We start from the raw sequence: 72,089 nt of genomic DNA, 5'->3' as shown, positions 1-72,089 counted from the left end.
CATTTCAGCCACTGTTGCTTGTCAATTTGTGGCATATCATGCTGTGGGAAATGTTTGTGTTCTTGTGTCTGTTAGAGTCAACATTTTACAAAGAGTCTAATTACTCCCGTCTACATTCATTTCAAGTCTATTCAACATGCATGAACTAAATTTATACAGCTGAGGCCCAGGTGGGCTTTTTCTTTTTCTTTTTTTAATCAAATGCATAAAAACCTTGAGTGTGCACTGCATGCAATATTCTACATATGATATGTACAGTGCTGTGAAAAGGTCTTGAGCTTCTACTTGTTTCTTTGTTTGGAAAATATGTGCAGCAGTTTATTGAAGTGGAAATACAGCGTCTAAGGTGAAAACAGAGTTTGTACAATTCTAATGAGCTTGAAATCACTGTTTGGTGTGTAATTTGTATAAGTAGTCTTAGGAATAGTTCTCCAGGCCTCTTGAAGGACATCCAAAGCTGTTGTTTGGGTGTTGGGTAACTTTTTGTATTGTTCTCTGTCAAGATGATCCCACACTGCTTCAACAATGTTGAGCTCCGGGCTCTGAAGATGCCAATCCATGATTGATAGTTTTCTATTGTGTGTTTTTTCTGCATTGGCACCGTGTTTGGGATCATTGTCACACTCGTTATCATGCTGAAAAATGAAGCTGCTGCCAACCATACACTTTCCAGATGGTACTGCATGGTGGATCAAAATCAGATGGTGTAAGGTCTTTGCTGGATCTCTTTTTTTGTTTTTTTGTTTTCTTAAGGAGTTGATAGTGGACTTCCGGAGGTGCAGAGAAGTACACACCCCCATCACCATCAACGGCGCTGCTGTGGAGAGAGTGAGCAGCTTCCGGTTCCTTGGCGTACACCTGGCTGAGGATCTTACGTGGTCAGTACACACAAACAAAACAGTGAAGAAGACGCAGCAGCGCCTCTTCTTTCTCAGGAGACTGAAAAGATTCGGCATGAGCCCCCGCATCCTCAGGACCTTCTATCGCTGTGCCATTGAGAGCATCCTCACTGGATGCATCACCACCTGGTATGGCAACAGCACCGCCTACAACCGCAAAGCTCTCCAGCGAGTAGTGCGGTGCTCTGAACGGATAATTGGAGGTGAGCTTCCCTCCCTCCAAGACATCTACAGGAAGCGGTGCCTGAGGAAAGCGGGGAGGATCATCAAGGACTCCAGTCACCCCAGCCATAAACTGTTCAGACTGCTTCCATCAGGAAGGAGGTTCTGCAGCATCCGGTCCCGTACCAGCAGACTGAGAGACAGCTTTTTCCATCAGGCCATCAGACTGCTGAACACGTCATAGACACCTCAGCTTCACTACTGGAACTTTAACATTATGCACTCCACACTGTATATAAATGCCACTTGTTTTGCACATATTCAACTCTGTATATTTTATATATTTTATTATTATTATTATTATTATTATTATTTTATTTTATTTTTTTACTATTTAATTTGTAAAAATGTGTATACACACACACACACACACACACACACACACACACACACACACGTAGGAAAATATTTAGTATACACATCCAGAAATGCATACACTATTATATATTGTACATATATTTATTAGTTTCAGGTTGGCCATTCTTGTATTTTGCTCGTTTGTGTTGTTGTGTTTGCACATCTCTGTTGCTTGTGGGGCTCGCACACAAGAATTTCACTCGCATGTGCTGTGCCAGTGTGCCTGCACATGTGATGTGACAATAAAAAGTGATTTGATTTGATTTGATTTGATCAAATGCTGTCCATCTACTATAGATGCATCATCCATGTTTCCAGTTTCCTCAACATTTTTAAGGACATACTGCACATGTAACTAAAGAAATGGGGACAAAGTCTGTGTTTTTGTGACAGACTTCTAGTAATAATGTGCGACATGGTTCCTTATTAAGTTATCTCTTATGTGTGTTTATTAAGAGCCTTAACAAAAACACAAAAAACAAAAAGCATTCCTCTGAAAGAGGTCAGGTACAAGGACTGGGCTGAAAATGAGTGAAAAAGCAGCCAATGTCCAAAAATAGATTTGACAGACCCTCTGAAAGAATGGAAAACTATTGCTCAAGACCACTTTAAAAAAAGTCTGACTGCTTGGAAGTGAAATATAGAGAAATGACAGGCAGCAATTTTTTGGCATAACTGTTTGATACTTATTCTATTTACTCCTGAGTTGAAAGTCTTTTTATACATTTTGTACCACAGCATTTGATGTGAAGGGGAATAACATATTTAATAAAACATAATATAGGTTGCACACCAGTGAACCACAGTATGAACCCTTGTTGAAAAGTTGGCATGAAGTCAAAGTCAGATGACCTCTGTGCCTCCTGTTAAAAGCTGCAAGTTCTCTAACTTACCCCAAGGTACCGAGACCTCCAGAGCGAAACGAAAGACGTGCCTGGTGAGCTGCTTTAATTACTTCTCTACCTCCCTCGCTGCTAATACCTTTATTTTATTAGGTCTGATCTGATTCATATGCATAGTGCAGACATAATTTTGATTTGAAATTCTTTCTTATCTACAGTTGGTGGGACTACCACTGCATGACTGCATCCAAAATCAATTACCTTGCATGGTCTCCTAGCGAGCATTTGGCGAGGAACAGAGTGGCACAGTGTGCAGCCTCTATCACAAACTTCTAACCTTAAAGACAATGTTGTTTTCTTGCTTTGAAGGACATCTCTGATAATGGAATGATGTAGTGTTTTATGGATGAGGAGACTCTTTTATCAATTCAAACATCCCCTCATTTGAAAGCTGGTTAGAAGAACTGATTGTCATGTCATTCAGCTTGGAACAGAGACAACAGATGAATGCAAAATGTGACTTCTAAAGCCACAAGTTGCTATCCTTGCCTACTGACTCCACAAAAGAACTGCAGGGTGAAAAAAAGCAGTCTCTTTTCCACACACGCCAACGCCAGCCGCTGCCTGACAGGCTAGCAGAATCTCAAAATCATTTCTAAGTGCATGAGGGTAACACCTGTGTTAAACAAACATCCCCAAAGATGTTTGGCTATTCATTTGCAGCAACTTCTCGTTATGGATCCATTATGGAAAGCGCCCAATGCACCGGAGTGTAATGACACAGGCGATGCTTGCTGTAAAACAGTGGCATATGGCTAAACTACACAACATTAAACATTTTGGAGACTGTGCCTCCCTGGTGCCTAAATAGCACAGCGCTTTGGCAAATAAACCATTACGCAGTGTGAATGACTTATGGACTCACATGCCAAGCTGAGCTTCATTTTACTGAGACAAACAAAGCGACACATAAAATGAGAGCAATCTGCATTATAAACTCATGCAAATGTACACAAATGCCACATGTGAGTAAACCTAATATAAAAATATTTCGACAATATATAATTACAGCAAATGCACATGTTCAGATTTATAAACGTTGTATTTATGAATGCATGTGTGTGAATCATCCAAAATTCATTATTGCTTCGCTTTTGTTTTTAGAGAAATTCTTCAGAATAAAGCTCAGTTGTCTCCTTAAGACTCTTCCATATAGAAAGAGTTCCCCTTATTGCTTTGTAGCTTACAGTATATTGCTAATTTCCATTCTAGGCTTTGGTTGTCTAGGTAACCCCCTTGCAGTGTTGGTATAATATGTTCCGAAGTAACGTGTTACTCGTATAAACTCAGTAGTCGCATTACAATTACAATCATATCTTTACTTGCATTCTTCAGGATCTTCACTTATGCGCGACAGGTCGATCGAAAGTGGAAAACAACATCAAACACACTCTTTTCTTCCTGCACACTCGCGCTACAGCTAGCTGATTTTCCAGATTAATTAAAAAATGTTTCAAACTGTTAAATCGAAGTTGTACTGTCAGCCTCATCGGTTTTGTACCCGTGATGTATATTGAAATAATGTTGGAATGATGAATAAAAAATGAACTGAACTTCAATGGAATTTCAATTATGAAATTTCACTGAATCAGTGTTGAAGTCTGAAATGGATTTTTACTCACTTTTGCACCGTCAGCAAACATCGGAACCACGACCGATGATCAACAGCAGTTCAGTGGTTTTTCAACTTGAATTCAGCTGGCTCAGTGTCGAATTCTGACATTGACTCTTGATCATTTTGCACCTTCAGTGAGTATTTTATTTTTATTGCACTAAACGACATGAGCACAAATCCCTGCAGGACAGAAACTGCTGCATCATGCTGCTAACACGACATCTGCTCTTTGCGAGCATCTCCTCAGGTAGCATGCTAACACAAAGCTAGCAAAGAACCCTGAGTGACAAATGGTGGGTTTCAGTCTATTTTGCAAAGTAATGCAAAAGTAATGTAACGAGTAGTTTAACAAATTGCTTTCTCCAGCAAATAATTAAGTCATTTTCCAAATTACTTTAAGAAAAGTAACAAGCAATGTTATTTCCCATCCAATTATATGTCAGTTACCATTATCCTGCGCTTTCATTGGTTGTTCCTGAGATTCAAGAGTAAGCACCTGTGTGGTCTGCAGTTATTTGCCAATGTTTAGAAATGAATCATAAAATTATTTGACAATTTCAGAAGAATTCAACAATTCCATCTCTACTATTTTCTCCTCTTTGTACTCTGCTTTATCGAGCGGTAGGCAGAGCCCTCGTCCAAGCCCTGACTTGTCCCCCTGCAAACTCTTTCTTTCTTCCTCTTGGTCATTGCTCAAAACGCGTGAACACCTTTGAGCACTGCAAAATCGAAAGTTTTATACATTCAACCTCAGCATTTTCTTTACCATAACAGCCTAGGAAAACAACAATATAACCCCACCAGCATGCACTTGATGGAGCTATTTTACACTCTGATAATTTCTTTTTCAGTCCAGTGAGAACAAATTGCCTTTGGCTTCAGACTTCATTACAACCATTTAACAATGCAGCCCATGCCAGTGCACTCCGACTGCCACAGTCGGACAAAGAAAGGACTATATCATCTTCAAAAAACAAAGGAGCATCCCTGAGTCCTCATGGGTATTTACATGTCACAGTAGTGCTAACATAAAGTCTGATTGCTGCACCTAAAGCCTAAAATATGTCATTAGGCTTCTGAAGATACACATAAACATACAAGTGTGGCGACACAAAGACATGGAGACTGATGGTAATCATCAGCTTATATCACTACTGGCCCCACAGCCTGCATCTGCATCTACCTTTCTGTGCCTGGCATGTAAACCGCCTCAGTCATGCAGTTGTAGCCATTTCTGTGTGATTGATGTGAGTGCTTAGCTGGGCAACAGAGGTCACACTGCCTGGGAGATTGTTGTAGCCTTACCTGCTCCTCTTTATTTATTTATTTTAACTTCTCATTTCTGTTTCTTTCCCTCTCTCTCCCTTGCTCTCTCTCTCCCCACCTGGAGTGTCATGAACCCTCTCCACACTCCACCACCTAATTATATCCTGGACGTGTAAATGTATTCATATTCATGAAGGCACAGATGCTAAATTAACTGTGGCAGGGACACGTCGCACTGTGCCGACTGCACAATCTGCTTCCTCCACTTACAGAAAGGAGGGAGGGAGGAAAGGGGTGTTGTAGCTGGAGGAGAGAACACTGAGGAGGAGAAAGAGAGTTAAACAAAGAAGAGAAGAAAAGAAGAAGAAGCGTGATTAAAAAACCCCAAAAACATAGCAGGCAGCGAGGAGGGTATGGGGCTGTGGGTCCAGAGAATAATGGAGAAGTGAATAGAAGGAGAACAAAAAAGCCATAGTTGGCTTTAGCAGCATCAGAAGGTAGCAGCCATGGCTGTGGCTCAGCAAAGTCACTTATTAAACCTCAGCAGTCACCATCGCTGATCCTTTTGAATGCCCCCGCCAGGCCGCTGCCATCCTGGAGCGAGCACGCTCAGGTGGTCACATGGGCCTTGGTGGCGATAAGTGACAAATCAAAAAGCCAGAGTGCATAAAAACTTGGAGCTGGCGGCGGCAGAACGGTGCGTGGGGAACTCAGGGGCAGATGGAAAGAGGTGCAGCGGTGCGCAGCGAACAGATGGCCGCTCCAAACTTGATATATGAAATTAATAACGTTTCTCAAATAGAATTCAGAAACAGGAATACATTACCTGAATTTTAATAACTCTTTTCTTTTTTTTCTTTGTGAAGAGTGGGGGTAGAGAGACACATTTGCATGTCAATGAAATATGTGGTGGTAAACAAATAAGCAATGTGTCCAGTCCTGATGGCTGTTTTTCTTCTCCTCCTATGGAAAAGCGGGTAAATGGTGACACTGGTGTTGTTGACAAAAAATAGCCCAGCGGTCATATACATCTGTTATTATTCACAGAGCTCAAACCTAAATGTTACTTTATGCTGCTTTTGTGCTTAATCCCAGAATACTTAATAAAATAGATGCATATTGAAATGAACTCTTTTCTCCATTGCTTAAAAGGCTGAAAAATCACCTCTTAGCTAATGTTGACTTGCTAACTCTTCTAGTCAAAGTCTTTCATTCAATTCAGAAAACAAGTTTTTGTGAGAGGTTTTCGCTCCTTCGACAAAGGATGTTAGTAACTGTCTCTCCTATTTGCTCCTTCCAAAAACAGAGCCATGCATATTCAGAGACCTGCGGTATTATGCTATCCTGACACAGTGGTTGTTCAAGGGCAGAGTTTATTCAGTTACATGTAGTAGGTTTTTCTCTATGCTGAGCTCAGTAACACTGCGAAGAAAGAAATACTGCAGTGATATTAAATCATCCAGTAAAGTCACCTTAAAGCTAAATCAAGATTTTACTCTCACATTCAAAGCCCTCAATGATTTGGTACCCCCATATCTATCTTTCAGACCTCCTTCGTCCTAACATCCCTTCCCACGTTCCCTGCTCAGCTTCAGCTGCTCTCTCCTGACAGCCCCTCTCTTCACACGTAACACCGCGGAGGCCAGAGCCTCGTCTTTAGAACTTATTACCACTTCACCTTCATCAAATAGGCTCTTTGACACAAATCAAAACGCATTTGTTTCAACCAGCTAATATTCATGTTATTCCTGGGTTTTAAATCTCTTTTAATGTTGTTCCAAATTTTATGTTGCAACTTGGCCTTGAGTGCTTTGAAAGCCAACCAACAAATGAGAAAAATTACCCATCTGATTAAGACGAGTGAAAAAAGTTGTCCCCTCTTCTTTAATTTCCCTTTTCATTCAATGGGGATATGTCCTAACAGTATTTGTAGATGATATAAAAAATTGGTAATATGAATTATACAGTGGATTTTTTATTTTTAGGAAGTAGTGCATATTGTGCCGTGTACTGTACAGCAAATTTGTATCCCTTGGCAAATGTCCAAAGACTCCCAGGAAATTTAATCTCCCATTACTGAAATCCAACAAGTTAAAGGAACATTTAAAAAAAAAAAAAAAAGAACAATAATATTTCAATGCAATTTTTAGATAGTAAGATGAGGTGTTCTGTGCTATGATCTTGGGTTTTTCTGCGAATATGAAACTCCAGCCAGCTGTTTGTTACTGTAGCTTGTATCCACTCTCTATGTTTGTACAATGTACGATGAATAGATGAAGTAGGACACGTGCAATGGAGCAGGACTCTGAACTTTTGTGCTAGCAGAAGCAGCTGCTTTAACCATCTCACGTCTTCTTATTTCTAACTGTTAGAGTAACAACTGAGCCAGGAATCCACAACTCAGTAATGCCAGGGTAAGACTTGAGAGCTGTGCAAATCGCTAACGTTTCAGCTCGTTGAAAGCGGTCGGGCAGAGCAGTAAGAGCAAATAACTGGTGGCAAGCAAAGAAAAATTACTTTTTAAATGTTTGCTAGCAGACTTGTGTGTTTTCTCAGCCTCAAAATGAGGCTATGTGTCCAGGGAATTGTGGGACCCACATGCAGAATTTGTTGGCGACTGTATAGATTTAATAACATATTTATGACTAAACCAGCTCTCTTCCCCTCTCTGCTAAAAGAAAAAAAAAAGCAGGAAGCTGTGGCTCAAGGATAAAAAATGAACAGCATATGGTTGGAGCTGCATCAGTCTGCCTCATCTCCATCGTACCAGTGAGCTGCATTAATGAGTGAAGTTTTCTTTTTCTCCTCGCATGTGATGGCGGAGATGATTTAAACAAACACAAGACAAATGGTTCTGATAGCTGGACACATACGAGCTGATTTGTACGCACAGTTGTCACTTTACACGCTGCTACTCTCATTAAGTAGTTTCCCCACATTGCAAATTTCTGATACTTGTCTGCACCATTAATCAACACATTTTCACAAAGCATATCGGGATCCTTCAGTTTTCTTCCTTTTATAACAGGATTGTATTTTGGGGTGTCTTTTTGAGAGGAAGTCAACATCAGCGATGTTGACGCTAGAACTTTGACAAAGTGCTGAAACTGATGAATATGCAGCACAAAGCTGGTGACAGTGATACTGTACCCCTGCAATATGTAGTGGGAGTGGTAGCATGAGAAACTTGGAACTGGTTCAGGAACACAGTCTGTTCACCTTCACGGGCAGAATGACAGATGGCCCGGGTAGCTTTCTGCAGTAGAGCATAGCTGAGCAAAGCTACCACGTCATGAAGAAGAAGTTTACATGAGTGGGAGTTCTGACAAGCCCCGATCTACAGCAATCTGTGCTCGCACTGAAGTTTACACCTGTGCTCATATTCACAAGAAGCGATTCAGTGAAATCTCAATGAAACAGTTTGTTTTCCTTCCCGAAGCCAAGCTAACACAAAAAATCATTTACTGGGTGCAGCATCATTAACTGTGGTTATGGGGCAAGTCAGGAGCTTCAAGGTACATCTCAATCCATGGGGGTATGTGATTCCTCCAAAAACAGAAGGTAGAAGTTGGCGAGGAATTGTGCACATGGAGAGTGTTACTTACTGGTTATTGTGGTGGTCATACTGTGTCCCGTATGGCAGCGTATAAACGAACAGCATGCAAACACCTTCTGTCCAAACATCTGCGACAGGCACATTTTTAGGCTGCCTTCCAAAAACTAAAAAAAGACGGAGGCAAAAGAAGGAAAAAAAATCTCTGCTTGGCTGAACTCTCATTCTGCTGTCTTATTACTTTTTTTTGTATATTTTTTTTCCTTCTGTCATTTAATCTCTTCTGCTATTCCTGAAAGAGACATAATTCAGCTTTCTATTTAGTTATGATTTGCAGAAGGAACACCCATGTGGATAGGCTTGACTTTGCATCATGTCACTAGAAAAACAGAAAGACTTTGAAAAACAAGTTCAGAAACACAAAATCTCACTTCCTCCCTCGGTGAGTTTACCAGAAGAATGTGCCATCCCATAAAACTGCAATCACAAGTAAAACATGCACTCTGAAAGCCACCTTTAATTCTTTCGAATGTGACGGGCATTGGTCACACTCAATATAACCGTCAATTAATGTAGCTTCACTTCACAGCTGATTTATGCTACAAGCAATCAGTCTCTGTGATGAATCCTTGTGGGTCTCTGTAAGAACCTTTGCGTTGTGTTGTAGATGATTTGGTTTTAACTGTGGACTGCATTGTAGTATCCATGCACAGTCATGTCTCAACAACGATGAAGTAAACAAGTAAGACTAAAACTGAAAGTAAAAATGTGGAGCAAAATCCTGAACATCCACATATTAATAGACCAAGTATTATTTTGTTTTTAGTTTAGAGACCTAAGATTAGTAACACAGATATACAGATGCTGCATGCAGTGGTAAACACTTTGTATTTTCAGTGGTAGTAGGTATGTTATACTGTACCATTATGTTAATTTCCTCAGAAGTGATGTAGCTGGAGCGCTGTCTTTCAGTTTTGAGCATTTGCCATCAGTACTACGGGATCATAGGTGAAACACAGCTAAACAGTTAATATATCACATGGTTTGATGTCATCATATTGCCTAGCAAATAACCCATTTGGGGCATTTCTTCACAGTTTGAAGTCAATCTATCTATCTATCTATCTATCTATCTATCTATCTATCTATCTATCTATCTATCTATCTATCTATCTATCTATCTATCTATCTATCTATCTATCTATCTATCTATCTATCTATCTATCTATCTATCTATCTATCTATCTATCTATCATATTAATATTATCTGGGGTGTCATAACTTATGTTGCCTTACATAAACAATGGGGCGATCGTGGCTCAAGAGTTGGCAGTTCGTCTTGTAATTAGAAGGTTGCCGGTTCGAGCACTGGCTCCGACAGTCTCGGTCGTTGTGTCCTTGGGCAAGACACTTCACCCGTTGCCTACTGGTGGTGGTCAGAAGGCCCGGTGGCGCCAGTGTCCGGCAGCCTCGCCTCTGTCAGTGCGCCCCAGGGTGGCTGTGGCTACAATGTAGCTTACCATCACCAGTGTGTGAATGGATGGATGACTGAATGTAGTGTAAAGTACTTTGGGGTCCTTAGGGACTAAGTGAAGCAGTATACAAATACAGGCCATTTACCAATCAATCAATCTCTATCTATCTATAATATTAATATTATCTGGGGTGTCATAACTTATGTCGCCTTACATAAACAAGAAGGTGATTTCAAATTTCTGTTAAACCAATAAATTAGACATTAGGTAATATGTTTTTTCCCAGTGTTCATATTTCCTGTACATATATTCTGTGTTTTCCCTACTTACTGAACCTATCCTACAAAGATGTTTTTCGTCTACAAGTTACATGACTTGGCCATTGCTGTGTACACAAGTGCTTGGCACAGCCATACATAGCTGGGCAAGGAGGCGCCTGTTATAAAAATACACAAGTGGAACCTCGGCTGCAGAGACTCTGCTGCTCCTTCTCAAGGCATCACGTCATGCATTCCTTCTGTTTTCACTCATTTTCCAGCATTTTTTTTTTTTTTGCCGCCAATGCTTTGCCCCTTGAACATGACTTATAAAAGACATGTAGTGTCAGCCAATTATGTTGGACTTTGATGGTCATAAATCAAGGCTGACCAATAAAAACGAAGACAGCCAAGTATAATGTTCGTGTGTGACTCCAACTGGATTGTAAATGAAGCCAGATGGGCTGGGAGAGTGCCACTGAACAGTGCTGGATCCCATCACTAAATGGCTGTGTGTGTTTTCCCCTCGTGCACAAATTACAGCATCACCTCATTCAGCGGCATAAATCAAAGCCCAAGCTGTGATATGTGCAGGGCATCTCTCCATCTCATTACTAAAATAAATTCTCTGGCAGCCTTGGATGTGTGAGCCCTGTTTGAATCGTTGATATTACTACAATCTGTACTTTTGTAGCTGCCTTTATTTTGGAGCAATTTTAAGGCCATTCATGTGATTTCAAGCAAGCTGAGACATGCTTGGAGATGAAACAGACAGTGGGAGTGTTCCCTCATTGGAGACCTCTGGACACTTATTGAGGAGGACGGACATATTTGGATTGGGAAGAGAGGAGAGGACAGAAGAAGAAGATGGGAGAAAAGTCAGGTAGAGGGCAGACAAAGAGAGTGAAAGCGATATCCGGTTTCTAAAAAGCACAATAGGTGGATTTGAACACTGATGAGGAAAAGGACCGGGAGTGACAGATATGATTCAACAAAGTATGTGGGCAAAACGACATGCAGGTGGACAGTGATGGAGTTATCTGTATGCATTTTGAGACAGACTTTCTGAGCTCTATATTTTCTAGGTGCACAATGATGACCTTCATTCATCTGCTTTGATGTCCATCGGAGAGCGAAGAAACTCCTCTGAGGACCTGGACTTCTCATTCAGGGGTAAGATAGACTTTAATCCTTTTAACTAAGATTTATTTTTATGCAGATGTTTCTTCATCATTCAAAATCCAAAACAAAATCAAGAGCAAAACACTATATGTGTAATATTTTTTCTCTTCTATGTTGCAGTGTGAAGAGAATATGGCACAAATGATGGCTCTGTGTGGATTTGGGGTATACGAAAAAGTTTTACATGTGGCAGTCATGAATTCTCGAGGTCAGGGAGACTCGGCCAAGCTAGGCAAGATCCCACACTTAACAGGATTTGACTACTTCATCAGAAACATCACAAGGGTTGAAAGATGGTCCTCTCTGCAGAGAATGAGTCATGGGAGCGAGTGACTAGCCTGACCTGTTATGCTTTCTGCATTATCCTTTTCCAAGGGGAAACACTCTGAGACTGACACCTGATAAAAGGAAGTTTTCAGTTGATACTTTTGTCTGGCGTGTGAAATTGAAGGTCATTGATAGGTCTGTGAAAGATGTAGGAGTGGTGAGCTCCTGCAAGGTTGCTGACAACGTTGGTAAGCTGTCAGTCAGAGCCAGCAAAAACAGATCTATAGCCTAGCATTATGCAGTCAGTAGATGGTGAGCGAGTGGCGGTGCTGCCGCAGGCAACTTTCTCCACATCTCCATCTCACTTTTCTAACATGATTTTTTTCCCCCCCCTCTGGGTTCTGATTAGCAAATACACAGCTGATTGGCTTTAGCCTGAGCTTTTTTCCCTTGTGAGTTGTAAATCAATATGTTAGTGCAATTTAAAATGATTGTATGAGGTTACAGTATCTCAGCAGAGGCCAGAAAGGTTGCAACAGTCTTAGGGGATGTGCAAATCTTCAGACTTTAAGATGAATCTTTGATTTGTCTGATCAAATTGAATTTAATTTACACAAATCAAAACACAGCGGAACTGTGAAAGGTCCACGCTGAAAAGATTTTAATGCAACGCTAGAGCAGAACACGTAAATCTAGAGATGCAGATATGGCCTTGGATGCTGCATTGCTGTCACAGGTTGGCTGAAAAGTAGTTACAATGCAAACCAACTTGATCTTTTTTGGAGAACCGTCTGTCTGATCTAGGCAACCCCTAGCAACCCACAGCCGTGAGCCAATCCAAGTGTGTTCTCTGTCACAATATATAGATCATCTGTTGCACAACGAGGAATTGTCAAATGAGGCAACAGCAGGCGTTAAGCTCCAGACAAGTCAAACGTCTTCTGTTTTGCTTTGAGGAAGCATTGGGGCAATGAAGAGAGTGTGTGCTCCTGTGTTGGTGTTTGTATGTGCATGTATGCTTGCTCAGACACATTTTCCCTGCTTAATGTGTATGTAAATAGATGTCTTTATATGTCTGCAAACAGTCATCCCCATGTTTCAAACATGGGAGCATTGGTTCATATGGAAAAACAAGGACTTAAAGAGGAGACGACCTGGATCTTATCATTCAGTGGTTTAACACTAGCCAGACCTCAACTCGCCAACTCCAGGCAGCAAATTAGGAGCTAGGAGCTGCCGACTGCACTTGTGACAGAGACGTGATGGAGAGCAGGCGAGCTGGGCTGCTTCACAGCTCACATGGGCCACGATACGACTGGAATGCTCCCCATGTATAGCCAGAATAAGTAGTAAAGGAATGAAAGCTCATGTGGGTGTGTTTGCTGCACATCAGAGAAATTCTGTGTATGTACACAACTTTAACAATAGGATGCTTCATTAATGTAGGAAACTCATTTAACAGCCATCTGTTGCATCAGTTTGCATTATGGCCTGGCAAGTGATACAAAATGTAAAAAAAAAAAGAAAAGAGAAGAAAGAAGAAAAAAAAGAAAAAAATATGTGATATGCACTTTAGTGGTTTGTGAAAGTAAGTGGGAAAAATATTTCCTGCCAGTCGTATTCAGTGCCACTGTTATGCACTGAATAAGGAAACCATTGCTTTTCAGCCAGGAAATTCAATGTATTTATTATAGATAACTGCTCACACGTTCATGGGTGCTTTTTTCTGTGGGAGCTTCCTGATTTAACAAAAGTAATTTTGTTAATTGTAATTGTACTTCACAGTGAAAACCGTAAATGTAAATATAACAGAAAAACATTAATATGTAATATGTTTGCAAATATTATTAACAGTTTAAACAAACTCATATTCTGCTGCGGTTATGTAGATTTCAAGTTAAACTCGACATCACACATCTCTCTGTGATTTGTAACAAACTGCAGCTGAAAGCTTGAGTTCCCCACCAAAGACGCTATGAGGGTAATACTGACTGTTGCACACACCTAATCTGAGAGTTAAAGAATAAACAGTATTTAGATGCTATATGTACAGACACAAAAGCTCTGCTACTTCCAGTATATTTGATTTTACATTCTAGCCATGACAGTCTGACCACCCACTGAAAACCATTTTTCCTGGTAGTACCTCCACTCTCAGGTTACTTTTATTTTCTTGTACTTCTTTCACACTCTGATGGACATACCATATTATGTATTAAGTAGAAAGACACCTGAGTTATTAGTTCATTTTGTGTCACATTACAAGACATAATTCATCTGGTAAAGACCTAAAACACCCAGACTGAAGACTTTGGTATGTTGCCACTATGGTTTTTTAGCATGCCCTTTTTTGTGTGGATGACCATTTACAGTGCATCCGGAAAGTATTCACAGTGCTTCACTTGTTCCATGTTACAGCCTTATTCCAAAATAGATTAAATAGAGTTTTCACCTAAAAATTCTACACACTCCATAATGACAGAGTGGAAAAAGTTTGCTTGAAATTCTTGCAAATTTATTTAATAAAAAAGCAAAAATATGTAGGATGTACATAAGTCCACAAATTCAAATTCAAGGCACTCAAAATTGAGCTCAGGTGCATCCTACCTTCGCTGATCATCTGTCAGATGTTTCTACAACTGGATTGGAGTCCACCTGTGGTAAACTTGGTTGATTGGGCATGATTTAGAAAGGCACACACCTGTTTATAAAGGTTTTCATAGCTGACAGTGCATATCAGAGTACAAACCAAGCCATGAAGTCCAAGGAATTGTTTGTAGTATTCCAAGAAAGGATAGTCAACACACCGAGTTGGGGAAAGGTATAGAAAAATTTCTGCAGCATTGAAGGTGCCAAGGTGTGAGAACAGTGGGCTTCATCATTCATAAGGGCTTTACTAAGAGAGGTGACCAAGAACCTGAACCTTTCAGAAGGACAAAATGTTCTGCAGCTCTCTGCCAATCAGGCCTGTATGGTAGAGTGGCCAGATGGAAAACACTCCTCAGTCAAAGTTAAAGTCAAACATGGAGTTTGCCAAAAGGCATCTGACGGACTCTTAGACCTTAAGAAAGTAAATACTCTAATGAAACAATGACTGAAGACATCCGCCTAAATGCCAAGCGTCATTTCTGAAGGAATGCACCTGGACAGTGTCGTTCCTACAGTAAAGCATGGTGGTGATGGCATCAGGCTGTGGGAATGTTTTTCAGTAGCAGGAACTGGGAGACCAGTCAGGATTTAGGAAAAGATGAATGTATCTCTGTACAGAGACATCCTTGATGATAACCTGCTGCATTGTGCTCTGGACTGGGGCAAAGGTTGTGTGTAGTGTCAAACTCAAAAGCTGCAAAAGCTGCTTCAACCCAGTATTCAACAAAGGCTGTGAAGATTTATGTATGTGATATATATATATATATATATATATATATATATATATATATATATATATATATATATATAGGCCTATAGGCATATAGGCATATATATATTATAATAAATGTAAAAGAATTTCAAGCAAACTTTTTTCATTTTGTTATTATAAGGAATTATGTGGAGAATTCCAAGGTGAAAAAAGGATTAAACACATTTTGGATTAAGGCTGTAACTGGCTGACAAATTGTGGAACAAGTGGAGCTTTCTGAATGCACCGTGTCTGTAAGAAAAGAAGACATGCATTTAAAAAAACCAATGTTATGTTGTGGGGACAAAATATATTTTCATGAGTGTTTTACACAAAAAGCAAGCCCACAGAGAAGAAATAATTGAATTTTGTAGTGCAGTCTAAGTTCATGGTTGGTTTAAAGTTAGATTTAGGTAAGTATTTGGTCTCCAGGATATGAATGTAAATCAGTTCAACATCCTTTGAAGTGATGGAAACACCTCCATGTGTATATACAGAATATCTGCATGTGTGTATTTACAGAGTCAAGCAGGCTTGAATCCAGACATCCCTCATATGATCCTCTGTCTCCATTCCTTATCAACAGCACTTTGTCGTCCCTGCCTTCCTGTCAGTGCTGTGTGTCTGCACCACCTCTCTGCCTGATAGCCAGCAGCCACCTAAATACACCTGCATTTTATCACACTGCAGCTGCTTCCCCCTTTGCTCACAGATGAAGCACACCCTTGTTTCAGGACCAGCGATAACCATGTGCATTTTTGTTCATATTTGCATACACTGCTGAAAGACTTCTTAGGGAGGAGTTCTGCTGTATTTAATTTACCTGTCAGAATTTTCTAAACTTTATAAACATTACAGCTCATTGTGCATGAAATCTATTCACTGAAACTAGTAGAGAAGGATGCTGTGGCTCCAAAGTCTAATCGCAAGATTTATTTTTTCCCCCAGAAAACATTGCTTTACTCAAATGAATCGAGATGTAAACATAGCCAGTCATTAGCTAAGAGTGTTTGCACAAATAGCAGCATACTGCAGCAACAAATTGGACAATTAAGCATAGCTGCATGTTTCGCTCTTCTTGCTGATACTTGATTGTGATGAGGGAAACAGGAAAATGATTTTTTTTTCGTAACGCTCAAGCTGCTTTTCTTCATTTGGAGTTCAAATAAGTAAGAAATAAAAAAAGTTTGATGACTCTTTCTGTTTAATTTGTGTGTAAATTGTTATGACGTTTTAAAAGCTCAGAGGTAATCCGTGAAATATACACTCTTTTCCTGTTAGATCTACTGTGCCTTGCTTCCCAACACCATTCAACTCGTCTACCTCACTCCGAGTCACCACATGCTTATCACACAGCTTCTCATATTTCCTTTTACCAAACCCATTGGTCTTATCTATTCCAACACTCCTTTCTGTGATGCACTGCATTGTATATCTTTTCTCTCCATCCCTTCATTCCACTAGCGCTGTACTTTTCAGCTCCAGACTGTCTGGTTTTCATCAGCTCAGCCTGCTGGTACCATTTTGACGCCCACCAGGCGTGCTGCAAGTCAGGACTGTGATAACCTGCCCTGAGGCCGCCCTGTTCCATAAGCAAACATCCCTTACTTTTTAGCCCCGACTGAAAAGAACAGACTAGACTACGCTGCAGTGCACAAATAACATTTCTCTGAATGAAAATAAAAAGAAACATAAAAATTGCTTTGAAACACAAACACATATTTCATTTTATGCTTTAAGTGAGAAAGAGTAGCAGCATTGCCCTTAACTCAAACAAAATGAGGTCAAGACCAGCAAATGTCCTTTGTTTAGAAATCTGAATCCTACCTGCTCTATAATAGAGAAGGTACTGTGCCACAGCTGGTTTGAGGCAAGGACACAGTATGATAAAAAAGGCTCAGTGAAGTGGCACTACAGCAGTTTCTTACTGGAATAAGTTTTAGCTGTTATCATTCAAGTTTCATCCAAAATTGTACCTGCTCAGTGCTCAGCCTGGAGACCAAGTGAGAGAAAGAGACAAGTACCGCTGATGATGCCAACAGATCGTCCAATTTCCACTCTGTATAGTGTCAAGAGAAGAGGCAGGGATGGATTGCATGTGTGTGTGTGTATGTGTGTGTGTGTATGTGTGTGTGTGTGTGTGTGTGTATGTGTATTTGCACGAAGGAAATAGCCCTTCTGAGAAAGAAATTCAGGCATTTGCTTTAAACTGGCCACAGACTGAGGACTGATGCTGCAAATAACAAAATGACAACAGTAAAATGTGTGCCTTTAAATAAAGAACACTATACGGACAAAGGTATCGGGACACACCATTTAATCTTTGAATTCAGGTGTTTTCAGTCTCATTGCCACAGAAGTTTAAAGTCATACAACTAGGCATGCAGTCCACCCTTTAGAGACATTTTGGAAATAATAGATTGTTCTAATAAGCTCACTGTATTCAAGCATCTTACTGTAACAGGATGGCACAGTTGTAAGAAGTCAGCTTGTGAAATTTCTTCCCTCCACGATAGTCCACAATCAGCTGTTTATGGGATTATTGCAAAGTGGAAGCATTTAGGAACCACAGCAACTCAACCATGAATTTTCAGGCCACGTAAAGTTACAGTCTCCAAGTGCTGAGGAGATGTCATCGCTCTGCTGGCTCAATAACTGCAGAGCTCCAAAGATCCTCTGGCATTAACATCAACACAAAAACTGTGTGGCGGGAGCTTCACAGCCTGGGTTTCAATGGTCCTGTAGGCAGAATGTGTTTTGTCCATATAGCGTATATTGTTCAATTTTCCCACATCTTTTTGTTCTCCTTTATGTTGTCACTCTACTTGAATTCTGCAGTAGTGATGAACAAACCTCAAAAAGCCACTGACAGCATAATACACTCAAAGCACTTTCCAAAACCCAGCTTTTCTATAAAATCAATCATCTGCCTCAAATCACCCTCCAATGTTTTTCCCATCAACTTCGTGGCCAACTATTTGTCATTCTCTCATGGAAAACCCTACACCTTATAACACGACAGACAGAACTGAGTAGAAGACAGGGGGACATACACAGGAGAGTTGTGTGAGTATTTAAACAGAGCCGATGGAACAATAGCGTGGCGTCCAGCGCACCGCTCTTTACCCTCTACACCTTTATTTGGCAAACGCAAAATAGAGAGGGAGACAGTAAGTGGTTTAAGATGTGCCTGGTAAATCGTAAAAAGAGTATATATCTGTGTGTGTGTGTGTGTGTGTGTGTGTGTGTGTGTGTGTGTGTGTGTGTGTGTGTGTGTGTGTGTGTGTGTGTGTGGGTGGGAGAGAAAGCTAGTGGATTTTGGGTTGAGAAAAATTCATGTTTAAATGTTGTTTCTTTCAATCTGTGAGTGCATTTTTGTGTGTTTGAAAGTCTGTTTGTGTCTATCTGAGTATACCAACATATGTGTTTGTTTCTGCCCACGCGCATGCTTGTGTGTATGTGGGAAAGCAAGGGAGCAGCCTACATTGTGTAGGCTCTGCACCAGCTGTGTGGGCCATGTGGAGGAGGATGTATCAGGGGGTCATGCGCTGGCAGCTGGCAGGGAGGAAGGGAGTCCGGTGCTGTGCCTAGAGGCCCAGACATTAGGAGTTGCACTACGCACTGCTCAGAGTTGTGTGTGTGTGTGTACATGTGTGTCAGAAAAAAGTTTTAGCATGAAAACGAGCGGGGCTGTGGCGGTGCAAGTGTTTATTAAATCAGATAAGCGCGTTAACACATTAACACCGAGGAAAACACACACACACACACACTGCCACCTCATAAGAAACCCTCTCTGTTGAGGGTTGTCCTCAGGAGTCAGTACAGACACCCAGCATGCACACACTGTGCTGAGTTTGCGGCTAAGGGAGTCATTAACACCTTCGCTGGGTGTCTGGTTTTCCTCTGACACCGCTGATGGTTTTGACCTCTGGAGTGGAGAGGTCACACAAAAGTCGCGTGCGTTGCTTCCAGGAACCAAAAACATCACCGCAACTCACAGAGGAATATCAGACTAAGCGATTCTGATGTGATGCTCACCGATTTAGATTATTTAAGGGATAATATAGGTTTATTGTGTGCTGTGATTACATTTGTGTAGTTTTTGGCTATGGTAAAATGAACAGTCACAGAAGCACCAAAAATAAAGAATTTATTGTTATAACTGAAAGAACGAGTGTCTGAACAATTCAATTCAACTGCGTAGCCAGAAATGCTAGGCCCTGTTTTGTAACTTTTTTGCTTCTAGTGAATAGGCACGCAGGAACCAGGAAAACTGTTAAAAGTATTTCCAAGTTTGGTTAGAAATGTGGGTAAACTTTGGTAGTTTATTTTTCTTATCTGCCTTTAAAAAAAAAGGTTTCAAACTCATTTTCTCACTGCTTGTGTTTTTCTTGTTCAAGTCTGTTCGTGCAGATGTTTCTAGGTCTCTGCAAAGATTTTGATTAGTAAAACATTATCATTACAGATAAGAGTAACGGCTAACACTGTGAATGCAAGTTGTGAATACAAGCTGGAACAACTTGGAATTTAACTATCCCATTAAGGACCCGACGCTTAGTAAGAAACAGTTTGTCAAAGCTGTGAAAGCAAACCACAGCTCCAACCGGTCGTGGCAAACAGCCACCCTCTCAGAGCCTGATTTGGCTTGAGGTTTCTTCCTGTTAAAAGGGAGCTGTGTTTTTTCTCTCCTTACTATTGCCAAATGCTTAGTCTCAGGGGATTGTTGGATCACGGAGTTTCTAGCTATAATATCATGGTTTCTTTACCATACCGTATAGGGTGGCTGTGTCGCTGAAATGAGAATTGTTGTAAATACTTTAAAAAAGGGATAAAACTGTATTGCACAACTATTTTCATTGTAAACCAATTTGCAGAGAACAGCTGGTCCAATTAACACTGACTTTATTAAAAAAAGAAAAACTAAGGAGAATGTTCTGTAACCTCAAAAATTAAAGCCTATTCCAATCAAACTACCTCTAATCATCATTGTCAGAGACTCCCTGAGGTGAATGTAATGTGTCTCACTGGCTGATAAAGCTTCTGTACGCTGGGACGTCTAGAAATACTCCGCAACATCTGTGAAGCTACTCGAGGTCCTAGTGTTTCACTCCGCTCCCAGCTAAAGCAAACAAGGGGAAACATATTGGGAAGGAATTAGGGACAGATTTGAGACAGGCTGTATTGTTAAGCCTTCAACAGTGACATGTCTGTTTCGGTCAACGTCTACAGACTGCCTGACCTGGCAACGGCTTTATGAACTTATGTCTCAGCCAAAATTTGTGAAGCAAGGATTGGCAAGGTTATGCACATTAAAAATGGAAACTTTTGTCCAGAAAACTAATACAGGAAGTTTTTAAAAAAAATGAGAAATTATTGAAATTTTAAATAAAACTACATAGCAACATTTTGAGACTTAACTTTTACTTTGCGTACAGCAAGTGTGGCTCACACCAACCACCACATTCAAATACAAGGCATCACCACTACCCAGTCCTCTTGCTTCGAAATAGCACACAAATGCACACGAGCAAAGCCGCGCAGTCCACCAGACAGACGAACACCCGCTCATTTGTTTCATTTGAGAGCAGAAAAACTGAACAGACGCCGGCTTCTCCTTTCGGCACGGTGCCGGCCGTGGTGGCAGTAGCAGGGGTTGGCGGCAGCACGCTCATCATTCCACAAAACCCCAGCCAGATGTCCCAGAGCCTGGAAGGCAGGTGGGCTGGAGCCCCCCCCTCTGCCGCACCGCGATGATGCTGGCAGCTCTTCAGACCTGCTGGGTATAACCTTTAATTCACATGCTTTTCCTGGCACGGTGGGCTGAGGGGCTGCCATCTGCCTGGCCTGTTGTGGTGTGAAGAGAGAGAGAGAGTGAGAGGAAATGAGAGGAGGAGGGAGAGTGGAAGTGTATCTGTTTGTATGAGAGTTGCGGTGGCACACTGGATGACTGAGCTGCCCAGGAGCCACCTCACAGGATACTGTTCTGGTGGTCCATCAGCAGACCCACACACACATATATACACATAAAATCACAGAGTTAGAGTGCGTTCATAAAATCCTCCTTACTCAGTGCTTACTAATGCTTATGTTTAATCAAGATCGCACATGCTGACACACAAAGCAGTTTCCCGACTAAATGTGAACAGTTTAAACTACGTCCTAATAAAGACTTAGCGGGGTGTTCTGTCAAACGTCAACACCTTGCACAGATGCTCACCAGATGCAGCGATTTCTACTTGATCCAAAGGCAACCCTGATTATTTACAGTATCCGCTTTCATCTGTTTGCTAACAGACATATTGCTTTTCAGTGCTTTCTGTCATGAAGGAAGGGCAGAGCTGTGTGACTTAGAACAGATGTCATTGATAATCCTGAGCATAATGAAACCCAGCTGACCCGTAAGTCATGATACAGTCAACAAACATGGTGACAGTCACTGAGGAGGTGAGCAGAAGAACCACATCCCTCGGATCATACATGCCAGGAACAGTCATATTACAATATTGGGAATTATTGCCAGACTGAGTGAACTGATAAAATCTTTGAAAGTTTGGAGAAGCAGTTTGAACGTGTCTTTATCTTAAGTTGTGGGGGTAAGTCTCACTTGCTGTTTTATGTTTTCACATGACATGATAGGGGGTTGCTTTTCCTGTGGTTGAAAAAGAATGTGTATTAAAATGCTGAAAATTAAAATATAGAAAATGAAGAACACTATCAAGCAGTCTGAAAGACTCGAGTTTAATATAGGCAGAAGTTTTTCAGATGCCATGGCAGTGCTGCTTGTTTTGGGATTCTCCATGACGAAGGAGCGCACCCTGAACCTGATCACCACGAAGAGCAGCTCTGAGTTTTCATTATGCTGGAGGAGCACTATTAACCCTTTAAAAACGAACTATTTTAGTTAGCACTGTAACCACGTAAACTAGCGCAATTATTGTTTTTGCATACGAAACCGGAGGAGTTGTACTTACATCTTATGCCATCAGCTTGTCCTCGGTCACGGTTTCCTTCCACATATAGCTTTGCAAAAACTGCATAAAAAGCACTTGCAGCAACAAAAAAAATAATATTCCAGAAACACGCTTTGCCGATCCGATCAGCTGTTCGTAACACTTCCTATGTTGGAATAGACATCAGCGCGAACTATCGCATGTCCGCCATGACCTGCCCGAAACCGGAAGTGACATAATTTTCGCGGAAATGTAGTTTTTTTTTTTTTTTTTTTTTTACCATCAAGGCCTTATAAGCCTATACTGGTGTTTTTAAAAATTATGTTTTACTTTATGACTTTCTGTGTCATTTCTGGGATGCTTAGAAGTCATATTGCACTGCTGGAAATAGTTTATTTTGATGCAAATGCTGTTTTCTTTGCAGATTTGCATTATACGATTGTTTTTCATTTTTTCTGCAGTATATAAAAATTACTGTATTTCAAAAATAAAACTATGAAGACACTCAAAATAAATTTCCTGTGGTGGGAAACTATTTTGTGCAACTTTTTGTACTTACAGTTTTGAGGGATAAGCCTTTTAAATTTCTCTAACTAGAAATATATGTTAAAAAAACAAAAACGATTTTCTATTTTTTTGTAGGTTATTGCACTTTTTTGCAATTTATGTAATTACTATGCACTTAATGCATACATATTATTAAAATTTGGGCTATAATGGTTGTATTGATGTATAGCAACTTGAAATGCTCCCAAAAATGGCACTACAGCATGTAAAAATATAATATAAGCTCTGACGGACTTGGTTCTAGGTCTTAAAGGGTTAAAAAGCTTTGCAAGTCATTCATTTAATACTTGAGCACTTTTAAACACAGCAGAGAAAAGTTGAACTTAAAGAATGAACTAAAGACATGCAAATGCCTTTTATGGTGTTAACAACTGTTTGTGAATCCCTGTGAAATAATAGCTATTGTTTTGTGATAATCTTATTGATGTTATTTTAATTGATTTCGATATTTCAGCGAAATATCAGAATATTAAAATTGCGTTATCACTGAGTCTCTTTCTCTCATCAATGCCTCGAGACTCTGGTCCTACTTACATTCCTGTATTCTGTAAACCTCACATAGGTTGTGTTTGCGTCTTGCAATAAATATTTGTATGTTTGTGTCACGTTGTTCTTTGTGTGTTTCCCTTTTCTGCTGTAAGGATAGAGGAGACTTTAATTTTTGAGTCTTGAGGTGCTTCCAGTTTCAATTATAATTGCTTCATACGCCACAACTTGGCCACATTTTAGATGTGGTCACAATAATTAACAACAAGTCCTGAGTTCCCTCCTGGTACTCCAGCTTCCTCCCACAGTCCAAAGACATGCAGTTAGTGGGGTTAGTTTAACTGGTGATTCTAAATCACCCATAGATGTGGATGTGATTGTGAGTTTTCTGCCATCCCATGCCCTGCAACCCTGAACTGGATTCTCAGAAAAAAATGGATGGATGGAGCAAGTATTTATAAAACCAACAGTAATCACTACAAAAATACACAACTGATAATTAGTGCATACCTAATGTGCATAAGTCATTATACTACATATAAATGTGCATCTATATATTTTAGAGAGAATTTACCTAGTTGAACCATTAGCAGCTCCTAAATAATGATGTAATACTTTATTCAGAAATGGTTAAAGTCTCATTTATTAAGTATGAAAACTTATTAATTGAGAACAAAGCATTTACAACTCTGTTTATAAGTCAAATACTAATGTATACTAATGTAGGCGCAGTGCTTTATAAATGATGTATGACGTATTCCCTAATACCTCAGTAATGCCTGAAAGCATATAGTTATTATAAAATATAACCAAAATGAATATCTAAAATATTACTGGGTAAAATAAAATGACATAAAATGTAACTTAGAGATTCGATTTTACAAATTCTCGACATTAACATTACTTACACATGCCTCTTCATACTACTCTCTTTATTACGTGCAGCACATATTGTTAGCCAATATTATATGGTGACTGATACTTGTTTTAATCTGAAACCACTTGAATTCAGTTGTGTGCCATTCCCACTTTTCACAACTAAAGAGGGAACGGGAGATAAAAATTTTTTTTAAAAAGTGATTGTGCCAGAGTAGCAGAGAGTGGAAAAGAGAGAAAAACAGAGTGAATGTCTTCATTTAATTCCTTTGAGTTAAATGAAGTGAAAGAATGATAAAGGCAAAGTGAGAGAGGGGGAGTCAGAGTCGGACGGAGGGAGCAGAAGATGGATGATAAGCAGCGTGCGGCGCATGTGAAAGATAATGAATAGAAAGAAAATTTCCAGAAATAGAAGAAGAGGAAGAAGTAGAGAAAATGGAACGAAGAGTGAGAAAGAGAGAGAGGGGTGCTGCAGAGAGGCAGCCACAGGCCTGCTGTGTGGTGCATGGTGGAGACTCATCATTCAGCTAATTATGATCAGGCTTTTCCCTGCAGGCACAGCAGTGCTGGAAATGGAAAGTCTTTGTTCTCGCACACCCCAATGGAAGCGATGGGGCATGGCGCCATGCAGATGAGATGTGTGTACACACACGTATACACGTATACAGACACACACATACAAACACAAGCAAGCATGCAGCCTCATTAACACTACATGCACGCACTGTGCTTACTCCCACACACACATTCTTGTGTACATACACACACACACACACAATCACTATTCACACCACGCTTCTCTCTTAATGCATGTTGCCAGCCATTTATACATTCCCCCCTCACACAAACACACACCTCATGATCATGCAGTGCCCCACAAAAAAGCACACACACAAACACACACAGCGTACACGTAAACAAACAGTATCCGAATCACAGAGAACGCATTGGAACATTATGATGATACCATCAATTAAGTTTGCACCTACTGAGCCAAGTTATCCATCTCTATTATAGAATACGAGCCTCCTTTAGAAAGACCAGTGGGGTATTCAATTAGAAAAGTGAAGAAAACAATGGAGTTACATCCAACAAGGATTAAAGAGACTCTAAAAAAGTAAATTTGAGCTTTTCATTAATTACTGGGGCTTTTGTGCCAAGTAAGAGCAATTAGGACAAACGCAAGCACACAATATTGCCGAGCAGATTTGTGGGGTCAGATATCAAACCAAATTATCCATAATGACAACAACTACCTGTCAGAACCACGCTGTGACGTTCATGGCTACTGAGCAGCACTTTTTAATTAAAATTCATGGGTATTTCAAACACTTCATTACAAGAAGGGAAATGATTGCTTTATTAATAAAGAAAGCAAAATTGAAACCCTGCCAAGAAATTGGCATTGGACCTAATGATTAAGCACCCTGCTTAATCCAAATATTTTATGAGGATTTCAAAGGCCTAATCAAATCTGCAGCAACTTCCATTCATAGAATTTTCTTCAGAGCATGGATATTATTTTAAATATGATGCAAATCTAAACACAGGTATGAAATGTGATCAAATATTTGTCATTTGAGGAAGGCATATATTTCACATTGGCAGTTAAACGCATGCTCAGGTGTTCATAGTGAACACGACTGCACACCCTCGTAGAACAAGCAGATGAAAACCGTGCTGACTGTTGCACAAAACAATTATCTGACTTGACACATGTAGAAAATATAAAGACTGTGCACAGAAGATTTAAGTTTCAGTCTAGACAGAGAAACAGGTGTGTGTGTGTGTGTGTGTGTGTGTGTGTGTGTGTGTGTGTGTGTGTGTGTGTGTGTGTGTGTGTGTGTGTGTGTGTGTGTGTGTGTGTGTGTGTGTGGGTTATGTCATGACAACAAGCAGATAATTTACAATAGATAGACTTGAGCTTCTTTGATTGTTTTAGCTTCATGATTGGTATTTAAAAGTACTATTTGAGGTTCACTTTTAATCTGACAATTACAGTAAAACTACAACATCTGATTCCTTCCTTCCTACTTTGCTAAATTGACTTCCAAACTTAAGTTCACTTGGAAATTCTTTGGTTCTGGTATATTTTGTCTAAGAATGAGCCAGAAGATCTCATGAAGCACAGCTGCTTTCTTGCTCCTGAATAATTGGTCCATTGAGTCCTCTCCTTATCTGAAATATTTCGGAGACTGACTTTTCTCTCTATGAGTGTGTGAAACAAAGAGCAGGCAATAATTATGGTTCATGTTCCTTGTGGAGTTACTCTCAGGTGATTCGCCCACTTTGTAAGCAGCACTTTGTCTCCTCTTTGCAGCCATCAGGTGCTTCAGCGCTGTCCAGCAAAAACACTACAGAGCCTACGCTTATACTGAAATCCTTTCAAGTAGCAACTACAGAAGTAACTGCGGGAATATTCTGCATTAAAGAAAATTATTGGGTAGCGTAGCTGATACTCATTTCTAAAGAAAAAGATGTCAGGGGGGAAAAAAGGATAGACTCACTCACCAGATGCATGCTGAAGAAGCAAAGTGCTTAACAAATTATCCAAAAGGAAAATGATGGATCTGGAAATACTTGGAATAATATAGGCCAAGCCAGAGGGAAATAGCTACAGAAGCGTAGTGATTAACTACATTTTGAAGTGTGGAAAGCAATAACTAGGTCTACACTATTTAGAGAGTCTGATAAACAGCATATCACCAAAATAACCATACAATGAGGAAGAGGACAAAGGTCATGTGTCAGACAGAAATATCTCTGCAGTGATCTCACAGGAACATGGATCCTTTAAAATGATTTATGATTGAAATGATTTGTTTTGTGCGCAATGGTGTGAATACTTTGCGTGGATGTTGAGTTCCTTCAGAAAACTGAATGACATTTATCCAACATTAAATAAATAAAAAATAAATAAAAACATCTGTTTGCCTCTTTCAAATCATTTGCGACTAGACAAAGTGTGGAACATACTCAGATAATGATTTCATGCTTTTTCCAAGAGGAAACGTGCCGATATCTTACAGTTTCAGTGTCTCTAAACCCCCCCCAAAATGCATGTATTGTTGTGATTTCATGCCGGGTATTGTTACTGGACATATTTTTTCATGAAGTCTAGCATTACAGCCCCCTGGCAGCCAGGGAAGATCTCTTGGCATGGCTCTTCAGCACTCTCCGACTCCCCTCTCTTGTTTACTGCACAAACACATCTGCCTTTCACGCATAAGTGGCTCCTCAGAGCTGTGCAGCGGTAAATGATATCCCCCTGCTCCCAGATAGAGGTGTGTATCTCAGAATAATGTCCCCAAAGCTGAGAAGACTTGGGAAAAAAAAAAACAATAAAACGAAATAAAAAACCCAGGTTGTTTTAATGAGCTGCTTATTATTGTTTGGGTGCCTTGTGTGTGCGTGTTTGTGCCTAGTTAATACAGGCACATGCATGTACAGTATATAGCTCTTTTTTTAAGTATATTTGAGGAATTAGTACTTTTCATTAATTGGTTGTTTTTGGTGTTTTTGTTGTGTTGGTGAGTGTCCGCAGCGAATAGAAAAGGATAAATGGATTGAGTTTATTCCAAACAAGCCCTGTACTTTCTTTTTGTGTAGATTTTAGATTGGGAAAAATGGTGTCACCTTCTGTTGTATGGAATGTAAATAAAAAAAAAATATCTCCAAACTAACAAATCAAAACAAAACAACACAAAGCAAGCAAAACAAACAAGAACTAAAATAATGTCAAGATGAATATTATCGAGAATGGTTAATAGGACTGTAAGCAACCAGGTTTATCTTCTCTTTGACAAACTAGGAGAGCTTCACATTATCACTTTAGTAATTGTGCTAATGTGTTTTATTTTCTGTGAATGAGATTTCATGAGCGCTTTTTGATGTTTGATGTGGGCTGATGTTGTAGGGTTTATGTTTTTGTTTTACTGCTTAAATGCTATTATTTCTTGCCTAAGTGTAGATGTCTCTGCATCTTTGGTTTTCCATTATTGTCTATAAATGCCATCAACCTGCGAGGGACCACAGATGAAAAGTGCTCATGTTGATTAATGTGCTTTGGCCCTTTTAAAGGAAATAAACATTCAGTTTGGTCTCCATCTAGCTTTTGCTGTACACATCAGCCGGACTCTGTAAAACTGTCACTGGATAAGGTTGCCTTTACAAAATCATTATTAAATCAAAATATGGAAATATGCCAATTCTTATGTCTTCACACTCAAAGCCTTATTTTTAAAATACGTTTTTGCAAAATACAGTAAATGGAGCAGTATGTACTTAGCCAAAATGGCCATTAAAATAGAGTCAGAGACAAGAACTTGAATTAAATTATGTAATTTCTTCTTCTTCTTCTTTTTTTTTTTTTTAAATCTTATGGAAAATAATTGATCCGTCTGGCAGCTATCCATTTCCTTTGACTGAGTATCTCATTTAGCTCTCCTTTCATATTTGTAATCACCATATATGCCCATGGTAAAGTCTTAGTGCCAAGCTTTTGCACACTTTGCACTTCCTATTTGACAGACTTGCTTCCACTCAGATGAGTCTCCTTGATTGTTGACTTACTTGCTTACAGTATGCATTAACATATCTTCCATGTCTAAATGTCAAATACAGTTTCATACCTACTTCTTTAGCTCATTGTTTCTTTAACAATGTCTTACACTCATCAACAAACAATAACAACTGCTTAAGGACTAATCACAAGAGTAAACTTGTGTATACTGAATAAACTATTCAAACAAATGCTGCAAACATGTTGTGCAGCAACCTTATAAGTCTGAAAAGAACAAAAACAACTAGAAATGAGCCTCGCTCTGAGATTATCAGTCACTTCAGTATGTCAGAGAACTGGCATGCTGGGAAAAGCTGTCACTGCGGTGAACTAGTGGGTTTGAGGTTACGATGGCCTGATCAGACCGCACTCTTATTACTGGTGGAGACAGCCAGAAACAAGCAGAGAGTTGTGGCGTGCCAAAATGTAAGTCAACAACCTTACTAACCAGATAGTCAGTTAAGTAACCGACCTCAGCCAGTCAGCCAGCCAGTGCAGCCGAGCGTTTCCTTCATGCTGCCAGCTGTCTGTTTTTTTCCCAGTAGCTACAATGTGGGATTGTTTACAGCTCTTTTTATAGTCCAGTGAATAAGCCCTTATTTTCTCCCAATCTACCCCTGCTGGGAGAGCCAGCCCAGACAGTGGGAAGTAGCCCTGGGAAGTCATAATTATATTTGGCAATGTGTGCAGAACCACACGCGCTCACACGCGCTCACAAATACACACACACTAAGAAGACAGAAAAGTGTTTAAACGTCATCGCTCACGCTTATATAAAAATCCCTGTAAAAAAAACAAAAAAAAAACAAGGCGGTGTGTGCTTGTCTACAGATACACATCAACACATATGGGACACAGCAAACGCAGCGCCATTCCTGCCCTCACAGAAAAGCCAGCATGCGCATCCATAAAAGACCTGAGACACCTCCGCAGAGTTAAAGCGGCGCTTGAACTCACCTCCCTCTCTGCCTGAAACATATGTTTAACAAGTACTCTGGCTCATTTGGCTGACTCTCTCAGACATGAGGGGACAGTGAACGATCATTTAGTGTATGATGACTGCATATGTATTGCCTGATTTGGCTTGTTTCCTTTGTATAAACCAATATGCTTCACATAGCACAAGAAAAGCAATTACAGAGAGTTAGTTTGTCAATGTTAAATTTAAGTGAAATACATATTTGATTGCATTTGTTGTATGTGAAACAGTGATTATGAATTACATACCAAAGTACAATGAATTTGGCTTTCATTCAGTTAAAGTCATCTTACCCGCAGAACAACCCTAAGTTTTTTGTCCCAGCTGCTATTGAAACCCACACTCACCAGCCACTTTTAGTCATTTGCTGAAGTTCAACCTGAGCATCAGAATGGATGAAGATTGGTGATTTAAGTGATTCTGAACATGCAGTATAGGTTTCTGAGTATTTCAGAAAATGCTGACCCAATCATCCCTGGAGTTGACAGAGAATGGTCCAAAAACGGAGAAAATATCCAGCGAGAGACAGTTTGCTGGGTGAAAATGCCTTGCTGATGCCAAGGGTCAAAGGTGGCCCTACCACAAGCTGATAGGATGGCAACAGAAACCATTTATTGCAATCAAGGTATGCAGAAGGGCATTTCTGTGCATGCAACATATCAATCTTTAAAGCAAATGGACTACAGCAGCAGAAGACCACACGCACTGTCACTTCTATCAGCTACGAATAAGAAACTGTGGCTACAGTTCTCATTAGTCTTAATTTCTGCTGAGACATTTGGATGTCAGGGTCAGAATTTGGTGCAAACAACATGAAAGAATGGACCCATCCTGCCTTGTATCAATGGTTCAAGCTCCTGGTGGTCTAATGATGTGAGGGATATTTTCTTCAGACACTTTGGGTCACTTAGTACCAGCAAGGCATTGTTTTAACATCAGTCTGTCAGAATATTGTTGCTCACCACGTCCATCCCTTTTTGACCACAGTGTAACAATTTCTAATGGCTCCTTCAAGCAGGATAGCAAGCCATGCCACAAAGTTAAAATCACAAACTGGTTTCTTGAACTTAACAATGAGTTCTCTGCACACTATAAACTTCACAGTCACCAGATAGATCTTCTTTGGGCAGTGGAGCATGATTGGAGGAATATGTCCGTGACCTTGTTGAATCTGTGGCACGAAGAATTAAAAAAGCTCTGAAAGTAAAATGGGTCCAACCCACCATCAGCAAGGTGTACCTAATAAAGCTGCTGATTGCATTTTAAAATAGGCAATATTTAGTGTCTGCATGAAAAACTATAGATTGGATTTGTTCCTTTTTCATGGAAGGGAAATTGGTAACTGGCATCCAGGAAAACAGAGCGTCATGTTTTAATTTATAAAAAATGATTATTCCAGCCCACACTATGATTTTGCCTTAGTTAACCCAAACAAGTGCAACTCTAAATAAATAGCATGTTAAGACTTGCACCCGTGCCTCCCGGTCCACAGTCAGCTGTAAATTCCTGTCCACTTCTATCGTATCTCTAGCCCACATGTTGCAGCTGTTGTGCAGTGTAACACTACTTCAGCACAGGGAAGAAAGTTTTACTCGGAGTAATTTCAAGATGCTCTTTCCATACTACGCCTAAAAGTTGATCATTTTTGGGTGGTAACAATGTATAAGTAAGTACAGTTATTACAACCAATAATGTGGCTATTGACGGCTGGGCCTGTGTGTTCCCACTGAATCCATGTTACTGCGGCTGCAGATTAAACTGATTTGTAAGAAGAAGTACTTTGGGTGTCAGATTCTTAAATGAGGGTCACGGCAAAATGGGAACAGTGGGTGAAATCATTTTGCCTGTTCCTCCAGCAGCAGTTCCAGGGGTCCTTTTAAGTGCTTTTTGTGTCTGTGCAACATGTGTGAATACGCCATAATCCATTACTCTCACAACTGCAATTCAGCCTTTCAGAGTAGCAACGTTAAATGAGATGAATAGGCCATCACTTGCGCCTCAGAACATTTGTAACAGAGTGCCGTACACAGCCCCTGCTGAAAATTGTACTCAACTGCACATGGGAAGAACTACTTTATATTCTCTCTTTATATCTTTCTTTCCTTCATTTGCACTTGTATTTTTTAACAAAGGCGCTATGGTTAATGTTAAACCATGGTAGGTAAAATAGTAGAGGCAACAAATGCAGAGAATCCTTTCATATTCAGCTGATGTTTTCACGACACAATACCTATGGGTGGAGGATGAATTGGATCATAGCTCTGCCAAGAAACTATTGGAGCACCGCAGGAAACCCTTTTATCTGTGAGTGATTCTCAGATTTTGTTATCATAGCAACATCTTCCTCTAAAGTCTGAGTTAACATGAACAAGCCAGCTTAATTTATTTGTTTCTTGCACTTTCTACATTTCTGTAGCAGGTCATGGCAAAGGGAAAAAAAGCAAGTATAAGTGGCCATCATTACCACAGTGTGCTTTATGGATTAAAATGGAAACTGTTATGAATTGTATAACCAGCACTGTCTTATATAGAGAGTATTAGACTGAGATATAAATAACAATGAAAATGTTCAGATTTCAGTAATGATTGGTTGAATTCCCTGAGCCAGCCAGCCAACTATTTGCCTGATTCTCCTTCATCACTTGCCATGTTTGTCAGTTTGCATTATTCAGCCAAAAAAGGGTAAAGCTAATTGATATCCAGTGTTGATCAGATTTGTATTGCCTGGGTACATGAAAAAGTATTTTCCTGATTTATTTATTTTTGCACATTTGTCTCATTTTCATGTTTGAGATCATCAAATGAATTTTAATATTAGAGAATACAGAATGCATTTTTTCAATTGATTATTTCATATTAAAATCAATCTGACTCAGTGGAAAAAGTAATTTTCCTCCTTAATATCATGAAACTCAGAATTTTTGGAAAGTTGGCTTTAGTTTCACGAGCCACACCCAGGCCTGATTACTATCGGATCTGTTGAATCAAGAAATCACCTAAATAGAACCCCTCTGACAAAGTAAAGTGAAGACACCAACAGCTGTGAAACAAAGTCACTGACATTTGTCAGTCTGGAAAGGGTTACAAAGCCATTTCTAAGACTTTTAGACTCCAGTGAACCACATTATGAGCCATTATCCACAAATGGAGAATACTTGGAGCAGTGGTGAATCTTCCCATGAGTGTCCAGCCTACCAAAATTACTAGAAGAGTGACGACTGATCCAGGGCCAAGATTCCTTCACAGCCATGTGAAAGACTAATTACCAGTCATCACATACACTAGATTGCAGTTCTTGCTACCAAGGGTGGCACAACCAGTTATTAGGTTCAGGGATATACTTTTTCACTCAGTACGTTTAGATAACTTTTTCCTTTAATAAATGTGTTTAGTCGGGTTATCTTTTTCTAATACTAGAATTTGTTTGATGATCTGAAAAATGATCTGAAATATGCAAAGACATAAGAAATTGTTTTAACAGCATTGTGTCTGTAAGGGAAAAACAAAAATTGCTTTTTTATGTGCAGCTTGTCTTTTTTTTTTTAATTATTTTAAATGCACTAGTGCCTTTAATTATTTAAAAATCACAGTTCAGAATAACTGTAAATATCTTACATTGTGTTTAAGTAAGCCTGCAAAACCTGCAAATCAGCAGTGCATGCTCAGTACACAATTCCTCAGTTTTTTCAGGTATTTGTAGGTGTTTGGAGCTTCCTGTGTCATTATCATGACACTGCAACAACAAAATATCTTTAATAGAGATTTTATTGCCACTAAAACAAATAAAAGTTGTATCAAATCTGCTTATTAAAACTGTTAAACAAAGAGATTGTAGTTATAAACTGACAAACTGACAAAAAGAGTCAAAATGAAAGCCAAATAAAATATGAGGTGTATGAGTGAGTGAGGAGGGACATGGTGCGTGGGAGATGGGAGAGCTGTATGCACTCACCCCAGGCTTGTGGGTGAGTCAGGGGGCAAGTATGCCGAGGATGCTCCCTGATTCACCCTGGTACTGTCTTGTGTCGAGGTCTGGGATCCGTCTGGCTCACCCCCCATGTTACACTATCTGCTGTTGAAGGAGGAGAGGTTGGGTCAGGGTTAGCTGTGTGTGGTTGGAGGTATGGCATATCTTTGTGTATGTTAGGGCAGTTTTAGTATCAGACATAAAAAGGGTGGGGGTAGGTTAAAGTGAATTTTTTTTTAAAGGCAGTAAACTCTAGTTTATGCTTTCTGTGCACGTTAAGGTTAAAGGGACAGGAAAGGGATAGCAACAGACATCCAGAAAGAAAAGCACCACGAGTGTCTTGATTATTAAGTCACATTAGGCAGAAACATATAAGTGCACACACAGAGGAGTAGCTACATGTACTACAACTATTTGAAAACTGTAAATGATTTGCAGCGACCTCTTCCCTCATTTTTCTTCTTGGGTCAAGGTGGTAAAATGATGAAGTGAAGGTAAGAAAGATGAGTCACAGAATATAGCGAGTACAAGTTTAGTTTGGGCTGCATTTCACATTAAAGATTAAGAAAACACTGATCGGTGTTACCTTGAGCACAGTTATTTATCAAAGTCCAAGCAGCTTGGTTTATTTTTAAAAGGAAAGTGGAAAGTTGAAAATGAAACTAACCTTTGGGTGGTTGAAGGGAAACATGAATTCTCAGCTCCAGCCTGCAAACCCACAATGAAAACTTTTATCACATTAATTTGAAAAAGAATGCCAATCCACGGTTATTTCGCTGCAGTCTGTGGATAAGTAATTTACTTTGTACTTTTAAGTGAAAACAAGAGATTAGTGGAGAAAATGCATATATATTCATGACTGCAAAATGTTCTTTGATTTAAAGAAGCATGTCATGAGAGGGTTAAGCACTATCAGGTTCTCTTTTGAAATAAACGGCCTGCACACAAGAGACAAGAAACTGTGTACATCTTTTCATTTCTTTAAAATTTGAAGAGTTATTCCCTTTTGTGATTGCCCTTCTTCTTGATCTTATTCAGTATCACCTAATGCAATAATAAGAATAACCAACAATTATAGTCAAACAGAAATCTCTTTTTCTATTAGGGAGCTGTCAAAACCACATTTTTCTCTTATTGAAATTCGGTGTTTATCGTTTGCCATCTGGAATTGATTTTCTTGTTTAGGGATTTGGCATGAACAAAAAAAAAAGACTTTTTATATTTATTATTTTGTTCAAGGTAGTTTAGTGTCTTCTCCCAGAGGATTTTCATATATACGAGAAATCACTGGCTGTCACAAAACTATGGGTTATGTCTGCCAAATATAATTTGCAGTGAACTGTATAGACTTTCCCTGAGGCTTTAAGGAACAAGTAATTATTGGAAAGAACTAATATTTACAGCACATTATGTTTTTTGGCTTCTTACTGGCAACATTCTTCTTTTGTCAGCTTGTTACGGAATCCAGTTGCCTTATTCTTGATACAAATATGACACAAAGTTTCGGGGAGCAGATTGAACTGAGTAAGAAGGTAGTTTGTGAAATTGTACTTGATGAAAGGGAAACACCTAAACATAGAGAAAAACTGAAGCGATACACTACTGTGCAAAAGACTCAATTCACCCTTCACTCAGTCCAGTCCTTCTACCTGACCATTTTCAGATTCATTATTTGGTTCATTAAATAATTTAAACAAAAAGGGGCCTAATTAAAGGGATGAACCTGCGTTGTGTCGACACATAACAGAGGACTTATAGAAGAACCAGTTTTGAATTGGATCTTGAGGTGCCTTATTAATAACAACCTGCTACAAAACATATAATTTTCCCCTTTTATTTAGTTTAATGTGCTAAAAATGCTGAAGATAACACAGTTTGACAGGAACAAGATTGGTGATTCCCAAGCAACTATTAGCTGAAATTCTGGCATATCTCAGCATGATGCACAGTGTTTCCCTAAAAACTCAGAGGAAACTGGAAAAGTGGTGGACAAGTGTGAGGCCTGAAATACCAAATCAACAGCAGATGAACCTAATCTGAAAGGTGCGTCCTTAAGGGGTCGGGGGAAAATCCAGCAAGGACCTGAGAGATCCTGTAGGATCAACTAAAGGGCCAGAGATGCACTGCAGCCAGTGGTGTTGGGGATCTTGTCAAAATTCATGAAATTATTAACACAGAAAAGTGTCATCAGATTTCACACAATGCAATACCTTCTAGAAAGCATTAGAATGGCAACAGTGTCACTTTTCATCATGGCATACACACTGCCGATGCAATGAGAGGATACAAGGATAGAAAAACAAACAAAGTTACACTCTCAGTCCTGGATTGGCTTCCTCAGAGCCAGTGAAGCAATGACGGATGATCTTGAGAGAGATGGGCAGCCAACAACATCCGAAAAACAATCCTTGAATTTCCTTCAACAAGTCTCGTGAACTATTGCTGAAGACTACTGAAAGAAATGATAATAAAGGTGGCCTAAGAGAGTTCAGCCATTGTTGAAGAATAAACGTGGTGAATTTCAAGCTCATTTGTATTTTTGCATCATGTACTCTACTTTCATGTTTGCACATATTGCAATAAAATGCTGTACCTATTTCCCATTTTGCCAGTAAAATATGAAGAAATGAGGGGTTGCTCAAGGCTTTGGCCAGTACTCTACAGGGTGCAATCTTGAAACAAGAAGACTGACAGAGTGGAGACAAACACACAATCAACTCAACAGCCTGCCATAGTGTTGTGTTAAAAATGAGAGGGCCACAGGTGTGCACTCTCTAATCTCATCATTAAAAACAGGTCTGGTACAGATAGGTGTCATCCACATAGACCCTCACAGGTCCCTCTGATGTGTATTAAACTTATGACAGAATGCCTCTGTCGTGTAAAAATTGTCCTTCAGCAAAGTATTGATATTAGTAGTGTCTGTGTAAATGCCACTTTAGCCCCAAGGCCTGTTAGTTCGCAGCCTCTCATTCCCTCTCATTCACCCACAGTGTGTGTGTTTTACAAGAGGATATTTAGAAGTCAAATGCAAATATCAGATAAAGTTTTTCCCACTTTGTAGCATAGACTCCTGTGTACACTGCCATGTCACTCAACCTGCCACTAAGTGTGCAGACAGCCCAGACAGCTACCTGTCAGGTGATGCTGATTCTGTGATAACTTTAAGCTTTTTATACACAAGGACTTCAAGACAAATCTTCATGATAAAAGCAGTTTTGTATGATGTAACCAAACTATGGGCCTGAGTTTATCATCAATAGGCCTTTCCTCTGCAGGGCATGCCATTTTTAAAAAAAGTCAATTTAAAACGTGTCCATGGAACCTTTTTTGTTTTCATTGTAGATTGAATCCTTTTGCATGTTTTGTCTGATCCCATGTAAGTTTTGGGAATCTTTAAAGAGGGTGAAGATGATCAGCAAACACTCGCTGGTTAGCAAGCTGTATCTTGGGGAACATATTTTGCAATCTGAACATCATACTTTATTGTAACATCCACTGTCATTTCTATCATGTCTATACCTGCTTAGTGTGATGGTGTGCTAACATGATCTAATCAGCATTACACATGAAATACATGACGATAAAGCACAAAGTTTTACCTGATGACGGCTTAAAGAGGTAAAGTAAAGAAAATCATTTCTAATGTTTCTATTAAATTGCCAGGGAAGCCATTAATTTTAGTAGGTGTTGAGTCATTTTAGTTAAATCCACAAATGTTCAGGTCAGTGGGAGAAGGTGAAGACCACTAAAGTCATTAGAAGATATTCCAAAAGGAAAGGAAAATTCTTTGGAAATCTTGTGATCCTCCAGTTGTGCTTTTAATTAGGATTAACTAACTGCTTTAATCCCCAAAGCCACGATCTACTATGATAAAAACATGATGTAACTCCAACATCTACAGTATATAATCAGTCTAACTTATTTAAAAGAAAATAGAAGTGAATAAATATTCAGCTCATGGAGAGAACAAAGACCCCAGTTCTTTTTTATACACTGTTTTATACACAGCATTTGGTTTTCATGACATATTTAACCCTGGCCTTTGCGCAGCTACTCTTAGTGAAAGAATTTTCTAGTATAAAACATCTAGCTGAGCTGAGATGCAGCGATAAAAAAAAAAAAAATGAAACAACATAAAAGTTTTTGCTGAATGGTGGTCTTTGTTCCTCTAAGTTTTCTATGACTGAATGATATCTCCCCTAACCTCCTATGACCCCCTGGCTCAAGGGGACAAGAAATAGAGAGACTGGTCACTGGTGGGCAAATAGAGAAAGCAGTGTATGTATTTGTGGGACAAAGTGAGAAAAGAGGGGAAAAGCGGGAAAGAAGGAATACGAGTGTGAGTGCCTTCTTGCCTTTTGCCCCAGGGTTAGGAGACCTGTGACTCTGTGTCTTCTAAATCAAAGACAAGGCACAGCCATAACCTTCTTAAGAGAATGAGGATCCTTTCACTACCTTGCAATCGCTCTATCTTCTCAGTGCTCAATGCTTACAAGTGTAAATATTCCCTAAGTAACTCACAAAACTACAGATGTAACATGAAAAGGATGTATTGAGCAGGTGGACTTTCCAAAGCACTGAGAAAACAGAAAAGACCATTACATAAAGACAGCAAGACAATTGGTACACACAGCTAATGGGCATATGGTCCCTGATCCTGTGATTTGACCTTTTACCCTTGTGTAATATGATATCTGTTTAGATTTGCTTGGGAGGCTAACAGAAAGATTGATAGCCACTTTTTTATTGGCGCATCGATCATGTTCACTTGTTTCACCTGCCAAAACATAGTGATGATGCTTCTGCCTATTAAAATACTAATCGTGCTGGTTATGCTGCTAAAGTGTGGTCGTCTTAGTTCTGTGAATTTTTCTAGTGCATTTAGGTGATCTAGACTTCATCTTTGTCTATCAGTCTATCAGTAAAACAAATAAATTGCTGAATGTTTTGTAAACTAGGAAGTGACTGGAGAGCCTCGTAGTGCAGAAACAATCACGTTAGCCACTTTACTCCTTAAACGCGCCCATCGCTGCTGTCTACTTTCTGGAACAGTGATTCGCAGAGAGCGGAGGAGGGAGCTGAGATCGCCTTACTTATTCCAGTAAACAACACAGCGATCTAAAAGACAACATGTAGATATTATTCCCTCGGATAATTCAACGCTCACTAGTGCATAGCCACTAGTGCATAGCCAACAGCACAAATGTGAGAAACATAGTAACTTTGCTCTGGCTAAAAGATAAAAAAAAAAAAAAAAATGAAAACAACAGATTTTAAGAAACAGGTTGCTCATGTTCTTTGCTCATTTAAAATATATATATGCATGTGATCTGAACAGACAAATCACAGCAAAAAGTGGCACTTGGCTGTGAATTTTTATTCACTGAAAGCTCAGGCAGCTGTGATGCATACTGCAGCTTTTGTTGGAAAGATAAACGACACTTGAAATGCAAAACAAATAGATGCCCAAAGCAATCAGCTGTAGAGAATTCAGTAGAAGTACCCACTAGTTATTAGCTTAATGTGCTAACAGAGTCCTCAGTGTGCTCCTTTCCCATTTTAACTGGTGTGTACAAGAGGCCTGATTCTCAGGTAAATCAGTCTCAAGTGGGTCCGAGTTGGATGGTTTACTCAGGGTGTTGAGTCTCTTAGGAACTGAAGGATAGGATGTCAGCTGCTGCTTCCTGCTTAAGCCAGTAACAGGAACTGGCTGTGTTCCAGTGTGTGTGTGTGTGTGTGTGCTGTCAGACAGAGGACTGGGCAACAAGCCCAGGTGCAGCAGAGCCCAGGTGTTCCTCTACGAACAACACAATGAGTGCGTGCAAACATGGAGGGACCGACAAGCAAATGGAGAGGGATTGGTATCAGAGAGCACACCTGTTGAGCACCTGTCCTATCCGCTTATGACACACTGATTATAGATGGAGCAGTTGTAAACACATGCGCGTCAAAAGCCAAAACTTGTACACACACATATCAGTCAGTAAGAATCAACCACAGCGCTCTGTGCACAGCCTCACTCAGACATCAAACTACTTTTGAGTCTTTGCAACTTTTCACTTTCTCCCTGCCCTCCCTGCCTTTCTCTGATCTCCCGCTGAGTTCTTCAGTCTCTGTGTCATTAGGCAGCGAATCAGGGATTAAGAAAAGATGGGAGGATGTGATTTGCAGCAGAATCCACTAAGTCTGGCATTACCACACACCTCACAAAGCGCGGGGGAGGTTCTAATCCACCGCACAGCACAATCCTGCTAATGCATTCATATCAGACACGCAGACAATTGAGGTCGACTGAGAATTAAACACCAAAAGTATTACTGTCAAGTTCAGCATGGGCATGTTTGTTTTTACATTAAAGTCTGAACTGAGGAAGACACCTACATTTTAGCTGGGTGTTAGCGATGTAGGATGATGATTTATAGGACAAATACTTGCATGAAGAACAATATATATCTCTGAATAACAAACTTACATATAATATGTATTGCATCATACCATTTCTCAAGGACTAATGCAGAAAAGCTACTAAATGAGTCAAAAATGAAAAGATTCACTGCATACACTTTTATATATTCTGTCACAGTGACCTTGGATGCACACAGTAAAGTTTCTGTCATTGCATGACCTACAAATATTTGTCTTTTTAGCAGAAGTGCAGAAGCAGAGGGACATGTGAAGTATTAAAGCAAAACAATGACAGGGGGAGGGAAGGGGGAAAAGTGGGAAGAGAGAAAGAAGGGAAAGATTAGCAGTAGTACTTTGTGACATGCATCATCAGTCCTGTCTTCTCACTACATCTCCCTAATGGGAGCGCAGCAGTGTGTGTGTGTGTTTGCACGCAAACGCATGTGTGAGAGAGAGAGTGAGAGTGATGAGCCTCTCTGTCAGAGTGACTTGTAGAGACCGTGTGTCTGTGTGTGAAAGAGATAGGGACTAAATGAGCTTCTGGTGGGACTGACCCTTCTCACTTCTCACTGGTCCGTCAGAGAAACTGAGCGCTCCACTGGAGCATGGCCACAGGCAGGGTGCTGAATACTGAAAATGTTACACACACATACACAAACTCTGGGGAAAGGCAGCTGCAGAAGCTCTCTGTATGACCATATTCACATACACACAAAACGCATTAAAACAGAGGTATTTTAGAGACTAAACAGAAAATACATGGAGGTCAAGGTGCATTTATGTTCACACGACGTCAGAAAATGTGACAAAATGCACGTGTTTGTTTATGTCAAAAGCAAATACCGTGCACGCCAAATCTAGCGTGTTGCGAATGCGGGGTGTCTGGTTCACCAGTAGTCATAATTATGATTCATGTCTCAGTAAACAGCCATGCATGTATGATAAGGTTTGTATTGCCTCAAGTGTGGGAAAGCACAGCAAATTACATGTGCAAGTACGCATGTGTGTGTTGGTGCAAATGTGAGTTTCAGGCTAAGTATAATTACTCTTGGTGACATACCGTACATGACTAATGAGCAGAGTTTGGGCACGAAGCGTCGAGCTCATTTGTCACAGGATGGTAGGTAAAAATTTCAGTGCTTTCAACTCCCGTGGAAAGCTGGAAAGGTCATGTTAAATGCTCATAAAGCCCTAATGCCTGATTAATTTCCTGTGCAAGCACAACTCAGTGAACACCCTCGATTAGGAGTGACACGTCACATGACACGGATGTCACAGTCATGTCCTTTTGCCGCTGTTCTCTCGCCATTATACTGTAGCATCTCTGACTGCCTCCGCGGTTCAATCCAGTGGCATGCAAATAGCCTTGACATGACCAGAAGAGCACTCCACACATAGTCAATACAATTTAATAACCCATTACGGAGAGAACACTGTTGTTTATAGCTGGGAATTAAACCAATCTAAAAAGAAATAATGGCAGCTTTTACTCCATAAAAGTAAATCGACGCTAGGATTTTTTTATTCATTAACTTTTAAGACTCAAAGTAATGACTACACATACATTTAACAGCTGAATATAAACCTCTGGAGATAAGAAATATAAAACATCACTGGTTCTAATGCATATGATTCATCTAAAGTACACACTGTCTGATCAGCTGTTATTTTGATTGTGTTTAAATGGAAACATTTCTCTTATTTAAATTAATAAATGCAATTACAATCACCTTCTTACAGCAATAAAAGCCTCTGGGGTGGTCTGTACTTAACCTTATATGCCACCGCTTTTTGTTGTGTAGGTAGGAGGTGACATTGATGGTAGGTAGAAATGTGAAATTTTATTTATCAAATAGTCTGTAACCGTAAATGTACAAATGCATACAATAAGATAACAAAGGATAGTGATCATTCATGCTATGGTAATATCTCTTGTATTTCCACATGATATCATTTGTTTTTTAAAGATTGTGGTTAATATATCACGGATATCGTCGATAAACATATATTACACCCTAAAATTACATACGAAAAACTCCAACAAAAGCAGAAAGATAATTCATGTCACAAAGAATCACACGATTGATTCATTTAAAAAAAGCACACTTTAAGATGTTTATTTAACAGATGTACTCGACAACAGAACAAACCACCGTACTGTTATGAAAAAAGATCTTTCCAAACACAGGTCTGAATACACGGGTTGGGCAGCGAGATCCTTTCTATTGTGCTGATGTCAAGGCTCTTGTAGTTGGTAATGGTGACCTTTCAGATAACAGGTGTCATGTATGAAGGTCTATTAGACCCGGCTATCTATTGTTACACATGTGGGAGGCTCATGGTGTTGGGGGAGGGAGCTCGGACGTATCAAGGCGAGATAAAAGCCTCCGAGTGAGGGCGCGGGTGCATGCTCATCATAATGGTTTCTTTGACATGTGGTCTTTTACTAGAGGTCAGAAGGTCATGGGAGAAAAGGGGAGAAAAGGCAAAAACTGAAAGCTCAAAATCTATCTCACATTTCAGGAATCATATCAGCAGCAGACATGACTCGTCCCTCCCCAGAGCGTTTCTGAAATACAAACATGCTGGAATAAACTTAAAGCACTGATATGTATTTGGTATTGGTCTTGTATGCACTATGCAAAACTTCATTTTCTATAAAAACCTTATAGATGACAGTATTGCCCTTTCTGCGCAAAAAAATCTGAAAAATACAATTTTAAACCAAAAGAATTCCATTAAATTTATATGAAGATAATAAAAAGCTACTGACTCTGTGCTTCTGCTAACAAATGATCTCTCAAACAGTGGAAGCACTTGAACTGAAATGATTGCAGCGTGCAGGCCTCAGGCACAGAGGGAAGCAGTAGAAAAAAGAAGCACTGACAGTCCTTCATATCCCTTTCTATACAGACATATCACATTTTACAGAATACAATGCACACAAGATGGAATGAAAATAGTGTTGTTGTTTTTTATAAGGAAAAAAGACGCAGGCTTGTGTCACGTCAGCCATCAATTATCTCCACAATTTACATTCAATCTGATGAACCCAATCATATTTGTGTGCTTACCCTGAGGATGTCTGCCTCCACAACGTAAGTCGGGCAACGTGTTATTCTGTATTCTGCACACATGTTCAATCAGGACAAGGGCTTTGTGGATTCTAATCTCACACTTTGTGATCTCCAGATATCCAGGAGGAGAGGTTTGTGCACTGGAATGTGAGGCGAGTGTTTGTCTCGATGTGACGAGAGCTTCGGCGGGAGATTTACATTTTTCTATTAGCGGTGAAAACAGTGGGACGTGACTCTGCTGAATATGACTAACGAAGCTTAGTCTCCACTGTGGCTCGGATCAGTTGTGTAAAAGGATGCTAACTTTCTTTACAGAAGGTAGATGTCAAGCAGGAGGTCACCGTCGTTTAAATGCTTTACTCTAGTTGGCTTAAATTCACATTAAAAAAAAAAAAAAAGAAAGAAGGTTTTACATTGGAGAGTCATTAGATTGAAAAAATTCATTGCAGAAAGAAATATCAAAATATTTCTGTTTGATCAATTCCAAAACCTTTGTCTTAAAAAAAACCCTGAAACTTGACTGTGTGATATGCAGTAATGTGTCTTTTCATAGTGTGTTCACAGTCTGCACGTCACCAACGAAATGTGGGGAAAAAACCCGAACAAAAGCCCCAAAAAACTACGAAACTAAACGGCAGTTTGCGTTAACCAATTCGCCCATGTGCATAAAACAGAGAAGCCAAGTATTTGGTCCACTGTCCACCTCCTATTAATCCACGTCCACGTCCAGGTTAATCTCGGTGCTCAGGTTAAGGTAGAAGAAGGCGTACACGCAGAGCACGAAGAACAGGATTGCCGCGATGACCAGGAACGCATCCTGAGGAGAAAGCAAAGGTTTAAAAATATATTCAAAATGTTCTTGTGAGCATTTTTTTATTTTTCTGCCCAAATCCCGAGTCTGTCTTTACACTCATGAATGTCTGCTTTGTTTGAATGTCATTGCAGTGTTTCATAATTGTTGTGCTTATTTATTTGTGTTACGTCTGTATTTGCCAAGCCTCTAATGCCTTTCTTTTCATCTGAATTCACCGCATGTGAATAAAGATTTGTTGTTTTCTTTGCTTGTTTTGAAAACCACAAATATTTAAACTCTCGCTCACAGTTCTACTGATGTGCATAAAAGGGCAAATCTAACTACAGCAATTACATTTTAGTTTCAGATATTAAACTGGGAGGGAAAAAAATTACTACAGAGGAGCAAACAAAGCTATTATCATCATCATCTGTGGATGTCATAATAATATATGAATTTGTATCTGTTTTCATATTTAAACCAGAAACGTAAACTGGAAGCAGTTGAAAATCCTCCACAGCTTCACATTGACAGTGTCAAACAGCTTCTTCTTTTATTTTTTAATTTGAATTTTGTGTTGTTATATACACGACGCGTACACGCTAGCCCTGCAGAAAATATGCTAACAAAATATTTCTATAAAAACATTTGAAATCGTAAAAGAACTGTACCAATAGAAATCACTTCTCATAATTAGGTAATACCACTAATGTGAAACACTACTTACTTTATAAAAAAAAATTAAAAAATCCAATCCACTATGTATTTTTATTACAATGTACATTTTACTCCAGTATTTAAGCAATCGAGCTAGAAAAACTTAAGAATACATAATAACTCGAAAATAATAAGTAACTATTTTATATATGATCACAACTTAAAACAAAATTTGGTTTAGGGGACTGATGATTAGGGCTGGACAATATGGAAAAAAACCACATTTTTTTAGGACAAACTCTGGCTGCCGTTCATCTGTAGTGAGCGCAGACTGTCAGGCCACCGTTTACCTCAACTAATCAAACTATTAGCTTGAAATCAGTTGTTGTCGTCGTTGACAGCTCGTCAGCTGTCCTGTGACGGGAGGGTCTCATGTCTAATCTGCTGACAGTAACTGTCACTGTCAATATCAGGACTAAATACGCATGTTTATTCACTTTTGCATGGGTTAAAGACCTGACTTCAATTCAGGAGAGGAGTTAGAAATGAGGGAGGAGAGAAAGGACTGATGGAGGAGGAGAAAGAGATAATGAGAAAGAGTTGAATGGTCATATACAGTTTAAAAAAAAAAAAAAAAAAAAAAAGCTTATATGTGATTTTAAAGTACCATATAAAGTGTACTATGCTTGTGGCCAGTTTCTAGCCACATACATAAAACACGATTAGGCAGAACTGCGGTGTCCATCCATCTCAGCCACTGTATTCAAGATAACTGGGCAACACTGTGCCACTCACTCCTATGAATTTTCAATGGATTAACTGTAAGTTTATGAGACTGCATCAATTGATGAAAGACCCAATAACATACCAATGGGATATATACTCATAAGTACAACATTTTTTTCTGTTAAACAAACTCAAACTAAATTACTTATCGCCCTACTGGGGCGACCGTGGTTCAAGAGTTGGCAGTTCGTTTTGTAATCAGAAGGTTGCCGGTTCGAGCCCCGGCTCCGACAGTCTCGGTCGTTGTGTCCTTGGGCAAGACATTTCACCCGTTGCCTACTGGTGGTGGTCAGAGGGCCCGGTGGCGCCAGTGTCCGGCAGCCTCGCCTCTGTCAGTGCGCCCCAGGGTGGCTGTGGCTACAATGTAGCTTGCCATCACCTGTGTGTGAATGGGTGGATGACTGAATGCGTAAAGCTCTCTCTCTCTCTCTCTCTCTCTCTCACATGGAGGTGCAAAGAGTACCAGGCACAATATGTAATAATTAGGTGCTGGTAGGTAAAATTGAAGCAACATCTATGAAAAAAAAAAAAAAAAAAAAAAAAAAAAAAACCACATTGCAGCATCACATTTCAGAAGCCGGGTACCAAGTGGCTGCAGCATTTAAAAAAATAAAATAAAAATCTATTTGCAGTCAGGCTCCACTTTCACTTTTTTCGTCTCTCCATTTTTACTGAAAAGTTAAACTTTCTTCTACAAAATGGCCTATTTTTTTTTATTTTTTTAGATTTTCTATTGGTTAATTGTCAAACAAATTGAGGCTTTCCAAAGGAGTGGTATTCAACTTGAAAATGGGAATTAGGAGCGCTTGTTCATTATGTGGTGCTCACACGATTACAATCTTCATCAGCTGGAGTTTCATTAGGGGCACTCAGAGTATTGAACAATGCCAGTTATTCTTTATCAAGAGAACTCATTAGCAGCAAACTTTCTAATCAACACTGGAGAGCTTGGAGAGCTTTAAAAGAGCACAGAGTACAGTCTGATTGGAGGTTATTCAAAAAGAAATATTTGAGTGTGGAAATGAGTTTTAAATTGCAAACTGGGCCAAAACAACAAAAGGTGACGTGGCAAGTGTTACAAAAAAAAAATCTCAAATCTTTGCAAATGTTAATAAATTCAGTTTTCCATTTATAGATTTATAAAAAGACTTCAGGGAAAAACTAAATTTAACAAAATCCACCTGTTCATGAAAGAGGCTGATGCAAGGTTAAAGACGGGCATAAAGCACTAAAAAAGAAAATAAGATAAGCTTAGTCATCCTAAAAGACACTTTTAAAAAATTGAAACAACAAAACTATAGGACAATCTGATAAAACATCAGTTCAACGATTCCCTTATACTGCACATACACACATGGCAGACTACAAAAACAATCAGTCAATGAGCCAAACTGCAGAGAGAAAATGATAGAAAAATAAATAAATAATAAAAAAAGGGAGCGAGAATGAAATAGAAAACAAGTGAGAGATAAAGCTCGGCACAAATGAGGGGTGGTGGGGGGCTAATAATAATTCCTCTCTGACGAAGGCGATGGGGGTGACAATTAAAAGGCGTCACAGCATCCACAGCTATCTGTGTACATGTTGTATTGCCTAGTCATCAGCAGCATTGGTCTTCATTAGCCTCAGCCCACATTTATCTGAATCCCAGCAGCCTCCAAACAGCTTAAAGTCCTAGCTTAATTGGAAAACTTTTAAATTTCATGCACTTTAGTTTCATATATTAACCGCCAGGCTTCCACCGCTTGATTTACTTTTCTATTTTGCTTAGGCCTCGGAGAAAAGAGAACTGTTATCAAATCACCGAGGCTTGATTGTTTTCTGCTTTTTCGTGTGTTCTGTGGCAGCTTTGAAAAAAAAAAAAAAAAGAAAAGAAAAAGAAGCACAACAAAGAGAAGCGTTTGTAATTCTGTCGAGAATATCACAAAGAAAACATTGTGTTTCTGACATAGGTAAGCATTTTATTGAATTGCTGGAGACACACAAAAAACAATTACAATTCAGGTTTCTTCCCCTTCTTTGCATCAGGTCTCAGAGATAAAGAGAACAGCTGGTTACAGTGACTTGTCTATAAAAACAAGCTGGAGGGGTTTCAGTGAAAACACTCGAATTGGAGAAAGCACCTGCATTTGATTGAGATCATTGTTTTCGAGAAGAGTAGCCCACTGCGTTGACTCTTGCCTTGTCTCACAAATACATTTATGTGCTTACACACACACACACACACACACACACACACACACACACACACACACACACACACACACACACACACACACACACACACACACACACACAGCCTCTCTGCCCACATTTTGATGGAGACCTCTGGATGGGGCCCAAACACATCATCATCTTCATCGTGTCGTTCTCTCAGCACTGGCGGCAGCTGCAGCACACTCGGCATGCTGGGAGCCAAGTCCCCATCACCCTGGCGACAAGCCATAGCTCAGCAGACATCCCCTCATCTGGTCCGACTTTTATTCTCCTCCTGGGTTTGTTTGTGCACGCACACGTGTGTGTACGTCTGTTTGTATGTTCCCATGTGCTAAGCAGGTTAGAGTCGGTGTGTCTGGGGCTGTATGTGGGTGGCAGCTTGTGAGAGCCACACAACCGTCGGTGCATTTGGAGCACAGTTAGTAAGCAGGTCTCATCCATACCAGCCACAGCAACAAACAATCAACCATTAAAGTGTTACGTTTTCTGACCGATTACATTGAAATTTCTAGTTAATTTTTGTAGATATATTAGTTTCCTTTGTTGAGCAATCGATTCTCCATCACCACCAGAATAGATTCTCCTGCCTTCAGACCACATTCACTCTGTTGCAAAGCTGCAAATCTATTGATAATTTTGCTGAATTTAATCACGTCATCTATTAGAGTAAAAACAAAACAAAACAAACAAAAAAAAACCCAAAAAATGCTTACCACAGCGTCCAAGGGTCCAGAGGGGTGGAAAGCTACAGAGTTAAGGTTAGTGAAGGATGCTGAGCCTAAAGCCAGTTTTAAAGGTCACAAAGGTAGCTCTCTCTTCCAGATTGCCATGGTAACTCATGGTGTTGCACACATAAGCTGCTCTGGATGTAGTTCAGAGCTGTGGTTTAAAAAAGGGCTGCAAGCGTCACACTTTCACCCATCCTTTTTCTGACAATGTGCTCTGAGTGTGATGCAGATGTTCAGCAGAGGGAATATGTTTTATTTATGTAAAATGGTGAGCCACAAGTTGCTAACATGACTGAACGAAGCCGTGCAGTGACGTTGCAGCAGACTACATCACATGCATTCAATTCAGCGATGCAGGAAAATAATGACGTTTTATACTTGGTGCTTATTTGCTTTAAAAAAAAAAAAAAAAAAGGCAGATATGGTAACTATGAATAAATTTCACTTTAATTTGGCCAAAGAGTAAATTGATTACAACATCTCTGCTGTTACATCCCCATGCTGAAATGGAAACAAGTTTAAAGTTTAAAAGCTCGAATGTGCCACTGTCATGTTAGAAATAAACAGCAGCACCATTAAATAGAACAAAAGGCCACAAAGCTCCCAACACAACCTTGAGCTTTTCTCTAACAGCACTGATTCGGGCATTTCACCAATTACTGCTTCAGTTACTCGAATCTGCCCCGTTAAAACAAAAGTTGGAGCTTCTTGACGTGAGTTATAGTTGTACAAACATAAGAAATGCCAAATACTGTATAGAAAAATAGGATGTAATTTCAAAAACACTAAAACAACTCAAGATATGAAGCTGTATCCATGGTTCAAATCCTCACCTGCGTCCTGACCCACCTGCTCCTGTCACAAAGAGGCAAAAATGTCCAAAAAACTAATACTTGTGGATCTATAGGATCTCGCTCGCCACACAGCACACATTCACAAATGACAGATGGAAGATACCCATCATTATCTGTCGTCTCCATCCTCTGCCAATTCCATAAGAAACCCCACCCCACCCACTCTACCACAACTTCCTAGGCTCAGCGGCTAAATAAGACTGAGGGAAAACAGTGCAGAACTGAACAGAAGGCTAGTGTGCCAATTAGACAAGGCAGCAGGCTCGTTTCCTCTGCTGCAAGATAATGTGCTGGAGCTACTTTGAAGGCGCTGCTTCTTCTCTAGGCAACCTGAGGAGAGGCTGCAGACTGCACTTCCTGCCAGTTTCTCCCTCTCTGCTGTCATTACCACATACCATTCACTCTTTGGAAGAGGCAAAGACTTGTGTTCTGGCAACAAGTTGTTACTTCCGTAAACACACTGTGACTCAACCTGTGTATAAGGACCTGCATGGATACAGCAGGTGGCTGGTTTTTGGGTTGTTTTTCCTTTCTTTCTTTCTTTTTTTTTTTTAAAGCAACCCAGACAACTCAGCACTATGGTGGGAACAGAAGTTCTCCTTCTCTCACTTTCTCCACCACAGTGTCTCCATCCTTTCTCTCTGCCAACTCATCCAGACTGCCCCGTTACCAGGACAGCCCCGAGACAGCCTGCCCTGGCAGCTGTCAGATTCTCTGTGCCCGCATGTCTGTTGGCCCTTCTGAGGTGCCAGCTGCATCTGAGAGCAGCATCTCAACCAGGAATATGGAGAAGAGAAGAGAAGAGAAGAGAAGAGAAGCAGACAACATGCCCCAACATCCAAACCATCATCAGAGAGCTGTGTAAAAATCACTTCTTCAACTTCATATCACGCTAAAAGGACTTGATGGGAAAGCAAGCGTGACCAAATATCCATTACATTTGGGCTGAATTTCAATCGAACTCGGGGCCAAGAGGTCTAAGACAGTTTAATATCCTCGTCCCAGAGGTATTTTTAATCCAACCTCTGAAAATTCCACTCATCTTGGGCATGAAAAACATGAATTATTCATGACCAATATCAATATTTCAAGATATGGACTAATCTAATTGGATTAAAGACGTGTTTAATGAGGCCCTGCATGTCTAAGAGATGCATATTTTAAAACCTGACCATTTCACCCAGTGTTTAATCCTCATTGTGATTTGTTCATCTCTGCCCACTTCGTAGCAACTGAGGCTTAATCAGGAAGTGAAACATTTTGGCTTTTAATGTCCTGTAAGCAGAACTTGTCAGTGTAACAAAGGACAATAAGTGTTCAAGGACTAATACTGAATGTTACTGTAATGACGTCTTTCAATTGAGTTTCACTAAAAAAATAAAGTTATAAAAGTTCCTCTCATGGAATCTGTGATTTCAATCGTCTTCTTCTCTTGGCTGCTCCCTTTAGGAGGCGCCACAGCAGATCATCTGCCTCCATCTCGCCCTGATGCTAGCATCCTCTTCTGTCACACCAACCCTCTGCAGGGCCACTCATATCCCAAAATGTTCTTTTTGGTCTTCCTCTTTTCTTCTTGTTCCATCTTCAGCATCCTTTGGCCAATAGATCCATGTTCCCTCCTCTCTACACGTCTCAGCCTTGCCCGTCATTGGCTCCAAATCTCTTGACCTCCTTTTACTTTAGCATTACCTGCTCTATCCATTTCATCTTCTTTCATCTGCATACTGTATTTTCCTCTTTTCACCCACCTTCCTGTTGCCCCTCCTTTGCCATTGAAAGGATAAGACCACCTTTGTGTTTTATATCTCCTCTTTTTGTTAAAGAAAAGCACTATTTTACACACAATCTATGAAGGACACTAGCATACCTTCTTTAGCAAAGCAGCAGGGATCTTAAAAGAATAGAACAGCACATAATTATGTGAAGATCTACTATGGATTATTATTATTCCCTGAAGACCTAGAGTAACTTCTTTCAATAAGACAGTGTGAAGAGTCTGGAATAAATAATATAAATATAAAAACTTAATACAAAAAGGAGCATGGGAAAAGTTGGCTAGCAAATCTTACATAGATAAGCAGAACCACAATTGTACCAGGACAGACATTTAAGTGTGGATATACATATATACAAACTGTAGAATACATATAGATAAAGGCTTCAGTAGTCCTAAACAGAAACCAAGTCTCACCCTGAATCCAGAGGAATTCTTCTTCGCTTCAGCTTTCAGCCGTGTTGCTTTCAAAACCGACTTTGTCTTTTTGTAGTCTTGCTTACCTAAAACACATGAAATAGATAAAAAGAAATTAAATGAAGTACACAAATAAATGACCAAGATTGACTGATATTGAGTGACAGGTTTCATTTACTGTTGCCAAACAACCAAAGAGACCAGAAAGTTTTTGTGTAGAAGTGTAGCACTCTGGGAACAAATGGTTTTTATATAATTCATAAATGCTGGTTGTACTCTGGTCTTTATTCTACAGAATAGGGAGGTTGCTGAATGGAAATATAACAGTTAAATGTGAGTTTCTCTCTATATATTCATGTGCTCAAAAATGGGTGGTGAGAAAGTGAGAAATAAATTGTGCACTACTGAAATTTCTCAAATAAACATATACACGCCTCACGCAGTCTACAAAACACACGGTTCACCTGTGCTTACTTGACTTCCCGTAGGCTAAATTCTCAAGGGTGAGTCCTGTGGGCAAACTGGCCACCCGGCAAAAAGTGTGTGTGTGTGTGTGTGTGTGTGTGTGTGACAGCTGGTTGTCTTGGTCTAATTAGAAACAACACACAGCAGGAAAAGGAACTTTGCTAACAATAGGGTGGAAAGGCAACAGCTTGCTGAACAGTGTGTGTGTGTGTGTGTGTGTGTTCAAGTTGTGCAATTTCCTATTTTTTTTTTTAAACTATTCTTTCTTCAAACTTATGGTTAAATCTAGATTTGATTAATGGTAAGATGAGTGTGGTGCTTGAAGTTAACTATGAAGTTTTCATGATTTAAACTTGATTGTACTTCATTAGAAAAACAGGGATGTTACATAGTACAGACTGAGACCTGGTGGTTTTTCCTCTTCCAATTAATCCTTGTTTACAATGGCGAATAGGAAGAGAGACTGGAAGATGTATTTTGGAGAGGGTTTGAGAGGGAAAAGCTGAAATAAGCTAGTGGGAAAACAGGTGTAGGTGTGTGCGTGTGTAGAGCTGATTTCCACTCAATAAGGTGTCACTCTTACGGCCCAGTCACAGAGGAAATGACCATTAGCCTTATGTTAAGCATTTCACCTGCTTTTCAATAATCTTGCTCCCCCTGCATCTTTTTTCCAAGATCTGATATTCACTTCCCATCTCTCCGCGCTCTCTTTTATCCCCCCCCCCCCCCATTCCTCCTGGTCCTGAACCCTTCGTTCACCTCCCACTGACTCTGTGGAGGGCTAATAGAAATGGGGAGCGTGTTGCCAGGAGCAAACAGCGAGCTAGTGGGAATTCATTACGGGGGGCACTGAATGTCTCCTCCACTTGTCAGAAAGTGGAGAGGGGAAAATTTGATTGGAGGGCACCTCAGGTTGCTCACTATTCACATAACCGTTGCAAAGATTTTCACACTGTAAATGGCGTGATGTGAGCAAGGACGGGGTTTAAATTTCAATGCTAGATGTATATATTGGTTGAAGACATAACCATCTGGTAACAATTAGTACTTAACTGAGGCCAAATCAGAATACTTACACCAAGCAAGGTAATGTGTAGAGTAGTGTATATGCTAGAGAATTACCTCAGTGTGTGTATATGGTATTCTAATGCTGCTGTGTTACACTGGTGTACCTCCTGTAGCTACACAGCAGCTTTCTCTTGTGGTTTATTTGTGTGGGTTTGGAGCCTGCACAATCTACACGCGCGTGCCTGATGATATTGCACTAGGCTTATGAGTACTCCTATTTGTCATCACCGTTTCCACTGAGACATTTTCTGTCACCAATTATCTACCTGCATTGAGCTACAAGCAATCCTCCCATCCCTCCCTGCCTCAGCCTGCCACCCTGAAAAGCCATCACTGTTCTCCTGTACAGCAACAACAATGACACGTCTCAGAGGAACATTAACCCCTGTAAAACGGCCTAGGGCACCTGCTGGGATGGCTTCCCTGATCGTGCCTTTCACTGAAGTCATCGCCGAAGAGACAGAGAGGAAAAGTGAAAGTGGCCTTCTCCCCCCACCGCTTAAAGCAAAGTTCAGATTCTTCTTGCTTGTTTGTCATCAGGTTACCTATAAATGGAGTCTGATGAAGACGGCTGTGAAATTAGTTTTTATCTTGAGCCATTATTCTGTTTAGCATAATGAGAGAGGTAGGGGGTATTAGCTAAAATTAGTCACATGTGATTGTGCACTCAAGGGAAAGAGAGGGGAGGTATGTGATTTGTGTCATACAAATTGGCCATTAAAATGAAGATAGAAGAGTGGTGAGTGATGATAAGAAACTTTACCATTTATTTTAAGTTTCTAATGCATACAATGGAATCCAACAGCCTGAGCCTCCTAAATGCTTCTATTTTAGAAAACAAATACAGATCCAATTCGAACAACCTGTATTACAGCTGGCAAAATAAGCTTAACAATTTTGGTGAAATTTTTAGTTGTGATAAAAAAAAATTAATTTCATGAATATCTTATTCAGTAATCGCCGTTTGCATTAATGACAGCGCTCAAGCTGGACTCCACAAGTCTGCATAAAGATGAGACATGTTATCAAAAATGGAGACAATGCCCCAAATAGTTTACTGCGATATTCAGCACTCCTTGGTCTTCGAGCATCATCGCAAGGATGTAGCTCAAAGGATGTTACGTGCCTCTGAACAGTGGGTTGCTACTTGTTTTGGTGCAGGTGTTTAGTTCAAGCTATCTGCCATTACACTGTGTTGACACGCTGCACTGACATTCTCTAGGCTGATTATCGTCTCACACCTTTCTGTTACTGCTGTGAATCTTAAAGTCTAAGTCATCGTTAAATTCTTCAGTTGTCCACACAAACATTTTGATGTCTTAAGCCATGCCAAGTGTTTGCTCTCATTTCCTCCTTTCTGTGAAGCGGCTTGGAGACACTACCCATCCTCTGATGAGATCGTCTTCCTGCTACAGACTGAAATAACATGTTCTTTATTTAGAAAATGCAGCTGTTTCTAACAAAGCCCGATGCCCTGAACCTCATGATCATATGGTTTTTCTTTCAGTCTCCCTGGTAATGTTCGGAATAGGGCTGACTGAGTTTTCGCAAAGCATTTGAGAGCCATTTGAAACCTTTACTCCAGTCATGATGTGATGCTAATAATACCCCTCTTTGCTTAGAATAGCAATTTGATTGCTGACACTTTCTCTTTTGCAAGGAGATCATTTTTCCCCACTATCACAATGAAGGTAGTAACCAAATCGAAACTGCACAGCCACATTTGTAACAGGTGTGCAACGGCAGGATGTTCATTTACGTCAAGCCTCTAGTGAGTAGATTCAATTCATCCCTTTTTATATGCAACAAACCCTTAGACAACCATGTCTACTTTTAGATTTCTGGTTGCAAGTTCAAGAGTGAATTGTTCACAACTGGTGAGACCACCTTAAGCCTTTCATATAATTAACTAAGTACAGCTCTGTTCAACTTCCCCTTTCCTCCTTCTTTGTTATTTAAAAATGGAATAGAATGAGAAACATGGGGATCATTTTGTGAATAAATTATTTCCTACTTTTGAGGAACTGAGAAATGAAAGCCTATCATGAACTAGTATAGTTCGGCTTCTTTTATTCGAGTCATGCATCCTCCTATATATAAAAACAAAAAACAAAAACAAATTATATACTAGTCTCAGTCACATCTTGGTAAATTTATTCCAGTGTCAGAAAGTATTAAAAATCAAGTAACTATACCATTGCAACGAGCTCCATTATGAACCCAGTATACCCCACAGTTCATCTAATGCCATGTCTTCATATAAACCATGAGCGAGAAGCACATTAGCAAAGCGGCAGCAGCTCCAAACTTCTGCCTGTGTCAGACAGAACACAGCAAAAAAGCCAACGCAAAGGAAAAAATAGACTTAAAGTATAAGAACATGGTTCAGAGCACACATATGGACTTACAGTACCACTGTACTCATTTAGTAGACAGGCATGAGGATGACTACTGAAAAACTTGCAGCAATATTCAGTTTAATTGCAAGCACGACTAGGTACACCTGTTCACCTGCTTGTTAACACGAATTACTCATCAGTCAGTAGCATGGCAACAAGTTTAGACATGTAGACATGGTCAAAACAACCTGCTGAAGTTCAAACTGAGCATCAGAATGGGGAAGAAAGCTGATGTAAGTGACTTTGGCATGGTCATTAGTGCCAGATGGGCGGGTCAGAGTGTTTCAGAAACTGCTGATCTACTGGGGTTTTCCTAGTCAACCATCCCTAAGGATTACAAAGAATGGTCCAAAAAAGAGAAAATATGCACTAAGCAGCAGCTCTCTGGGTAAAAATGCCCTGTAGATGCCAGAGGTGAGAGGAGAATGGAAAGAGTGCTTTAAGCTGATAGGAGGGCAATATTAATTTAAATTACCACTCACTAAAACAATGATTTGCAGAAGAGAATCTCTGACCGGACAACATGCCAAACCTTGAAGCAGATGGGCTATAGCAGCAGACTGCAATAGTCACTCTTGTCAGCTGAGAACAGGAAACTGAGCACAGTGGTACAGTGGTTAATGTTGCTGCTTCACAATAAGAAGGTCCTGGGTTTGAATGCACTGGCTGGGTGTTTTTCTGAGGATTTTGCATGTTCTCCCTGTGTTGTGTGGGTGTTCAGGTCTCAGCATATCCCAGCTTCATCTCACAGTCCAACTTTCAATCCTGAAACTGGCCACTGGTGTGAATGTGAGCATGAATTTAATGGATGTAGCTATATGACCCAAAACAAGGGCAGCTCTGAAGTAACCACCAATTCATTATTAAACTGATAGATGATATAACACCAGGTTGCTTTAAAGCCAATATATGTAAAACCATTTACTGCCTACAGCACACAGCTATCGCTAAGCCAAAATGACCACAAACAGGGACATGTGTATGTTCAGAGGAAAAATAAATAAACTAAAATGCCTGAAGATTTCTGTGGGTGACTGTTTGTGTTTATGGGGACTAACCGTCCCACATACTGCATCCAACACAGGCAGAGTAATTTGGACAGACAGCCCTGTCTAGTGGTTTCTGAGTGCCCTGGGACAATTCGGGAAACACACCGACAGCGTGTTTGACAGTTTTCATGCTTTGCTTCCGCGTCTATCTGGCATTGCAGCCATATAGTCAGTGACCACATGGTGCGGATCGCTGACATCTGCCAGGATGAGTGGTAGAACCTGAGAACTGATGCCAGACTCTTGGGGTATACTGAGCCCTTTTTCGCTTACTGGAAGAGAAAGGAAGCGAAATAATAAATAATAAAGGGAGATTATCCATGATATAACGCCGAGAGATAACTGGTACACCTTGTCGATCTACTGCGCTGTCTTATCTACAGATAGGAGTGAAGTATTTCACCTGTAAGAAGCAGTATATCATGGGTGTTATCTTTTATTTGCATGTAAAATGGTAACTTGTAAAGCTATTGGCTTCCAGCTTGACATTTTGTATTTAAAATTGTGGGTGTCTTTATCTATGTGGACAATTTTCCCTAGTTTTCAACAAGCATTAAGGATCATTGTGACTGAACACTTGTACTTACATGTAAGAATGCTACAGCTTTATCTATCCTAAGGGCATTCAATTACAACAGGTTTAATAATGTTATTTAAAAAAAAGAGAGTGTCAACAGTAGCTATTTGATGGCCATCTGCCATGACAAAAGCACTCCAGCAGAGATGATGGTACAGCTCAACAACCAGCCTGGACTACCGCCGATGTGCCATGAATAAGCTACCTATTACGATTTCAAATTACCATGTGTGGCCCATTCCAGCTCTGAGGAGAACAAGCCCCATGCTCCATTTGAAGACTTCATTTTTCTCCATCTTTTCCCCCCACGCTCTGTTTTTCACCTTTGCTGTTAAACAGTGGTTCAGTGAAATTGCCTGATGGCCGTCCTTTTCAAACAGAAGGAAAATGGTAGAAATTGAGGGGTTGGAGGAAGGCGGCGGGAGAGATGGGACCAAAGTGTGTTACACATTTCTGAAGTGATAAGATGTGCTCAGAAAGAAAACACTAAATGGGGGAAAGGAAAAGAAAAAATGGACTCGTGGGAGAGGATGTGATGGCGGGAGATGAGCTTGTTATGTTTGTCTGTCTCTCATTTGTTGAACCTATCAGGTTTTGCATAATGGCAGACAGTTAAGGGATATCTTCAGGCTAAATAATTCTATTCTTCTGTCCCAGTATGAAAACATATACAACAGCAATCCCTCTCCTTTATAAGCTGGTGGTGTAAAAAGCTTTCACATGCCTGAGGAAAATAAAATAAAATAAAAAACACAATTGGACTTACAGTGCCATCTTTTTTTCTTTAACAATAATAACAAAAAGAAAGAAGGATAAACGTGACATAACTTTAGAAATGGAAATATGAACCGACCAAACATTTTGCTTTAAAACTCATGAGAGCACCACGAGTCCTGTTAACACAAAATTAACACCAGAAAATACAAAACCTGGAAAAAATGTGAGGATGTGAATCACCACAGGCAAAAGAAATAACATGTACTTAAAGCTGGAATGAAGGTGTTTAGAACAATGCCATTACTGTCACAGTAACGTCACCGTAGTTTACAGCTTTTTAAATAAATATATAGCATCTCCATGTACTCTGACTTCCTCCCACAGTCCAAAGACATGCAGTTAGTGGGGATAGGTCCACTGGAAACTCGAAATTGCCCATAAGTGTGAATGCGGGTATGAATGTGAGTGCGAATGGTTGTCTATGTCTATGCGTTAGCCTTGCGACAGACTGACGATCTGTCCAGGGTGTAACCTGTGTCTCGCCTTAAGACAGCTGGCATGGGATCCAGCATCCTCCCAGCTTAGAACAGGAAAGTGAGGGTATTATTCACACAGGCTCACAAACATTGGACAACAACAAAAACTGTAAAAACATTGCCTGGTCTGATGAGTCTGCTGCCACTTTGGTAGGATCAAAATTTGGTATAAACAACATAAAAGAGATTTATCCTGGCTTCTAGTAATGGTCCAGGCCATAGGTGTCAAACTCTGGCCAGCCTAAATACATTTGGCCCGCGAAGCCATACCGCGACTTTGTTCCAAATTTGAATTTTGGCCCACTGTGTATTTGAGTTTGACACCACTGGTCTAGGCTGAGGGTGGTGGTTTAATGGTGTGGGAATACTTCTGGCTCATTCTGGTTACTTTAGCACCAATTTGGCAGAATTTAAACACCACAGCCTGCCTACTGTTGGTTACCACATTTATCCCTTTGTGACCACAGTGCCCCCATCTTCTGGTGGCTACATCCAGCAGTATAACACTCAATGTGACAAAGCTCAGAACATAACAAAATGGTACTCAAACAGCCTCCATAGTCACCAGATCTCAAGCCAACAGAGCATCTTTGAGTTTGGGGGGGAAACCCAGAATACCATCTTGGATGTGCAGCTCTACAGCAACTGTGTAACAGATCCGCAGTAATTGTGTAATACAATTATGCCAAAATCTGAAGACAAAAGGGGGTCCAACCTGGTAGTATCAATGTATATCTATTGAAGTAATCATATTTAACTACTAACTAAGCAAAAGAACGCAAGAAAAGGACATGCACATTTGTGTAGCCAGATGTTGTTGCCACATCTCTTGGACTGGGATTCAAGTCACCAAGTTAAATATTCTTTCCTTGAATGTACTGTAGCATCAGATTTTTAGATTCCCACAGTCATGGAGATCCAAATAAATCTCAGACATCATGTTAGTTTAGTAACTGCACTGTGCCATCACTCTACTACCTTGTAAAAGGACAAATCATCAGTCATTAGTTGTCAATTAATCAAGGCCAAAACCAGATCTTTCATGAAAAGTTCATTTGCATGACTTTTGTGTCTTATAAGACTACTGTGTCACATTTCATGTTAACAAAATGGGAGTCCCGGGATTTAAAGTAAAACCTTTAAGCCTGCAAAGCCAACAGAGCTTCCCTTTGTATCCAAGTCTGTCAGCTGCCCACAATTATCCAGCTTTGCCACTGGCGACCTTTTGGCTTTGCTCTACACGAGAAAAACAAAAAGATATGATAGGTGCACTGATCTTTAAGAAACCACAGCTGGCACGCTAAAGTTGGCTGAGCCTTTGATTGATTCCAATCATATTGGTCTTTAAGCAACGTATTCACTGTCACCTGAGACGCTGCTTTTTCATGACCAAGTGGAATTATTTGCACAGTTTGCATAATGGCTGTGAATTTGGTTGAATTTTCTTTTTACTCTAGTGCAAACCAGAAACACTTCCAACGCTATGCAAAGAGATGATGCATAATCCTACACTGACAAATGTGAGAACGGCCACCAAATACTTCCCAGTAACATATAATAATAATAATAATAATAATAATTATTATTATTATTATTATTATTATTATTATCATCATCATCATTATTATATGTGATTTCTTAAATGTGGAATGTCAGCTTGATTTTTTATAATGCGGCATTAATTACGTGTGCATTCCTACACTGGCACAATCAACCAATCAGTGAGGATTATGTGTCAAATGGAATTCGACCACAAGTAGATAAATACAAACTACCAAAAAAGCATCACAAAATAATTACCAGTAGCCTTGTTTTAATTATTAGTTAATTTATTGGTAGAATTTTGCTGAAACTATCAGCCATATGTTATATACGCTGCTATAGAGAATTTATGACAATGGAGAAAAACAGTTTGTTGGATGAGTTTTCACCATAGACAGTATGAAGATAGATACAGCGATCATAACATCACCCATCGGTTAATGAAGTCTTATTATGAAGTTTTTTAGCTGCTATAGTCTTGGCATTTTAAAAACAAATGTGATGACCAAGGGGTGGATTGGGCTACAAAGCACTCTTGTCAATCACAACTGCATAAAATCACCTGTAAAATGTTTATGAGATCAGTTCTGAGAGCAGTTTTCCAATAGATTTCTATTGGATTAGAAGTCTTTTTGGCCCCCATTAGAAGTAGCGCATGTATAAAGCACTGTTGCATTTGCTTCTCTTTTTAGACCTAGATGCTAGATCTATGTTTTGCACTGTGTATGATTTCCACACAGTTCAAACATGTCAGGTCAACTAGCAATAACTAAAAGGTTTTCAGAACAGGTCCACAAAATTCAAAAACCACTCAAGTTCCTCTTCTTGTACAACTATGGATAGTTTTCAGTGATCAGTGGAATGCATTTCTCAAAGGGGCTAGATTTTAATTTTCAGGAAGCAGAAAAAGTTGCAGGTTGTGTTGATGCCAGTGGGTTCATGCCTAAAACTTATGGGCTTTAAGCTGTTTAAGATTGGTTCCTCTAAAATTTCTTTGTTATTATACAAGTCTGCTTTGACTATCTCACTAGGGGACCATTTCACAGCACGCAATCAGATGAATGTTGAAAAAACAAAAAATGACTGCCTGAGAACACTACCTTAAAATAAGAGATGAGACGAACTTCGAACATAAAGCTTTTTATGGACCAGTTTTTATTTTTTATTTTTTCCAAATACACCTTGTGCGTTATTTCATTTAATTACATTTGATTGATTTGCTGTTGCCGAGCAGCAGTACAGATGACTCACCAATCTGCTTTCTGTATTGATCAACCGGTAATTTGGTTGCACTGGCATCTTTCTTCCCCATCCTCCGTCCTCAACCTGACAGAAAATGAGAATAAAAAACATTGAGACAATTTCACAGTTAAGTCTCCACATTACTCACGATTGTTTGCAACTATACTGCAGCTCCACTCCTTCTGTAGCTCGGGATAATTTATGAAATCTGCAGGAAGGATTCAAGTTAATACACAATCACATATAGCGCACAAAGTAGTCAATTTTGATCAGGCAGATGGTTTATCTTTCACATACATCTGCTACACGTAATTAAATTAATTCTCACCACCTACCATGTGTGTTACGCTCTCGGCATGTGCACTTCCTACCCATCTCATTTAGCCTAGCACCATTTTCCTTCACACCATGAGTTCTCTTTGATTACATTGACAGCTCAGAGGTAAGATATAAAGACAGAGAGCTATGAATAATATAAATAATATCTTTAGGATGTAATTGTACAAGTGAGTGACTACACTTGGGGTATAGAATAAATATGAACATAAAAGCACTGCACAGCAGGAGTAACAAAGACGTGGTCAAAGGAAGAAGACTTATGAATAAGAAAACAAACGTGCTGCAGGGTTTGATTTGATATGGTTCTCTCTTCTATTTGGCTTGTGTTTCAATAAATGAACCTTCTTCAAGTTTAAATATAATAGAACAAGGGGCACTGGTAACAATAACATGCCAGATAATGATTAGACAATTGGCTGTTGTAGTCAGTAAATTGCACTTGCAGATTACACAGTAAAAGACATCCCTATAAACATATCAAGTCATAATAAGCAAGTCATTTTCCGTTTCACCTGTTTAAAGAGGCGTCCATACAGGAAGTGGCGTGGTGAACAAAAGGCTAAATATCACTCCCATCACTAGAGAATTCCTGAACTATCGTGCGACTCTTTTGGTTCTGTACATCACCTCAATGGACTAAAATAAAGCAAACAAGATGTGAGTGAAGAATAGCTGCCAATCAAGAAGTTTAATGAAGAAAAATCCTCATTAACCATTTAGGTATAATCAGCAATTTTAACAGTCCTTTTATTTCGCAGTGAAATGAAAAAAATCTAATCAATAAGCAGTTTCATGGTCAGGTGTGTTATGTTATTTCATGACAAATGAAAATGTTGAATTGGCATTCTGTAGCTGTAGGTCTCAATATGACGTCCAAAAATATTGATCAGAAAACCAGATGTGTCAGCGGAACTAGAAACTTTAGGACAAGGCAAATCAACACAACAACAAAGCAACACTAAAGGGCCAGACATGATGATGTGATGATATGAGATTCCTTTCTTTGGTGGAAAAAGAACCACTTCACAACATCTAACCAAGTCAAGAGCACTCTCATAGAGGTAAGTGTATCATTGTCAGCATCTGCAATCAAGGGACTCATTCATGAATGTAAATGAACTCAAGACCACTGGTGCAACTCAGGAGGAAGAAAGTTCAGATAAACGTGAAAACAGAAAGAAAAATGGCTGTGGATGAGGAAACATTGGCAGAAGTGATGATATCTGAGATCCACAGGCCAGACATGCAAAGGAAAACACTCAAAGTCGATCATATGAGATTTCTTGCCTTTCGCAATGCTCCAAACCTGGTGGGATAGCATTTTACAGTCCAGCTGGAGAATGTTTCTTTTGTGATGCGTTTGAAGTCAGAGCTTTAAACGGCAGAGTAAGTTACCTGACTTGAATTTTGTCGGCTTAGTCTGTGAAGCAGATTAAGGTACTTAATAAAGACAAAACTAAAAGGCAGAAAGACCCACAAAGAAGCAGAAACTAATGGTGGCTAGGGTAAAGGCTTGCCTCGCAAAGCTTCTCAAGACAGGTGACCCTCATGGGTACCACACAAAGGATTCTCTTTATAATTATGTTTGCTTGTCCCATAATGTTTAGGCCTGAAAAAAACTGAGTCTTGATTTTGATTAATTAATTTTAAACCCAATTTAGTTGATTATAGAAGCTAGTTTAAGTATATCGAGTATTTTAACCATAACCATTCACTGGTTATGGTATTTGGAGATGGCGAGGTTGTTTTTCTGTGTACCTATAATAAAAACAATACTTGAAAGATTTTATGATGTTTAACACAAATAACTAATAAATAAATAAATAAATAAATAAATAAATAATCAAATGAATACAAATGTGTGTCAATTACTAAAAGTACACCACTGGCATATAACTTTAAATGGTATACATTCAAGTGACAAGAACTACACTACAATCAAATTTAATTAATTTAATTGGCTATATAAAGTTGGAATATTACAGATGCCATTAGATGTGTTACTGGGGTTTTATCCTATATAAAAATACCATTATAATGTCTTTGATCTACTATAACTGTTGATTTTTTAAAAATGCCTTATGGCCAAAAGATAATCTAAATAAGAGAAATGAATATGAAGCATCTAAGCCCACGTAATGCTTTTCTTTACAAAACTTAGGACTGCCTGTTTGTTGCATCAATCCAAAACGCTTGTTTCTCCTGCTCTAAATTCCAGACAGACTCTCTCACAACACACTGCATCAATCAATATTGTAGCCCTTTGTTTAAAATAGTGGGAAAAGTAAGAGTGAATCTAGGGACGCGTACGTGTGGTTGCTGATGATACAGAAATGTCCGTCCTGTTCTCTGGGCAAAAGATTTGAGGTGAAAAGATTTACAATTACCCACATTAGACACATAATACCAGCTACTAAATCCTGCTACTCTAACAATAAATGATTATAATTTTAAAAAAAAAAAAAAAAGAGAGAGAGAGAGAGAAAGAAAGAAAGAAAATGTTCAAGTGTGGTAAAAAGAAACATTTGTATGCAGGTGTGCACATAAGAGGAAGAGTTAGGTGAATAGGAAAAAGTATCTATGTGTATCCAAGAGGAACAAGAGTGGTGGAGAATCTAGAGCTGCAGCTGGGGAATAGAGGAGAGAGACTGAATTAGCATGTTCAAGGAGCGTGGCTGGCTGCCTGTGCTGACTGATACCTTCTCAGGGGAGACTGCAGCTGCCTTGGGTAACCAGAATTTTACCTTACATTAAAAACACTGTTTTCAGCTACATTTCAAACACTCTTAGTGGCAGCATAGAACAAGGATGTATGCACAGCTATTGTTCTCCAGCAGCTGGAAACCAGAGTCAGCAAATAAAAGCAAGTCAGAGAAAGACAAAAGGAGGAGAGGAACCTGTCCAAATGAAAATAAAATGTTAACAGTTGGAGGCTCTCAGAGCTGCTGCTATGCAGTATTATTCATTAGCATCACAATAATATACCTAAATTGGAGTCACTAACGTTTGAACAGATACATTTGAGTATATTTTGCATCTGCATCAGTGGAACATAGCAAAGCAGCATGCTGCTGCTAGTGACAGGTGCATTGTTGGAATTGATACTATAATACATCCCTGTCCATTTTTTCACCGTATAGTCATAGATGACAAGGCAAATAATACATTCCTGTCATTAACAGTGTTAACTGTAATCTCACTTTACTAGAAACCTGAAGTAAATCTGGATTTTAAAAAATTGCTTTATTTTTTAAAACTAAAGCATTTTACAACAGCCATTTCCCTGAAAGACACAGTCTTCAACCCCAGTAGAGTAAAAACTACAAGTCAAGGTTTTACTTGCCGTGCACAGGTTAGACGAGTGTCATTCAAGAAAATGCTTACAAATGAGTACATATGAACTGAACCAAAAGAAACAAACGGTTGTATTAAGTATCTGTACAAAAGATTTGTCTTTATCTTGCTCACATTGCCCTCATAATGTTTAAATAAGTATACCAGCCTGTCTGTAAATTTAGCATTAAAGACGATTCACAACCATCAGCTTTAGCAGGTGAAGGAATTTGTGAAAGAGCCAGAAAATCATTAATGTCAATGTGCTGTAGGATTCATTGAGTAATTATATGGTGATGTCAATCTGGAGAAATTGTTTCCAAGTGCAAACGTACAGCAAATGTGAAGAAAAAGGATTTCTTTAGGGTTTACAGATAAAGGTCTGAAAAAGGAAATATCCAGCTCTCTGGTGACAGGAGAATGGCTAGACTCCAGTGAGCTGATAGGAAGGCAACGTAATTCAAATAGCTACTTATTGCAAGCAATAGATGCAGAAGAGTGTCTCCAGAAGGGCAACAGCAGCAGAAGACAGATGATCTGATATCCTCGTGTTGGTGTTGTTCCCACATCATCATAATAAATGTTGTTCCAGGTTCAACATTGCAACAACGCCAACACGAGGATATCAGATCGTCCGCAGAGGACCACACCAGGTGCCCCTAGGTGTCAACTAAGAAAGTGAGGCTACAATTTGCTCAGGCTTTGATAGTGGTGGTGAAATGATGTGGAGGATATTTTCTTAGCACACTTTGGGTGCCTTAATACCAACTGAGCCTCAATTAAACACCACAAACTTTCCTAAGTTGTTGCTGCTGTCCGTTCCTTTATGACTACAGTGCACCAGTCTTCTGATGGCTGCTTCCAGCAGAATAACACACCATGTCACAAAGCTCACATCATCACAAACTGGTTCCTTAAATATGATAATGACTTCACTGTGCTCCAATTATCTCAATTCCAAAAAGTGCCTTTGCAATGTGGTGGAACAGGAAGATGACAAAACCTCTGAGGAATGTTTTCAGCAACTTGTTGAATCTATGCTTCAGATGATTTAGGCAACTCTGAAGGCAAAAGAAAAACCTCATACTAGCAAGGCATACCTGAGTATAGCATTGCATATTAAGCTCTAGTTGCTCCAGGTGACCCAGATTAGTCTGAAAAATTATGTATTCTCGGTAAACTTCAAAATAACATCTTTTCTTTGTACCATTCATGCTGGTGCCACAGTCTGACTCCCAAGCACATGAACGAAGTAAAGTCAGAAGAACAACTTCCCAATCTGGAAAATGTGACAATTATAAATGCACGTGAATGCACAAGTAGTGTTAGCAAAGGGTCATGCTAAATAGGGCCCCAGTGCCTCACAAAAACAAATAAATAAATGTTGATAAAATTCAGCACTTCAAAGTTAAATATTTTCACAGATCAGCAGCTATTTTCTAAGCTGTATGTGTTTGGAAAGAAATCGTTGAAAGTCTTTACCACCAGTATCCATTCAGACAAAGCAAAACCATGATTATTTAGTCTGAATGTTTTTATGTTTGCTGGAACTGATAGGTCAGCTTTGTTTCGTCAGTTTATTCTCCCCTCACTGACATCAACAACGTAAACAAAAGTAAGGTCAAATGTAAAAAGGCAGATTTATGATATGCTTGCGCAACAATGCTTGATGCTTGTCCTTCGATTTCTCAACAACGTCAAAATCACCAGTAAGTCTTGACTATTAACAGAACACCCATTTAATGTTTCTGAAAGCCCTTTAATGTGTGTGCAAAGACTCCAAAACACCGCAGTAAGTAGAGACGTGCAAGAAGCAATGTTGATTCATTGCACTGACGGCGATACTTACACTGTGAACGCGTCGACGAGAAGAAGTTTACGATATGCACGGCTGCTTTACGTGAACCCGCAGGACGACCGATTTCACCAATTTTATTTATTGGACTTTGATCTAAATTTCTCCGAAATGCCAACACATCACTTCTTCCGCGGACAGTTCCTGTTTTGCTCGGCAACGTCGATGGCAGGCAGCCTTTTCATCCAATGAAACAAGAGTATCTTTCGTTTTGACCAATAGCGGGGCGCCGGGTGGGACGCTAAGACAAAAACACTGGAGCAGCATGTGACGGGTTGATAGTCGGACACTCCCAAGCGGATCCTTTTCTCCTCAAAACTTTTTAACCAGGGTCACCAAAATGGTATTTATTTCTTCAGTGTTTCAGAAAAAAAACAGTTTTAGATGTTGCTGCTATGCACAAAACACAAAAATAGCCCATCAGGCATATGACTTTATAACAGTGCTACATCATTACATCATACTAAACTGTCAATAATATCAGGTAGCAAAAACTAGCAAGAACTATTTGCTAATTAAAACATGAGTAATAATGTACAAATATAACGATTTTTTTAATGTTTTACATTAAATGAAGAAGGAGCAGATTTTTATGATACTCCCAAAGAGATTTATCTCTCCTTCTGGGACAGAACTGGGGAGCTTTTGCCTGTTAGACAAGTGTGTAAGCCACTACACTATGGAGCCACTGAGTGTAAAATACTCAGATTATTACATACAAGAAATGCGGACAACTTCACAATATTGTTTCTTTGACTTTAAAACCAAAAAGGTCACTGATAATGCTCTAATCAGTTTTGATAGGACGTACACTGAGAAATGGGAGCCAGGGTTCAGAATCTTCCATCACTGCAAAATAAGATGATCACACAGACCTGTCTGCACATCACATGCAAGGATGTGTTCACCCTTGGTTCTCCCAAACAGTTAAATGTTATTTAAAGTAACAAAGACATGTGCTGTGTTAATTAAATAGTCATGTTCATTTAATTTGTTGTCCTTAAGTTATTCTTGCAGAATATTACCAATGCCATTGTGATCATTGTGGAAAACAATAGCTCTGTTCTGTCACAATTAAAGGAAGCAACAGCCAACCTCATCAAAGATGAGGCAATCTTACTCCACCATGTTCATTTCTCTTTTATCAGTCTTTGTTTTTAACAGTTTTTCCTTGTTTACTGTGTAGAGTTTTATTCCCCCCTAATTGCATTCAGCCTCATTGCTGCCTGGGGCTTAGTGCAGATTATGGGTAGACTTGCCACCGCTTGTAACTTATTGAAGTTTAAAATGATTTTCTGCTCTCCCATGGGCATGCCATTTGCATGCAGCACAGCAGTAACTAATAGATGTAATCTGTCTATAATGTGTCTGTATTACGCTTTACTTCACATGAAGCTGCCATTCATAGGGAGCACTTAAACACTGCCCCTTGATTGAGAAACAATCGTTTGAGTGGCATTTGTCAGTGATGGTATTTTCTTTTTATGAGGAGAAATATTGCTGAGGAAACAGGATATTTTCCATGTATGTTCATGGAAAATGCTTTTCTAAAAATAAAACTGAAGTTATGTGAACTATCTAAGGCAAGTACTTTGATTTCAGACCATATGCTGTAAATACATAACGTCACGCATATTTGCCAAAAATGTTAGACCTGTTAACAAATAGCCTCAATAAGAAGCCTGAAACTATTGTCTTAATATGGCCATCAAAAGCAGCATGAGTGCAGTTAATGCAGAGCTCAAATGTTCTCTTGTTATTCTAAATGTGTGTGATTAATTTCTCCCGTTGAGTGAAACAAACCAACGTGCTGTGCCTGTCACTCTGATAGATATGGAAAGCATTAGCATCTACTGCTGCTGAGAATGAAAACTAGGTAGGATGGATTTGCCTGATGAACAGCTTCAGCGTGTGGCCTGTAGGCTACATGGAAATGTATGGATAACTCTTGAAAGGAGATGAGAGGATTTCCCTCAGGATCTGTTACAGAGAGGTGAAATATTTCACCAGTGATTGAAGACTTGTTAAATGAAATTGAGTTTCAGCTGTACAAATGTCTGCAAAGTGACCGCGCTGCAGAGGCGGCATGAAATAGAGTTAAGCCTCGGCCGTTTTCCTAATATGATCATCTGCTTTGTAGTTTGTTTGTTTGCACTTAGATCTATTTATGTGCGCCTGCCTCTGTTTCTCGTTTCTCTTTTTTGCCTCTCGCTGCCTGTCTCTCTTTGAACCTCACTCTTTTACACCCCACCCTCGATTCCTCCCTCTTCATCTCTCCTCCTCTCCGGCAGTTATACGGCCTTTAATTGCCAGACATTAAAAAGAATGCAAGAGAAGAAGAATCCCCTGGGGCTACTGGCAGGCTAAATGGCAGATCTGCTGCCATCGCCTCTTTTACATGCAGCAATGAAGACGTGTCAACATAATCTTAGGCAATTTGCAGTCATCATCGGGGGGACTGATTAATTTCTGACTGTCAGTCGTAAACAGTAGAGTGGTCTGTCTATATTTTAAGGTCTTACTTTAAATGTTTTAAAGCAAATTTAATGGTTAGCAGTCAACAAAAAGGCATTCGTATTGACATGGAAAATAATCCACCTGTAAAATGCTGTTAATTGGAGATATTAGACCTCTTATCAAAAAGGGCTTAGGGCCCCTACACACTGTATAATAATAAAAATGTCACACCGTGTGAAGCAGATTCTTTGAATATTAGCCACAATCTCTTTCAGAATGTACACTATCAATTCTGAGGCATGTGAGATTAAGAAATTAATTCCTTGTGAATCTGCAGACACACCAACAATTCCTGTTATTTATCAGTGTCTCTCAGATGTTTAAAAAATGCATTTGGCAACATTTAATGCTGTAATGAGCTTTCTTAGTTTATAGATGTGGGTGGTGGCAGCAGCTACAGTCGTGCTGTCAGAATTTGGTCATATTTTCACTGCAACATGAAACCGATGTAATGCTCAGGGTTTTGTTTTATCAGATTAACTCAAGAGGATGCAAAATTGAACTGAAAGAGATTTCCACAAAACAGTGTTTTAATAATTCAATCCAGAAATATTCAGAAACACACGGTGCCCTCTAAAATATGTCACATGAATTCTTATAGATTGAAGTTTAGTGTTCGCCTTTCATTTCCATCTTCAGTCACGTTATTGGTTCGGAGAAGACAAAATTCTTTCCCCTGTTTAATATTCTTATCTCAGTTTTCCCGCAATGTCTGCAGTGTGCGGTGAATTCTCTCCCCTCTCTATCTCTCAGCCACAGAGTTCCCTCTCATTGACGGGAAAACTGTATCAGCACCGATACAGAGCAAAATGAATTTTGGGTTTATGAAATGCAAGGTCTGGTATAAGAAAAAAAAACGAACAGACCTAGAAAGATAAGTTATCGTGAGGTGGATTTAGCTCCGTTTTGCTCCAGTCATTATCCGGTATCGGAGTCTGATGACTGGGAGTTATCCACTTGTGTGAGGAGGGTCTGGGTATGTCGCGACTGGGCACACATGCATGCAAATGAATTCTCATTGTAAACTGTGTCAGTAACAATCAATATAAAATTAACATTTATGACACGTAGCTCATAGCTATGCTAACTAGATAACCCAGCCACATTGCTCTACGAGCCCTTGTTGTCCTTTTGCAACCAGGAAGGGCATTCAGCAAAATATCTTTGCCAAATTAACCTCATGGATCATCAGTAAGATTTCCATAAGGAACTGGATGAGGTACAGAACAGGTTACGCTAACTATATATGCTAAGAACGCTCTCCTTCCAGTTATCAGATGTTTTAGTACAAGCTAGAGTCAATGTTAATCCAATTACCAGTTCATTTTCTTCCTGAACCTGACCCTATCCTGTCACTGGGCCAGAGGCTGAATGAAACATGGAGGGGCTGCAAGTTCATCATAGGCCATTGTTTAAAAATTTCTTAACAAATAAATGAATCAAACAGCAGGCTAAATCCACTATGTACCATGCAAAGCGAGATAGTTGGGAAATTTAGATTGCTCATTAGTAGAAGGGATATGAGCTTTTCATTATACAAAGCAAAAATGGGACCTCCTTTTTCATGAAAGGAGTTTCTTCTTCAGCTTAGAAAGAGGGAAGGTGGTTCTGCATGGATCTGATGGTTGGTCTGGCAGGTGCTCTTTGGTGGTTTCTCCATGGTTTCTATGTATCAGTGTAATATCTGGATTTCAGTAAATCACTTTGACATTGATGTTAACAATTAGCTTTATTCATGAATTCAACAATTTTTTTGTTTTCAATTCAAGTGGTTGCCAAGGGCGACACATGTGACGTAGTGAATGTTATGGTAAACAAATGCTCTTTAGGGTATAGATGAGGCATCAAATATTCACAACAAATGCAGATTGGAGAGCGTTGTGTAATATACAATGCTTGTGTGTGTGTGGTAACTGCCTGCACTGAGTTTTAGCTCTGGTGTTTGTACAGGTGCTGCAGTTGGATCTCTGCGAGGTCTCCCAGTGGTCACACTGCAGACTGGCTGACTCGGCTTGTTTCTTTTCACTGTTTACTCTGGCAAGTCAAGTCAAGGTCCTACTGAGAGCTATAATTTTTGTCACTTTGGGTTCACCACCAGCGAAGATGCATAAATACTCTGGTTTTTTCTTTCGTCTTTTTTTTTTTTTTTTAACAATTCGGTCCAAAAACACACACATCTGGAAACATGGAGTAAATGATTCGCTTAAGAAAATAACTGCAAAAAAAGGAAAAGAAAAACACTTACTCATCCATCCTCACAATCCTACACTGCCCTCTCAATAAAATGTGATAGACTCTAATACTACCTTGCCTAGTTGTCGTAAGACAGCTGCAGAGTTCTGACATGTTAATTTCAGCCGTGAGTTGACCTCCAGCTAATTATCCTTCAACTCTATAAACACTAGTAGCACCAGTTAACACCAATTAATGGTCACTAATCATTGCCAGATGCTGCACCTTGAGTAATTTGCCTACACTTGCACTTACAATTTCACACATTCATATGATTCTAACTGTCCCACGCACTGACAATTAACCACATTTTGTGCACCACTATTTCTTGCATGTTTAATATTATATATAGACAAATCTACACAGGGATAAAATCCCATTATGATAAAGCTTAAATGTCTTCAGTAACATCACAATAGTCATATTATATATATTCTGGAAGCTCATAAACATAAACCAGGTCCAACTTGCAATGTGCAACATCTATCCAAATACACCTAATGTTGAAATGCATGCATTGTTAAAATCCTACATGCAGAGAGGGACAAGGTTGATCTCAGAGCATGTGAACTGGGCGGACACTTTTAGCAAAATAGTGGATTGTGCTATTTCATGAAAAAGAAGACAGGGTACATTCCTGTTGGCACAGATGCGCTTGTACTCGCACTGCTTTGAGTCCTCAAAATGGAGAAGAAAGGCTCTATATAGGAACCAGTCAATCTACCA

The 72,089-nt window shown here is 39.6% G+C and overlaps 1 protein-coding gene and 1 long non-coding RNA gene across 2 annotated transcripts; both read right to left on the bottom strand.

Moving 5' to 3' along the window:
* Window positions 1-19,528: 19,528 nt before the first annotated feature.
* On the bottom strand, window positions 19,529-34,563 carry LOC145423378 (uncharacterized). The gene is made up of 3 exons (XR_013904430.1): window positions 34,449-34,563; window positions 33,767-33,886; window positions 19,529-21,239 (listed from the first exon to the last, which is right to left on the bottom strand). It is a non-coding gene; the product is annotated as an uncharacterized LOC145423378 (long non-coding RNA).
* A 7,712-nt stretch (window positions 34,564-42,275) lies between these two features.
* Window positions 42,276-66,788, bottom strand: triqk (triple QxxK/R motif containing). Its single transcript, XM_026156446.2, has 4 exons — window positions 66,609-66,788; window positions 61,097-61,171; window positions 51,493-51,578; window positions 42,276-44,083 (listed from the first exon to the last, which is right to left on the bottom strand). The coding sequence occupies exons 2-4, from the start codon at window positions 61,155-61,157 to the stop codon at window positions 43,976-43,978; spliced, it is 255 nt and encodes an 84-aa protein (XP_026012231.1). The 5' UTR covers window positions 61,158-61,171; window positions 66,609-66,788; the 3' UTR covers window positions 42,276-43,975.
* Between the last annotated feature and the right edge of the window lie 5,301 nt (window positions 66,789-72,089).

This window comes from Astatotilapia calliptera, chromosome 22 (assembly GCF_964374335.1).
Source record: "Astatotilapia calliptera chromosome 22, fAstCal68.1, whole genome shotgun sequence".
NCBI lineage: Eukaryota > Metazoa > Chordata > Actinopteri > Cichliformes > Cichlidae > Astatotilapia > Astatotilapia calliptera.
This window is presented reverse-complemented; position numbering and strand designations above follow the sequence as displayed.

Bases quoted from the DNA above. Each gene is read 5' to 3' on its own strand.
- triqk (XM_026156446.2), bottom strand. From the start codon at position 61,157: ATGGGGAAGAAAGATGCCAGTGCAACCAAATTACCGGTTGATCAATAC. The intron at 51,579-61,096 runs GTGAGTCATCTG...CATGTGTTTTAG, and splicing joins TCAATACAGAAAGCAGATTG to GTAAGCAAGACTACAAAAAG. The intron at 44,084-51,492 runs GTGAGACTTGGT...CTTTCTCCTCAG, and splicing joins AGAATTCCTCTGGATTCAGG to GATGCGTTCCTGGTCATCGC.